The 72089-nt window shown below is 41.1% G+C and overlaps 5 protein-coding genes across 5 annotated transcripts; 2 read left to right on the forward strand and 3 right to left on the reverse strand.

The window, feature by feature from the left end:
* Positions 1-6140: 6140 nt before the first annotated feature.
* Positions 6141-14568, reverse strand: LOC149271815 (putative deoxyribonuclease tatdn3-A). The gene is made up of 10 exons (XM_089507113.1): positions 14512-14568; positions 13271-13303; positions 12444-12517; positions 11458-11539; positions 10822-10884; positions 10035-10144; positions 9507-9562; positions 8389-8501; positions 7809-7889; positions 6141-6284 (listed from the first exon to the last, which is right to left on the reverse strand). The coding sequence occupies exons 1-10, from the start codon at positions 14566-14568 to the stop codon at positions 6141-6143; spliced, it is 813 nt and encodes a 270-aa protein (XP_089363239.1).
* A 1421-nt stretch (positions 14569-15989) lies between these two features.
* LOC149271816 (putative deoxyribonuclease tatdn3-B) lies at positions 15990-22710 on the reverse strand. The gene is made up of 10 exons (XM_089507114.1): positions 22516-22710; positions 21737-21769; positions 20424-20497; positions 20008-20092; positions 19750-19812; positions 18964-19073; positions 18602-18657; positions 18343-18455; positions 16891-16971; positions 15990-16133 (listed from the first exon to the last, which is right to left on the reverse strand). The coding sequence occupies exons 1-10, from the start codon at positions 22708-22710 to the stop codon at positions 15990-15992; spliced, it is 954 nt and encodes a 317-aa protein (XP_089363240.1).
* A 410-nt stretch (positions 22711-23120) lies between these two features.
* Positions 23121-29040, forward strand: LOC149271817 (kinetochore-associated protein NSL1 homolog). Its single transcript, XM_089507115.1, has 6 exons — positions 23121-23636; positions 24210-24285; positions 24880-25010; positions 25131-25185; positions 28077-28144; positions 28765-29040. Exons 1-6 carry the CDS (start codon positions 23121-23123, stop codon positions 29038-29040), a joined length of 1122 nt encoding a protein of 373 aa, XP_089363241.1.
* A 5308-nt stretch (positions 29041-34348) lies between these two features.
* On the forward strand, positions 34349-39698 carry LOC149271818 (basic leucine zipper transcriptional factor ATF-like 3). The gene is made up of 3 exons (XM_089507116.1): positions 34349-34435; positions 37150-37254; positions 39510-39698. Exons 1-3 carry the CDS (start codon positions 34349-34351, stop codon positions 39696-39698), a joined length of 381 nt encoding a protein of 126 aa, XP_089363242.1.
* A 16523-nt stretch (positions 39699-56221) lies between these two features.
* On the reverse strand, positions 56222-58151 carry LOC149271819 (cyclic AMP-dependent transcription factor ATF-3-like). The gene is made up of 3 exons (XM_089507123.1): positions 57921-58151; positions 56740-56847; positions 56222-56419 (listed from the first exon to the last, which is right to left on the reverse strand). Exons 1-3 carry the CDS (start codon positions 58149-58151, stop codon positions 56222-56224), a joined length of 537 nt encoding a protein of 178 aa, XP_089363249.1.
* Positions 58152-72089: the final 13938 nt, after the last annotated feature.

A 72089-nucleotide genomic window follows, 5' to 3' on the forward strand; every position in this document is an offset into this window, starting at 1 on the left:
GATGATGCTGTACTGGATCCACTGGAAGGCATTGACCAGGGAGTACAGGCTGAACACCCCCAGGATGGCAAACCTCCTGCAGTAAAGCTTCGTCTCCAGTGGCCCCTTGGGGCCAGGCAGCATGGCTTGCCTCTCATCAGGCGGCAGCTCCGTCTCTGGGCTCCTGGGGGCCACACATAGCTGGATATCCCCATTGCTGGCGGCCAGCTCGTGGCCCGCGGTCTGGGCAGACATCTCCTCTTTGCCCATAATGTGGCCGTTTTGGTGCTGGGTGCTGTCGGTGGATACCATGGTCAGCCTAAGGATACCGTGTGGCGCAGATAGGCAGGTGAAGAGTCAGCGGATACTCGGTGCTGTGCTGCCCGCGGCCCCGCCTGACTACACGGTGTGGCGATCCCAGCATGAGCATGACAGGATACACACGCCGCAACGAACACTTCAGCGCCTCCAGAATGAGCCGGCATTCGACGACCAATCAGCGTCCGCGCCCCGTGTCAGCCACCAATCACAAATAGGGAGTTGCTCCCACAGATCCTGCCCCGTGTTTCTAAAGGTAGTCGCTTTGACAATGAAAGAGGAGACATTGACAGAGAGTAGAGGGGCGTGGCCGAGATAACAAAAGGGCGGAGGGAATGAGGCACGGAGCACGTGACTTCCTGACGGGTAATTGTGGCGTTGAAATGGTTTAATTGCGCCTGAGGATGTCATTAATGGCTTGTGTACAGGATACACACAGATCATCACACACAGCATACTCACTGTACACATATACACAACATACACATCACACAGAGCATTAATGCACATCGCACACGCCATACATACACAGCATACACCTCATACACTGTACACACATGGTACACAGGGTGTCTGGGAATATACAGGGAGCTGCCATTGCAACGAAAATAAGAGTACAGAGTAATCTAATTAAAAGATGATTGAAGGCGCGGTTCCACCTTCATATCTGCTAAACCAACAGACCTCAGCACAAGTGACGTTTAATGACATAAAAGCAACACAAACCGTTAAGGTTACTGTTACCTTACTGTTTTAAGCGGGGCAGCCACATTTTTTGACCCGCTAGCCTGCCGCAGTGTCCTTCACCTTTTTTCTTCTGTTGCTTGGGCTACAGGCTAGGCCAACACAAAAGCCATAAGGGTGGGGGGATGTTATGGGCTGTAGACTGGGTCAGCTTGCTAGCCTGGCTTCCTGTGACCCGCTCAACCAACCCGCCTCCCCCAAAATGTTCTATTGTTTGTGCTACAAGATGGTTCAGCATGGAAACCAATATGGAGCCACTGAGGTCTGAAAAGCCAAACAGTTATTGTTACAAAGCTGGTCGATCCAGTGACTACATTTCCAATTGTTTGCAGACTTACGAACGGACTGACAGTGTACTTATATATACCTACTACCTGACCGGCCGCACAGAGCCCTGACCCCAACCCCATTGAACAACTTTAGGATGAACCGGAACGGAGATTGTGAGCCGGGCATCTCGTCCAACCTCAGTGCCTGACCTCACAAATGGATGAATGGGCAATAATTCCCACAGAAACGCTCCAAAATCTAGTCTATTTAGAATGTGAAGTCCCTGTTGGTTTTCCTTCCTTGGACCACTTATGACCACATAATGTTATGGCTGATCGGTGTATTATGGCAGTTTTATTTTATATTTGTAGTTTTTTTTCCCAGGATTATATTGCATTTGGATTCCATCATATACACAGCTCTTACACTTTTGCAACGCCTAGCTGCATGAATCCATGGATGCTGGGACATTGTGGGCCCTGTATTACCAAGCAAGTGAAGTCATTTCTACTTAGGGTGTTAAGAAATTCCATTTGTATACTGCTTTATACTCCTTTTTTAACACACAATACTAACTCATAGTGTTTCTGGAGAAGTCAGGGAAGGGTTGGTATGTCAGAGGAACATTTTAGAGACTCAAGTTGGGTATCTATATTTTACTGAAGTCAGGTTGATGGCTTTGATAGAACAATAGTACTGACATGTACAATAGAATGTCCTGCCGGATGATGTCATAGCTCACTCAGATTCTATGGTTCCATTTATCTGGGTTATAGAAGGAACTGGTTGCTTTGGACACCACTCATGTTTCACTGTCATAGAAACAGACACCCTGGGAGCTGGCCACAAAGAGCTGCAGAGCAACACGAGACTATCTGGAGATCATCCTTCAGTCACACATCCCGAAATGTCTGAAGAAGAACTGAGGAGACTGTACGAGAGCAGAGAGACCTGGTGTGCGGTGGAACCAGATCCAAAACAGTACTGGGTCAGATGCGAAAGGAGACACTTCCCGCAGAAGGACACAAAGCTTTTTCAGAATGCGCACACCCCACCGAAATGTTCAAGGCTCCCCTGGGGCGGTCTCCCCTCGAAACACAAGGAAAAGAGGCATTTCTCACGTGCAGGTAAGCATAAGTTGATGTTTCTAGAATGGTCTTCATGATCCTTAGGTACGGCCATTGGACTTATAGTCTTAAAAACTGGAACCAGTTAAAAAAAAAAAGTTCTGGACCCCCATGTCCTTACAGGTTCTACTCCCCAGTATGCTATGCAAATAAACTTAGCAACCCATTGTTTTATCCAATAGAAACACAGGAAAAGGGGAGTCAAAATTGCTATGAAACCTCACAAGCTTGGAAGAAATTATTGACAATGCCCACAGTGTAGCAGCTGAAACAATGTAGCAGCCTTAACATTCTATAATAATAATATAATAAGTATTCAATACAGCGTACACTCTATATAATACCTGACTGCCCTGATTAAAAGGACACTCCAGCCATCATAGGCACTTTAATGCGTAATATAGCCAAGCGTTACCTTTAACTTCTGTTTCCCTATGCAAATTACTTTAATTTTTGTTGTTTTTTAACCTTTGGGCAGCTCTCATAATTTTTTTATGCCAGTGATGCATAGCAACAGCACAGAGCTCCCAAGGTTTATATTTAATTTTGTTTCCTTGTTTTGTTTTTTTTTTGAAGGGGGAAGCTACTTTTCTCCCTCCATCTCCTCCCATTCATCTGTTTCTATGTGATCAGCAAGCAGGGCTCCCTAACCCTGCACTGCAGATTGCAATATTTGCAATCAGCCAACATGGGGGGTAACGGGAGAGCCCAGCAGGCTCTCCTGTCCTCGAGTGAGCTTCCGGTGGGTGTCCCGTCGTAAAGGAATGTTGATTGTATGATCAGGCATTAATGGAACGACCAAGCACTGTTTGATCAGTAGAGTCCGGCCTGTTGCTAGATAGCCCAATCTCTCGTGGAGAAGTCCCTGGACATACCTGTACATCCTAATGGGCTTCTTGCCACAGGTTTTAAGGACATACAAGTACGTCATATGGGGACTGAAAGGGTTAAACAAGATTGCTTTCCTGCCAGTGATTTGCTGCTTAAAGCCAACACATGTTTTAAGAAGGTAACAACTTTTACTTTTCACGATAAAGTACTTTGTGCCTTGATAAGCATTCCTTATGGTTGGGTCAGTGTAGGACATTCAGCTGCCGAGCTGGAGGAGGTCTAAGTCTGTTCCAGGGAGCAGCAGCAGCAGTGTGTGTGTTGGGCATAAGCCAAAAGAGATACGAAATGACTTGTTAGTACACTGCAAAGGCCAGACCTGCTTTAAAGTCAGCCAACGGCAAGGCAATCATGTTTTATGATGCTCTCTCCTGGTTTATTATAAATCTTCAGGTCATGGTGTATAAATGTCGCCGCATGTCTTAACAAGGTTAGCGGGAGCCTGGACTGACACCGATTCGGGTTTGTAGACGTAATATCATATCAGCTCGATTCAAGGCTCTTTGCAAACTTCCGTAACAGAATGTTCTCTTTTTTTAATGGCACTCTAGCGTATGATCTTCAGGAAAGAAAACATAATGGATTTTGTTCATTTAGGTGCCACCATTACATCCTTCTTTATAGCACTTTTAACTTCAGAGTCTAAAAACATTGCAAAATAGTTTTTTTTATAAAAAGAATGCGTTAGACACACCTTACATGTTAAGATTGTAATGGTGAAAAATGTCACTCTTTCCTGAGGTTTTTTGATGTCAAGAAGGAACTTCTTGAAAATTGGGCACAGTCTAATTTTGTGAACGGAATTTGTTGTCCAACGGCCATATTAACTCTCACGCTCTCTGAATGTCTCCCTCCCTACCTTCTCTGCTGACCACTTCCGCGTCTCACATCTTCTATCTCCCTTCTCTGTCCGAATCTTTGCAGACATAGCCCACCCGGTGAACTGGCGTAGCTTCCAGATCATCCAAATCAGGGGAGAGGATGTCACCAGAAGCTCCGCCATTTTGACGGAAGTTCACCGGTAGGTTATGTCCACAGGGATGCGGACAAAGAAAGAAGACAGAAAAACAAGTAGACGAAGTACAAGAAAATGTGAGACGCAGAAGCGTGTCTGGCCTCGTTTTCGGAGATTTCTACGAATTGACAAAATCGGCAAATTCCGTTAAACTTGTAATTTGTAAGAATCTGAATGAATAAGTCTACTTTCTATACATATGCACATGTGGTCTGCCTACAGCGCTGGAACTGACTGGAGGTAAGCATGTCACGTGCATGCTGAATATATATCTCCTGCATGGCATTAGCTGCGGGGGGGGGTGCATATGGGGGGATTCTGCAGATAAAATTTAAAGGGAGCACACAGCCTATAGTCAATGGTCAATGAATTCACTGCAGGCATGAGCTGTTTCACCCCCTCCTCACCAAACCATATGGATTTCATTCATGTAACACATTCCACATTTTTGTATTTTTATACTAGAAACAGGTACTTTCAAAAAGGTATTTACCAACTATTTCCTTTCTGGAAGACCAGATGTTTCCCTATCATGTAAACATGGATGATCTACATTTATTTTCATTTAGTAAACCAAACGGATTGAAGCTAGTGGAGCGACTTCCCTTTGGAAAAAGATGAAATAACAATTGTCAATAGATCTTGTATTTTTCTTTTCAGGTACAGCGCATCTGGTGTAGCCTCAACAGGAGTCCATCCTGACACAGCCTAAGGGGCTGATGCCGGAAGACCCCGGAACAGAACGCTGGAGAAAATTTATGGATTGGAGACTGCGCTGAATGGACGAGTCAGGGATCTTAAATGAATGAATAAAAACTGGACATGACTTCCTATATTAATCCGCATTACTTTGTGTGACAGTTTCACTCCTGCTTTAAAGTTTCCTAGCATGTAGGAAATATACGTATACAACCTCCTGTACATGCCAGATATCATACATACACGATAAGCGAGATTTAAGTTAGAAATATTTCAAATATATAGATCCATTCTGTAAAATAATATGGGCTAGAGGAAGAACCGGGTGCGCCAATATATTATTTAAAGGACAGGGTTATAAAAAAACAATGAAATTGCTACAATATCACAAAAAAAATGTCAAAATAACAAGTGTTTTTGTTAATATTGTTCCAAATGTTGGTCATGATCTACCAATATATCACTAGAAGACCATGACTGGGGTGGACAGGTCATTTAGGCAATGGGGCGCTACCCAAGTGCTCACAGCTACCGGGGTCTGCACAGCATGTCATTGTAGCAGATGATCCATGCAGGCATGGAGGATCTAACAATTACCCCTTTAACCAGGGATGGAAGGTGGAAATGAGATGAGAAGACAGACAGTGAATAGGAGGGATTCATCCGTCTGCTAATCTTCATCCCGCTGCCGGAATAGGTTTTGTCAGTGGACTGAAGCGGGTTACGGTTAGGGTTTAGTTAAATAATCTCACTGGGATTTACAAAAGGAACTGAGAAACAGCGTCCAAAACATTCCTTTTCGCCATCGCATCAGAATATATCTTCTAATTGGATCTGAGCATATCATCATTTTTGGGACTGCTGGTCCAGGGAGCGGGCGTTCAGTGTTTACATTAACATCGCCTTTATGCTCGTATATCACACACGCTTCTACTGATCATTACTAGACGGCTTCAGATGACTCCATCGCTTCAAGTAAGTTCTGACATTGTACTCCCAGACTTCGAAACACAAATGTCTTTACTTATAAATATATTAGAATAATAGGTGCAGCGCTGCGAGTCCCAAACCTGCACCTGTTATCCGAATCCTAGAACCGGTTAGCTATTTAATTTGTGGGCGACCCTCGGGAAGAGCCTCAGAGCATTACTCGTGGTCGCTTCGCACACCGACTCAGGTGGAAGTCCTTTCACAGACGCGATGTAACGACAAGAAATACCGATGTTTGATGGGATATTCCGTTCCTGCTGGGATGAGATGAATCAGATTAGTGGGGGTTGGATGCTAGTTGTGAATACACAGGGGCAACAGCTATTCATAAACACAGATCTTGGGCAGGAAGATGGCCCACACTCAGTTACACATACACTGAAACAGAATTATATGGCAGATTCAGCCTATTCCATGCATGTTCAATTTCCCTCACAGTATTAGCCTCCATCACCTCTACTGGGAGGCAGTTCCACTTACCTACCACCGTTTCAGGAAAGTGATCTGAGGCCAATTGGTAAGCAGTGGACGTGGGGAATGTGAAAACCATACTTTAATATGTTTCTCGAAAGTTTTTCATTGTCTTCTGTGTGGTCTGCTCACTATATTCCATGAAAATTCCAGAAGGCTAGATAATTTTCATAGATGTTCTGACAATTAAGATCTAGGGCTGGGTTATACTTCATTTATCTGGAGGGCCACCTACCGTTCAGCAGCACACAGCTTGGTCGTATACAGTATAATAGACCATAGGCTGGCTGTATACAGTATAACAGACCATAGGTTGGGCCATATATAGTATAACAGACCATGAGTTGGGCGTACACAGTATAATAGACCATAGGTGGGGCGTACACAGTATAATAGACCATAGGTTGGGCGTATACAGTATAATAGACCATAGGTTGGGCGTACACAGTATAATAGACCATAGGCTGGCTGTATACAGTATAACAGACCATAGGTTGGGCGTATACAGTATAATAGACCATAGGTTGGGCCATATACAGTATAACAGACCATAGGTTGGGCGTATACAGTATAATAGACCATAGGTTGGGCCATATACAGTATAATAGACCATAAGTTGGGCGTATACAGTATAATAGACCATAGGTTGGGCGTATACAGTATAATAGACCATAGGTTGGGCGTATACAGTATAATAGACCATAGGTTGGGCGTATACAGTATAATAGACCATCGGTTGGGCCGTTCCTTACTCAGACCTAAACCGGTAAGAGAGGTTCTATCTGTGTTAAAAGTAATTGCAAAGTCTACCCAGCATCGGATAAATATTACCCGCCACGGAGAGCTGTGTGTTTATTTTAATCTGAAGAGGACTCTGCTAACTAGTACTCAGGTATTGAATGAACATCGTTTCCTGAACAGAATGGTTACCATCATGCAACAGACTTCTAGTCCCTAATGAGCTATTTCAAAACAGCAAAATAGAAACAGAATTTGATGGCAGATCGGCCCTATTCAGTCCGTCTAGTCGCCTGTTTTTCCTGCTGTAAAGACTCAGACCTTAATCAGTCGTTGGTATTGTCTTAGATTAAGGAGCCATATACACCTGTCCCATACATGTTTAAATTCACCCACTATATTAGTCTTTACCACTTCTGATGGGAAGCTGTCCCATTTAGCTACCACCTCTTGGAAAAGTAAACACATAGCTCTGCTTACATTTGATCCATACTAATGGATGGGGGGGTCACCCCAAGCAATATATCCACTTGCATGCAGTAAAACTCCAGTTATTCTCTGCACGGTACCTGCTTCATTGGTCCTAGAGATGGAGAGTCCGTCTCTAGGCAGAGGTTTTCCAGAGGGATCTGTTTGATTAGCTTCGCTCGCTAATATCCATGGGGAAAAAAATCATAATACAGCTGCGATCATATATTCTAAAATACGTCAACCTGTAAATAAATGTAATTTAATCTATACATCAAACTCCATTTCTTATCCTCTTCACTAAGTATCTGCTGACCCCCCGATTCAAAATACTAGAAAAATAGATTATGATGTTCTCAAAAGTTCTGTTACACACATAGAAATGTAGAATGTGACAGCAAATGTATGTTTAAATTCCCTCACTCTTTTAGCCTCTACCACTTCAGCTGGAGGGCTGTTCCACTTGTCTACCACCCTCTCGGTAAAGTGAATAGCTGTACATACTCATACAATTATCCAAACTTTGCTGATCTGGGTGCTGGTTGCTCCCCCACAAACCCCATAGAGAGGTGACATCTCAGGTGTATTTTAATACACATTTTAATGATTCAATGGTCTGAGAAAAAAAGCTAAATTAAGCACGATGTGTTTCGACAAACTGCTTGGTAAAGCCTCTCTTACTTGGTCATTCCTAACGATCGCTGGGGGGAAGGAGAAAAAGTATCCAGCCTGCACACCTTCCAGGGCCACAGAGGGCCGTCCCGCAAAGTTATGAAGCAGCACCTTCTGGGCACCTAGAAAAACATATATATATATTTCACGGATCATCACCAAAAATGCGCACTCCACATGCAGAGCCACATATAGGGGGGCGCACTCCACATGCCGAGCCACGCAATGGGGGCGCACTCCAGATGCAGAGCCACGCAAGGGGGAGCGCACTCCAGATGCAGAGCCATGCAAGGGGGGGCGCACTTCAGATGCAGAGCCACGCAAGGGGGGGGCACTCCACATGCAGAGCCATGCAAGGGGGGGCGCCCTCCAGATGCAGACCCATGCAAGGGGGGCGCACTCCAGATGCAGAGCCACGCAAGGGGGGGCCCACTCCACATGCAGAGCCATGCAAGGGGGGGTGCACTCCAGATGCAGACCCATGCAAGGGGGGCGCACTCCAGATGCAGAGCCATGCAAGGGGGGGCATACTCCAGATGCAGAGCCACGCAAGGGGGGGCCCACTCCACATGCAGAGCCATGCAAGGGGGGGCGCACTTCAGATGCAGAGCCACGCAAGGGGGGGGCACTCCACATGCAGAGCCATGCAAGGGGGGGGCGCCCTCCAGATGCAGAGCCACGCAAGGGGGGGTGCACTCCAGATGCAGAGCCACGCAAGGGGGGGGCACTCCACATGCAGAGCCATGCAAGGGGGGGCGCCCTCCAGATGCAGAGCCACGCAAGGGGGGGTGCACTCCAGATGCAGACCCATGCAAGGGGGGGCGCACTCCAGATGCAGAGCCATGCAAGGGGGGGCATACTCCAGATGCAGAGCCATGCAAGGGGGGGCCCACTCCACATGCAGAGCCACGCAAGGGGGGGGCACTCCACATGCAGAGCCACGCAAGGGGGGGGCCCACTCCACATGCAGAGCCACGCAAGGGGGGGCGCACTCCAGATTCTGGATTCTAGAAAGATCCAAGCAAAATTACATCGAGGTAGGAATAGGGGCTGCAGATTATTACGACCCACTTGATTTTATTTGATTGTAAAGCAGTAACCAGAATCTCTGTTTTTGACGATTTTACCCTGCTCCTTCAGAAAAGCGATTGTTTGCCTCCCAGCAGACCGCGAGTGCACATTTCTGAAAAATGAAAATTGCTAAAGGTAATAAAAAGCTAAAAGTTAAAGGAACAGTAACACTTTTTTATAAATATGTTATTATTATAAGTTCTCGCCCATGCATGAGCTATAACTTATACTCCGAATCATAAGTGATCCTGCTCATTGTAACCAATATTTTTTACATTTTAAAACAAACGGCATTAGAACTGTGTTCCACTTCACTGCTAGCGAACTCCTTACTATGCTTTTAAATGAATGGGGTGGATATAAAGAAAATAACATTTTTACCCAAACACACGATGCTGACTTTTTGTAATTCCGTTGGTAGTAATAGACCCGAGCCTATAAATATCTGAGACCTAACAATCACATGAAATAATAGTCTTTAATAGTCTGCCCACTAGATATTAGTATTTACACATAAAATTATATTAAAAAAGGAACTTATGGTTTTAAGGCAAAGTTAACCCTTTGAAAAGTATCATACTGACATGGGAAGGTCCAGTCGTTTCGCAATGTCCAGCTGCATCTGGAACGCTTTTAACTGCTGTTCTCGTTGTTCGGAGGAAGGAGCGAGCCAAGGGGTAAAATCTAACCCGATCTACACAGAAAAGAACAATGAGTTTGAAGAACACGTATGTAACAAGCAACATGTGCTTCCAGTGTTATCTCACAGCGACTACACAGGCTGTTCACGCCAATATTGAATTGCCCGGGGCCACGCACCACTACTGGGACAGGTTAAAAGGGGGTGACTTCATTCATACAACAAAAATCCGATTACCCCTGTCATCGAATGTATGTTTTCTTGTATTTCTTGAATCCAGACTCTCCTCGTTGCTAAGGCTTCCAATCTCTGACACCACAGCAGAGGTATTACTTTTAAGCTCGCCTTATAACTCTCATCACACCTATCACACACAACACCTCAATCACACCCACCGGCCATCACTATGGAAATGTGGCTTTTTTTTATCATGCAAGAGCATGAAACGGCAGGTGGGCGTGGCTATGGGTGACCAGACTGCTGAGCTGTAATGCACGGGGGAGGGCCTTAGATGAATGACAGCTCTCTGTTTATAGGTAAATGTAGTATTTCATTAAACTTTTAAACATAGTTTTTTAAAGAGAAAAACAAAATGACGGCATTCTTTTATTTACTTTTGCCACTAAGCTGCAGCAAGGGTAAATTACACCATTGGGCACCAGTAGTACACTCCATATAAGATATTCACTGAGATATATATTTTTATTATACATTGACATGCAATATTTTACCTCTCCTATAGCGACTAGACTGTCCTTGTACTTATCAAACTCAGGTAGAACTGCTTCCACATCCTTGCAAAAAAAGAAGAAGCCAATATCAGACACATGGAGACACATTTGTATCTGTTCTGCATCTATTACTTCTGCAAAATGAATAATCACAAGTGACCAATTGCCTCCACTTTTTCCCTAAACAGTTCATTAATCTCTCCAGCCAAATAAGATAGGGGCTTCAATGGATTTTTACTAGAAACAGGAAGTGTACTTAAGTATGCTTCCTGCGCATGCATTGCAGCACTCCCATTGAAGTCAATGAGCTGAACTCCAACAGATATCAACAGGAATAGCAGCTGCCGGTCACATGTATAACACCTTAAAGGTGCGATGGGCTGAGGCTAATCCTGTTCATTTCAAGTATTAAAAGATGCATGCAATGGCACGTTGTGTTCGCTGATCCAAGTTTAAGTTTAAAAGGCTAACTGATGGTTAGAAAACCCTTTTGCAATTGTGTTACGGCCAGAAATGTTCCTGTTTGCCTTAAAAACAGTTAAGAAACCTCAAATTTGGTGGTGTAGGCAGTGAATGGTTTTATACTTTTCCAAGGAAAGAACGTACGATACAAATCTTCACAACGTCCCAAATTACCTTGACCATAACACTGCGCTGTCCCGCTGCTGTAGTCTGAATAGGATGTATCCCAAGACATGGCATTACAAAGTCGGGGAACCTTCAAATAAATAAATAAAAAAAGTGACAATGGGAACTGCTTATAACAGGCGGTAGAGTCTTACATATCAAGCTACTCTTAAATAAGCTGCACTAAAAGTATCAACTCAACACTTAGAAACATAGAATGTGACGGCTGATCAGACCCATTCAGCCCCATCTAGGCTGCGTGTTTGTTTCCTGATGTAGAGACCCAGACCTTAATCAGTCACTGGTCTTATGTTCAGTGTAGTCAGATACTGTACCGATCCCACGCGTGTTTAAATCCACCCCCCCCCCCCACCGTAAAAACCTCTGAGCGTCTAAAGGGGGGTATTACTGGAGAAATACTGCTATGTGGGAAGTATACTTACAATGTTACAAATATTTACAATGTTAATGTACATACAACATAAGGCACATTCTTGGAAGATGTTTTACCTTTTTTTTTAAAGGGGTAAATGGACAAGAGGGGATTCTGCAGATCCCCCCCCCCATGCATTTGCAAAGGGGATACCACAAACATTTAAAAAGGCCACCCAGCTATCACACATATAATGGCTCGATTGACCCTTTAAGGATGCCCATGAGGACCAGACTCGTTCGACTTGTGAAAGTGATGTAAGAATAACCTGTTTTGCTAAAAACTGCTAAAAAAAATGGCTGTGCTGCTGAAAAACATAATTCCTAAAATAATAGTAAGTTGGGAAATGGTTGATTTTGTTTTTAAGGTGTTCGTTACACCCAAAGGTAATCCCAACGCAAAATAATTTCATTGCAGCATTACATTCAGCGATATCTAAAGCCACATGAAGGTCACCATTGTAAGTAGCGCGTGAGCAGACAGACGATGAAAGAGTTATTTTAACACTTGAGTTGTTTTTAAGTGACTTTCACATTTTTCTTTACAGGCACAGATAACAAACCTTTCTGAAAGATGGACAAGTCTTTCAAATTCTGCCGCATGTTCTGTAACGCAAACGAGAGCCTGGATCCCATCCTAGAGAAGAAAAAGAACAGGTAATATCGGTAAGTGCTTAAAAGGTCAGTAAAACCCATTTTTGGATATTTTCTAGATCAGTGAAGGAACACAATCCCTGTTTCAGCTAACTCACTTTGTAATAGTTCACCTTAACAAAGAAACATAGAATGTGACGGCAGATCGGACCCATTCGGCCCATCAAGTCTGCCCACTATTCCTGCTGTAGAGTCCTCGGTCTCTCCTTAGATTCAGGAGCCATGTGCCTATCCCCTCACTGTATTAGCCTGTACCACCCTTGCTGGGAGGCTATTCCACTTACCCAGCATTACTGGGTATGAGCATATAAGCAGGCCAGATATTCGCATACTGCCAATGCACCTTCCCCATATTGCTGGGTTCAGTGATGATCCCAGCAGCGAACCTCTGGACACCCTAAGCTTGCTATGCCATTGGGAAAGGGCAGCAGCTTCTTTCCACTACAGGGCACCGGCAGGGAAGAACTTCAATCTTTAAAAGAAAATACACCATTGGAGACATTATTCCCAATAGCGACCAATGCCCAAACCCTTCCCGCAAATAATAACTTCACCCTGTAAGATTTTGCCTTGTTTATAACTTTTGCTGGGAACACTTAATCGTCACGTGACACAGAAGCAGACACTGCTGCCACGGAACGTGAAAAAAATTCATTCTATTTTGAGATGAAACCTTCAATAGAAAAGATCAATTAATGGGACAGCACCTTTAAATAATGTGTAAGAAAACACATACTTTTCTTGATTTGATGATGACGTCATCTGTGTCCTAAAAAGAAAGGAAAAAAAACAATAAAAGCGGCATGATAAGGACATTCACCGCTGGGGACCCCGAACACGGATCACAAGTACTCAATATTTTTTCCAGCTTTATTTTTACTTCAAAGTTTGTTTTTTTGGTTACTCGTGGAATCAAAGGCCAGGAAGCATCGATGTAATAATACGGAGAAGCTGATCTCAGTAGGAATTACAGACAAAAATGATTCTTTCGCGTGTATTTTTTCCTGACAGCAGTTCTGTATAGTCTTTAACATAAAATAAAGTGCTTCCTTAGCATTAAAAGGAAGCAAACTTGAATATCAGGGTTAGAGAAGCCCCCAGACCCCCGACCGTGTGCACCTTGTATTGGGCCGATTACATGGGGTCTTTAATTATTTTTTTGAGATGAGGTCATTGACTTTGTGATATTCCATTCGTGTAGATACCGGCATGGTGTTTCTCTCTGCCTTTGTTTACATTGGGTTTTTTCCCCCCATACCCACTTTAATGCATATGATCGCTGAGGTCCCTTTAAATTCACAGGGCATCCCCCTTGAAAATGCATGGGGGGGATTCTGTATGTACTCTACACAGGAGATGTGTGCCATCAAACATGTCCCGGCACGTGATATGTTTACCAACGATCAGATCCAGCTCTTGGTTAGCGAACGGTGGGAGCTAACGAGACCCCCAGCACACGCATGGAAAGCACTCCCAGCTATTTAATTGGGAGCCATTAAAGCAGCCAATCTGCGGCGAGATCAGTCTGATCATAGAGGAGCCAAGAAGCTGCAGCTTCTCTCAAAGGTAAACCCCCCCCCTATTTTAGAGATTGCAAAGTACACAAAGTGCCATAATATGAATGTCTTTGGTGAGACTCTTAGGGACAGTAAATTGTTAATTTTTACAGCGATGTTTCTTGGAGTTGTCTGTTCCGATACATTCGTGCCGTGTGTTTTAACCATTGAAGTTCCAGGCACCTCATGAGCCATTCTTCTTCATATTACCAATGCGATTACCCCCTTACTGGAAGCTCTCCCCCCCTCTCCATAGTTCCATCCATAAGTGTGCTCTGCATTGCTGTACATAAAGAGTATACAGTCCTAGAGGTTCCAGTGTAACTGTATAAAGCAGAGGCACGGGAATGAATGGAATTTTATTTAGGCCCAAACCGAAGCCTTGTTGTAGAGTAGCCTGTCAGCAGACCGGAGCCATTACCTCCAGGAACTCCTCGGCTGTGATATGGCAGTGACAGTCCACATAACCTCCCGCCATCCACCTGACCTTCCCTACTGGCCTTCACCGCTTGTGGGGGGTCTATAGAAGACAGCGGGCGGGGCAAAACGGAAACACATACAGTGGGCGGACCTTACATGTGACAGACAGTCTGAGTTGTGCTGGAGCTCTAAACACAGAAATTTTATCTCGTACCATGTAATTAGATTAAATAGAACGCGTTACACACAGCGGAATCGCAAATGTATTAATAATTCTTGTTATGCTAGCAAACTGACTTTTCTATGGTGTTTAATGTATATCGCGTTGTGAAACGGCATTTAAATTCTGTTTTAGCTCTTGTGCCTAGAGCTCGGTAGGAGGCGGAGTTTTTACACGCAGGGTAACTCATGTGCACTTTGCCGTAACGAATCACTTCACAGAGAAAGTGGTATTTCAAAACAGGGAAACTTTGCCAGCCGTAATTACATCGCAAATGGTCGGACCGGTGAAATGAGTGTTTAATATGGCTGTGATTGCCGACATAATAAACCTGTAATTGAAAAAGTCTTCATATAGTTACACAAGTATAGTTACAATGTATTCGGTTACAGCTCTCGCTGCCCACCTGTTTGGATGACACTGATCTTCTACTGTCTTCACCTTTTGCGCTGGGTACCGCTCACACCTTCCCTACGCCGCGATGATGACAACACTCAGCCAGGGGACAGGTCGGCCCAAATCAATATACTAAATATACACAGTACACCATTCACTGAGAGACAAGGGCACGAGAAGTAATCAGCCATTGTACAAATACAGCCTGAAAGGGATTTATTCGCTTAAGGTAGAGCTGTTTCCCCTCATTATGAATGGCCCGTCCCCAATACTCTTCTGCTGTAGGAAGAGCTTGGCTGGCCCTGCATCATTAAGACAGAGAGATTTCCATAAAGTTTGACTTGGCCATTTAATAATGCATTATGCAGGGCCAGCTCAGCATTTCAGCTATAGGAACGTACCTGTCATGGCTCTTTGCTAAATGTCTGTGTTCAGTAGAGCAATGTCCACATGTACGTAAAACACACACAATAAAAACATGATAGTGGCCCATAATACTCCAAAAGAACAGCCCAGGGGATGATAGCCCTCCTGACCCTTACCAGCCGTCCCCTGTCTACTCTTTAAGGTGAGATTTAGAAAAGACAATTTAGAATTTACTGAAAAATGTAGTGCTAAACATCAGGTTGTAGATTTGTTGAAATATTTTGTTTCCCCACATTATCTAATCATTAATAAGGCCCGACCACAAGCAGCTAAAAAAGTAAAGATTGCATTGCAAGTCACTGCTTAGAGGATCAATCCCTATTCTACTATAAGGCTACACTATAGACGAATGTATGCTTCTTCTGTACAGACAGACTAATTCTCTCACAGACTCATCCGACGCCGATGTTTCACATTTTATAAAAATAAAATTCCCTTTATTTGGGAAGAGCTTGAAGAAGCTTAGGGAACAATTTCATGGCATTCTTTGTGGTGACCTCAATGACCTCTTCCACTAAAATTCCCTTCACTTTGGCTATGTACTCCGCAGATACCATGATGTTTTTAGGTACGTTTCTGACCTGTTGGGTATGAAACAAAAAATACAAAAACATAAGGAATACACTTTGGCAATCTAAGGGTTCATGAGATTTTTCTGAGGCTGGGCCACTGATTGGACCACCTAATCTTCAGCAGGGCCATGTTTACCTGGGAATGCCCAAGCTGGCACTCATAGAGTTAAGTACCGAAAGAGCTTAGAATGATTGTGTTATCCTGCGAGTTTGAATAACGATATCAATTACAAATCTGAGTCTCGGATACAAATCAGGGATTAAATCAGTAAGTCTCTTTGCGATGCAAAGTAGTCATGTGATCGCAGCGGCTAGCGGCAGCCATTGCTGCATTCTACTGAACAGCCTCAGGCTAATGAGTCGCGTGTGCTGTAGATTCTCTGCCAAGTGGAAAACAAGCTAAACAGCTTGCAAACCACGGTACGGGTTACTTGCTAAAATGAGAAGTTTCAGGAGAATTTTAGTTTAAGTTCACTACGCATTACCAAGGGCCGTGTAGGCTGAGCTGAGACCTATATAACACGGATCTATAGGTGGGGAGGCTTTCAAGAAATCTCCCCACATTAACTGCATGTATGATGGGCCAATTATCCGATCATGCAGGAGAGGCTCCCTGCGGTTGGCCCTTCATAATGTATAATGATATCAAGGAGTTGGGACTGAAGCTCTCCTGCCATCGAATATATAGAGGAACTTCTGCTGCTGGAACGCAGGGGGCTGGATGTACCTACGATGGTGAAGTCATAATGAGAACATGGATTCTCACCTGCTTTTCAGGTCCCAGGGCTGGGGAGTCTGTCTCTAAACACATGTTCTCCAGAGGCAGCTGTTTCACCAGTTTCTGCTTCTTAAAAGAATTAGGGAATAATTCATATGGTAAAATTAACAATCCCTTTCACTAAATACAGGAAAACGATTGATGATGACAGGAGTTGTACCTGACGAAGGTAGGTGCCTAGAGGCTATCCTATTTTTTTACCTGAATGATGTTGTTAGTATATTCACGGCATTCAACTCTATCTTATGTGTGCCTACACTGCTATATATTTTATATAGTCACCTACTGAGACGAGCCTGTCACGCAAAGGCAGGAGAAAGTGGCCTGTAAGACCAAATGCCATAAACTTTTGCCTCTTTCTTTATTGGGAAAGAGCCAAAGGTAACAAAGGCTGGCTGTTTAAGGGGCAGTGGTGGCACAGACAAGCTGTCTGGGGCAGGGGTGGCACAGACAGGCTGACTGGGGGCACTGACAAGCTGTCTGGGGCAAAGATGGCACAGATATGCTGTTTTGGGGAACAGATGATGCAGACAAGCATGGGGCCAAGGTGGCTCATGTTGTTTGTGAAGCTGGGATGCCCCGGGGCAATTTCACACTGAGGCCCTGTGGTTTCTGGTTAATCCCCTCATGTGGCATGTGGGCACATGAGCTCGACCACACAATAAAAAATATGGGGCCACTTTTCATTCCCAGTCTGGCCCTTCGTATTTCCATAATCTAGAAAGTTTGTGTGTTTCTCTGCAGCTGCAGGTAACATGACCCAAAAATGATACGCAACGTGAGACTGGCAGAAAAATACCTGCATAGTCTGCATTATAGAAATATATACTTTTGCAGCGGTATTGTATTTTCCTGATATGATTCCCATATTTTTGGGTGACATTATGGTTTTTTTTGCAGGGAGTAGAAGGGTTAAATGTAGAGAAACTGCCATGTTCATGATGTTATAACAGGACATGCTGGCACTGGCTGGAGACCAAATCCTGGCTCAGCGGGCTCGTCAAGGGTGGATGAGTTATCACTCCCAGTAATCTGACCCTGACTTCGATTGTTGGCATGATGCAGCCAGGTCTGCCTCGGCTTGTCTACCTCTAACAGTAGTCTTAGTGGATAAGGATGATCGCTTTATTGGCACAGGTGTTCCAGGCTGAAAATTCAATTGAAAGCGAGTCTCCTACACAATGAGGACCATGTATTATAAATGATTCTGGTGCATAACCATAGCAGATAGCTAATACATAACCCCTCGCGTAGTATGATTACTTGCTTCTAAAACATATGCTAGTGACGGAGGCTGGTTTAAAAGAACAAAATAAACTAGGATTTGGCAATGCTACTTAGCCGGTAATCTTTTGTAATAATACTTAAAACACTACGTAGAATTGCTTTCAGATAGGCAGTGATCCAATAACACGGAAACTTGGTTCTATTGTATATTACCTGTTCACTTCTAATGATGGAGGGAGGGATAGAAAAGAAATATCCAGCTTTAACACCATCCATGGCTACCGAAGGTTTCCCATCAAATGCATGCAGCAACACCTTCTCAGCGCCTTAAAATAAATCATAAAGACGGTTATCTGGAATCTGGCTGTAAAAAAAAATAAAAAAAATGATGCAAAATGAATGTGAAACAAAGATGGAGAGCAATATTGTTATAAAATGAGAAAAAAATAATGGTGATTGCTGGGCCACCTACCTTGCTCTTTTAATATATTAATAGCGGGTCTTCCAGCTGAACGTGAATGAACATTTCTGGGGAGGAAAAGATTAAAATTGGGGGGAAAAACCCTCTACAGTGCAAGTTTGAAGATAAACATTTAACTACTTGATTATTATAATAAATTAGACAAATATGTTTAAGGGAGCCAGTATAGTGTTGTGCACAGGGGATGCATCTCAAATTATATTGTTTTAAAAATATGACAATGAGTCTTTTGTGTTAAAAAAGTCAAGAGAACGTTCACCGCTGGAAGAGACTCATTCAGTTGTTATAATCTCGTGCTAGGAGAGGAGGGTTGGATTTTCATGGACGTTTATGCTCTAACCAAGGAACCTCACAGGGGCAGACTGAGCCGCTTAGCCAGTTCGATCTGTCTGATGAACACCTGTCGCTGCTCTTCTTTCTGATCATCCGTGTTTGCGATCCGTGGGGTAAAATCCAGCCCAACCTGCACAGAAGAGAGAAAATACCGCACCACCAGACATCATTGGAGAAGAATATTGTACGTCAAATCAAATGACACAGTAATAGTTTTTTAATTGCTCTTAAGAATAGCAAACCTCTAATCTAAAACATCACAGGATTTAGAAATAAACATGTTAATCCCAATAAAGTATGTGTTCTAGCTGTTACCTTTGCCCAATCTACTAGATAAACACCCAGACTCTTTAAAATAGTACCTTGAGGTAAACAATAGAAAGCTCAATTTCAATCACTCTGACTAATGAAAGCCTATGGAGGAAGGGACTTCATTAGCATTGCCATAAAGCATCAGCTCAGCGCGGTGTTTGAGCAGGGAAGGTAACCCAAAATATTACACAACGGACAAACACGGCAGCCTCCAGGTCTGCAGATAAAGGATGTTTATTGGACTTGCAAACCTACATTACTGTACACAGCACCGGGGTTTATGCTCGAGTATCGTAAATTGGGGCAGAGAAAGCCCCTGACAACACATGGATTACCGGGAGCTGTAGGATAGAGGACAAGGCTCAGACGTTCCTGTTAGTTACGCTACAGGATTTGATTTCTTTGTTGCAGCTGTCTGGTTCTGTAAAAGCACAAAACCCGTAGGAGCAGAAATCAGTAATTGCTAAAAAAACAAAACAACAAATCATCCATACCTCGCCAATGGCCACCAGCTCATCCCTATGCAGCTCAATCAGCGGCAGGGCCTCTTCTATGTCCTGTGGAAATAAAACAATGATTTGTAAGTTAAACAAAACCACAACCCAACCACGTATTTAGAATACAAAACACATCGGTAAATGTAACACGATGATGTGCCTTTAATCCTAAACCCAAATAACCACAATTAAAATGAATGTAATCTGATTTTGGCTATTTAAATTCACAGTCAATCTTTTTTTGGGGGGGTTTACCTTAAGTGTAGCACTGCGCTGCTGTCCTGCCTCATCCCCCTGGACCGGATGGACTCCTAAACATGGAAAAACCAGCCCGGAATGCCTGCGTACAACAACAGGCCAAGTAAGAGGCAGAATTGTCTGCGCATGCTTACAGAAGATCCCTGGGGAAAGATTCCTATACACCCCAAGCATGATATCTGCAGTCACTCTATGGCAACAAGACAGGGGTGCTTCTGCTTCACCCATGGCATACCCACCAAGAGCAAGTCATTATCACCCGTGAGAGCTAAATAGTACTTAGAGACTTGATGTTTAATTACCCCACTCTCAGCATGTACACTACCATTCAAAAGTTTGGGGTCACTCAGCTGCTTTCATGGGGGAAGCAAGGACATTTCTAGCCGTAGCAGAGTGATGGCTGCTGATGTTACCTCTTCGAAAGCTGTATCACTTTTTCAAATTCTGCCGAATTCTCAGAAACTGCGACAAGGGCTAAAACACCAGCCTGGGATATAAAAGAAAACCAAATGTACAAAACTCATTCTGAATGTATGCAATAAAGATGGGGTTGAGATACATTTTTCTTTAAAAAAAAGGGGTAACTAAATAACCAATATATAACTTCTGCTTTACAGAAACATATACAAATATAGGATATTTGTAACATATACAAATAATACAATAAAATGCAGTGTTCTGCACTTGGTGGAGTTTAGTGTACCCATGCTATCGATAAGCATTGCAGCTATAAAAGGCTAGTATTGTAAAAAAAAATGACATCAGGGTCAACAGCTCGATCACAGTCTGAGGCTAGCAGCGTTTAGTAAGCAAGGTAAAAGTCACAAATTTAAGGTAAACCGTCACATCCGAGATAAAGACAAAAGCTGAATCCAGACCTAAAACGCACTTGTCGCTCATCACTTGTGTTAGAACTAATTTTATCAAATGCCCCGATTTTAAATCATTCGGATTTTTCCTTCTTTTCTCTGAAATTGTCCAAAAGCACGGCCACGCTATTTTACCTAAACTTAATTCCTTAAAAAATGAACGTTTCCCCCTCTTACAAAAATCTTCAAAAATTATATATTTCAATTGAAAATACATAAAAAAAACACAAAAAAAAACATTAAAAAAATTATATGAAGCTCATTAAAGTCACTGTGACATCACTGGCATCTGTAAGATATAAGAGCGACCCCCCAAAGGGATCTCTATCCATATAGCACCGAGAAATAATAAATATACCCTTTAGCTCTACCACTAAAAGTAAAATTAAAAGAAGGGAGAGCTATTACACAATTCAATTCACATTCAATGTTTTTATGAAAGAAAACTTGGAAAGCGATTGCTCCTCTAATGCTAGTGCATGGGAAATAAGGGGAATAAAAGACATGGTTCCGCTACAAAATAACATCCGAGTCCGGCACACAAGAAAGGATAAGTTATAAAGGAACTGTAAAGATCCCCACAATTTACAACAGAAAATATAATAATACATTTATGTTCGTCTACATAGTTTGCTAGAAAAACCAATGTATAGCCTATTAACTTACTGTCCCTCCTTTAAGCATTGCTCGTGGAGACTAAAATAGTGTCATCCAAAGTACTGTTTTTATATATGTGTGTATATATATATATATATATATATATATATATATCTCTTTCTTACAGGTGACAGGTTATAGATGAAACCCAGTAGCCCCATTCACCAAGAAACATTTACAGCAAGACCAAAAGAACTTACCGCCTTTGCTTCTTCTAAAACGTTGTCAATGTCCTGCGAACATAGGAACACCAGATAAAAACATGTTAAAACGATTTGAGCTTTGTGCCCACAGGGGCATCGGTAGAGGCGGTGGGCCTGCCGGGGGTATGTCTGCCCACGCTGCTCCGCCACTTGGTCAGACGTAGCATTGGCCAGCCTTAGCTTGCAGGTAGGTCGGGGACATGGGCAGAGGCTGCGGGCACACGTTAACTAGCCCAACAAGGAAGGGGTTAATGTGGGCCCGCAGCCTCTGCCGTTCACAGAGCTAAGTTTAGCGTCTGTCCACACATTTGATTTCACAGATCTTTCTTTCTCTTTGTTCTGACGTCTACTGGCGCACCAGCCATGTTACCACTAATGGCGAAACCCTCCAGACATCATTGACCCTTCAAACATTTTAAAAGCACCCAGGATTAATATTTGTGGGGGACTGCGAAGGTAACCCGTGTGGCCGATACTAATGAGAAGCTACAATATTGCCACAACATGCACTTTATGTTACACTTCATGTATGATCATGTCACGAACGGAAACAACATGTTTATTGACATGGTTCTGGCTGAAAAAATATTCAATAGACAGTTTTCTCAAAATATTAATAATATATTAAATATTAAATTAACGCTGGGTCATCAAATGCTCAATTTTACTGAAGCATCTTATTACATTTACAATTTTCTAAATATCATTATTATTAATCTTGAGGATTACTCATTATTATCAGGTGCAATATCTGTGGCCTATGTGTGTCCTCTTACATGGTTGAAGTCGGTGGCAGATAGGTGACAGTGACAATCCACCAGACCTCTAGAGCTCTCCATGCGGAGCCCTTCTTGTTTCAGGAAGACTTCCTCCGGGGGATCACTAACGACTGAACACGCACAGTGACCCAGGACCCCGGTCGCCGGTAGGAAGTAAGAATAGAAGTGCGCATGCGCCGCACCCAGCACCATTTCACTACTGCTAATACGTCAGATACGTGAGCGGAAACGAATGTCAGCGCCATCTTAGTACACCCAACTGCTGCGCCGTCTCGGTACATCCAACGCTCTGGAACTCATTAAAAAATAAAGCAAACGGATAAAATGTTGCACCGATACACGAAATTGGTGAATACATTTCAAATGTTTTTAGACGTAAACGAGGTAGTTCTATATCTACCTATCGGTTATATATGTGGTACATACTCGCATAAAGGCTGAAAAACGGTCAGGCTAATTACAGCATAATGAATAGAGTTTTGGGGGGAATAAGTCCAACCATAACGCGTACGAGCGAACGGGAAACAATGATGACTTGCGTGTTTCTGCCCGAGCTCCGTTCTCAGCTGGGACTTCCGGGGCTGATTTTTCTAATTTCAAAAATGGCGGCAAATGTTAGACGGAGCTCCCGGTTGAAGAGTGGACGGGAATCGTCAGGGGACGGCTCGGATAGTGTAACACCGGCGCTAGAGCGTAGCGGGGACAGACCCTGTGCGGGTGGGCTGGGTGTGTCTGTCCTGCCTGATACTAACATAGAGGCCCGGGTGGAACTGTCTGATAAGCCTAATGTTGCAGGGACCTCTCTGCAGACCGGGACTAGTGGCCCGGGGGAGGCAGAATTCGCTTCTAAGACTGGAGCCCAAGGGCGGACGGGTGCTGGGCCCGAGGGTCACACCGGAGCCGATGGTCCTGTAGAGCCTGTGTCCTCTGCCATGGCTGGAGCCAAGGAACCGGAGGAAGCCGATGGATCTGCCCGGGACCACAGGGTTCGTTGCTGCTCCAAGCAGCTGGTGCAGGAGGTGCTGGAAATGTGTACCGAGTTCAGCAAAGAGATCCTGGAGAGCCAGCAGCAGTTGAGCCAGGAGAGGCGAGAACAGGAGCTAAAGAAATGTGTCTGGGTGAGGGCCGCCATGTCTGTTACCATCAGCGGCGTCTATTCACTAAACAGAGAGTCGTGGTTTCAGCCCCCTCACTTCTCTATTCATTATGTAAGGCCAAAAACCGGCAGCTTGTCTATGCAGCACTGAGCTCATTCTTGACTCTCGGGTTAATCATGTTACCCACTGGCTCCAAAACTAGTCTATAGAAAATATGTACAAATGGACGTCATCAATAGTGAATGCTTTTCGAAGAATGTTCTCTGTGTAGGCAATAGCTCCCAAGTTGTAGAAGTGTGTTAATTGTCCGTCAATGGTAAAGCAGTTTGGGACAATAGACGTTTTAAGGGCCTGTTTATTTTTGGTGTAAATTATAGTGTAAAGCGGTAAAACTTGAGTAATCTCTATAGACACATTGCCAGGGCTCCTGTGGTAGCTGCCGTGTTCCGGGGATACCTGCTTTGGGATCAATTATTAATTATTTAATGTTATAACCTTTTTTTTTTTATTATAAAAATGTACAACATTCCGAGAGAAAAAACCTGATAACATTCTCGCTGTTTTTTCCTTCGTTGTTTTTTCTTTATTTTTTAGGATTTCCAAACAGCATTTCAGGAGAACGTCAGTATTAATGGACTGTCGTGGGATGAGGCATCAGAAACACAGAATGGCAAGTAGCGAGCTTGTGCTCATCAGACTATAATCATGGGCAGGGTTTTTTTTTTAATTATTATTATTATTAGCGGTTTCCTAAAAATACCTCCTGCTAGTCACAAAAAGTACAAGTAACGCTTACAGGGACTTGATTTCCATTTTTGTCTGGACTAAATTTTAATTTTGTTGCATAAATCATTTTTATGGTTCTGTTTGTGCTGGTTCTCAAACCTGTAACGTTGTGCTCACAACGGACTGAGTCGTTACAGACTGCATATGCAATAATGCTGATTAAGGCAGGGCCACCTAATGCTGTCTCACTCCTTATGTGGGTGATGTGCCAAGTGAGCCAACCGATCCTCTGCTTCCCTGCAGGACATAGAAAGACAAAGGCCTGTTCTGTATGTGGCCAGTTGCTGGAATCAATAACCAGCTCTGTATAGAACCAGTTTTGTGTCCAGATGAAGCCACGGGAACTATGATGCAATTTCCAGTTGCCGTGGCATCAGGGATTTGTCGAGCCCTGAATATAGAGTCTGCACACGCAACTGTAACCTTACTTAAATAAAGAGCTGGGTTGCATTTACCATATGATTTTCTTTCTACTTAGAACCAGATATTAAAATTTTGGAAGATAAGCTGGATGAAGGAATAGTGGATACCACAATGAAGCGAAAAAGGAACCCCAGAAGGATTCTTACGCATGTCGTCAAAATGCTGAAAACAGAGAGGGAAATGCTGGTAAGTGTAAATATTTTAGTTGGCGTTCAGTTCTGCGCTTGGTTATAAATACGTTGTGCAACAGAACAGAGCCTCGAAAAGAGACCTTTTAAACGTAACCTTTATTTTTGTTTCTTTTAGGAGCAATACAAGCCTGTTGTAACCCCAGAAGAATTTAAGCTTGATGCAGGTCTTGGTAAGCTGGTATTTTGATAACACGCACGTCGTCAGACTAAATGACATACAGATTGGGAAACTATCTGTGCTGTAATGAAAGGGCTGAAAATAAAATGGCTGTTACTGCACACAATTCAGTTCACATCCGAAAAATGATTTCAGGAATTTAAGTGAAAATTACATGTTATACTGCATGGCGTATGTAGAAATTCAATGACTTTTTTACGCCAAATGTGTTAAGACAGGGCTTGACAAATCCCAGGAGCCAGAGAATTTTGTCCTGGCCGCCTAGGTTTTGTCAGCCTGTTACATCCAGAAAAAATTGTGGATGTAAGAGGCTGAGTCACCACACGGGGGCGCTGCTGCTGCTGTCTGCCCAGGAGTCTGGGCAGACAGCACAGCCACTCAGAGCCCGCCCCCGAGCTGTGATCCCTCCCACGGAGTGATCCTGAAGGCTGAAAACGCGGTTGCTGCAAAACCAGCAATCGTGTTTTCAGCTGCCACAGGCAGCTTCAGCAAAGGGGGTTGTGTGTTGATTGGGTCCCCACACAAGTGTGGACACCAGACCCAACACCCCCCTGCTGCCTGATCGCTCCATGAGAGCGACAGTGCAGCGTTAACCCCTTCAATGCCACAATTGTGTATAACACATTCGTGGCATTGCAGGGGTTAACATTTGTCCCCACAAGCTTGTGGGGAGTAAATATCAGTCAATGCTGTGCTCCAATGGAACATCAGCATCGAAAGAGTTTTAAAAAAATAAAATAAAAAAAAAATTAATAAAAAACAAAACAAAAAAAACAGCACTGACCTGAAAGTCCAGGGTGCTTCCAGGTCAAACGCTGTGAGTTTAGTAAGTGGGCTGATAATGATCAGATCCCTCCTGACCAACTGTTAGTTTAAAAAAAATCCTGGCTGCTAACTTTTTTTACCTGGCGCCGAGATTCACAAAAAATTTGTCAAGCCCTCAGCCTTAATCCTCAGCCTCCCTCTTCCATTGTCACTGACAGAACAGTGTCACCAATTCTAGATGCTGCCTTGGGTTTTATGTTATGTTTTATGCTGCCTTGGGTTTTATGTTATGTTTTATGCTGCCTTGGGTTTTATGTTATGTTTTATGCTGCCTTGGGTTTTATGTTCCAAGTGCATTATTTTACATCCTAAAGATTGTAAGCTTGCGAGCCGGGCTCTCTCCACCTAATGTATCGGTTTGTCTTAGTCTGTCAATTCTTGTCTTGTCAGACCCCCTTATATGTAGTAAGCGATGTGTAAATTTGTGCTATATAAATAAAAGATAAAATTTATAATAATTTATCAGCATTAAACTGCAGCGGTCACACTCCATCTCTAACCTCACCAGCCAGCGCTTGTTCAGGAAGGAGTAGGATCCTATCCATATTATCAAAGTCCCTCAGCATTGCCAGTTGCTCTGTTCGATCCAATGCCTTGGGTTTTAAATATGCAACTTACTCGCACTTCTCACAACAATTACTCCTCACACCACAAAACTATTTAGATAAAATTTCAAGTGTACAATTTATACTTTCTCTCCTTCCTGGCAATTAACTCCTTACTTACCAGTTTGCACAAGTCAGGTTCCCAAAGGCTCAGGATTCACCTTGCGGCTCTGTTTAAATAGAAAAATTATAATTATATCATAAGTGCGGAAAGGTTTTTTTTCACCTTTTGTTTGGGACCTCCAAGTCTCCAAAATTCAGAACTAATTTATCAAAGCTATCCATAGTTTATATTTTTGTTTTCAATGTAATTGTTTTTTATAGTTGACCTCCAGCAAGGCAAGGTCTGTAGTAAATGTTGCATTATCAAATTGGTAAAAGTAAGAATTTACAAAACCCATGGCCTCTTTGCAACACCAACGCTAGGAGTTTGGCACCAATGCTTTAGGAGATACTCCAGGGTCTACAAAACTCACTTGAAATGTTATCAAGCTCAGTTTATTGAACCATCCAGGAATGGGGGGGGGGTATCGTAGATTGAGCCCACCGAAGAAGTTCCCTTTACATTTTTTTTTTTACTGTGTGTGTGTATGTGTATATATGTGTGTGTGTATATATGTGTGTGTGTGTGTGTATATATATATATATGTATGTATATGTATATATATATATATATATATATATATATATATATATATATATATATATATATATATATATTATATACACACACTATACAATGTGTTCTTACCATTGTAGTGACTATAGATGAAATGTAAACTGATCCACACAAAGAAATATTAATGTAAACATTTTACAAGCTTTGGTTCATAAAGCTGTTTTAAACAAGATATATGTAGATGTAATCTCAAAATGCTTGATGTGGTTTTTACCCTTCTGAGAAAAGCTGCTCTGGCTGCCCATATCGCTGTATCTGGTGTAAACAAGTAGTGGAGAGCCTCTAGTTTAAATTGAAAACCTTAGTGATAAATGCGTGTTTTTCTGTCATTGAGGTGATCATTATGTCGGAAAAATAGCATAACTTGATCAATATTGTGCAGAAGTCATTATAAATATGAAATATAGTGTACTGTGTCCTTTTTTTAAATGTAGATTCCTACAGTACCTGTTTTTTGGATATGAACTGTACTGCATGCAATAACAACCAATTTATTTTCCAATTTCCACTCTTTCATTACAGTGCAAATTATTTTTTCAATACATTGCATTCTTGCATATCCTAAAAAAAACAACTTTCTAATAAGGCTGCCTTTTTGGTTAGTCTATTTTCTTCTTACTTGGTTTCATTCAGCTTTAAATGGTACATGAATACAAGACAATAAAACAAAGCTTACACCCAGCAGTGAGTTTTGATGTTAACTAACATTGTTCCTCATGTGTTAAGGTGGATATTTTCTTATTTTAGAAATCTGTTTTTTTTCATGTTTTCCAGCATCTCGAATGGCTGACCTGACTTCCACAACCTCAAGTATATCAAAACAGATCAGTGAAACAATGAAGGTAAAATACTGTAATGACCACTCTTTGCCTGTTATCCTTCATGCATCTTCTCTTCTTCCCAGCTGGCTTCAGATCTATTTCATTATTATTATTTTATCTTATTATTGAAATTTTTTGAAATGCGTCGTCCCTTTTTAAACGAAAACCCGTTCTTCCGTGCATAAAGTCTTGAATGCTTATACCAAACAATCATATGCAATCTACTAGCTGAAACGCTAATAAAATATTTCTATACATTTATGCTGTCCAGAAGATTCACTCTGATCACAACACAGGCTGCATAACCTATGGATTTTAGGTTGTAGTATTATCTCAAACTACCTAGAATATCAAACTAGAAGGTTGAGCCATCTAGATGCAGAGTGATTTGAGTCGTCTTGTATGGCTACAAAATGTAATTTTTGGGAAGGATTTTTTGATGTAAATGAAGTTCTATAAACGTGAAGTGTGCAGGTAAACATCTGTGGACATTCAGCTTGGATATTTGTGGCACCAGAAAGATGCACTAAATATGTTCTTTACTAGGCTACCCAGATCTAGGAATACAGTGAATTACATATATCGGTGCCCCCTCCCTAAGAAGGAATTTTAATGTTTTTCTTTTTAAAATGTTCTTTTAGGCACTACCAGCTCATATTGAGAAGGCTGACGGCTTTTCCCAAGTGCTGAGCCTCCAGCCCATTCTGGAGAGCTCCCGGACACGCAAAGAAATCTTTAGCTGCCAAGTGACTGTGGAAGATCTGGCAAAGAAAAGGCCAAAGCCCACAGAAACTACCCCCACTGAAAATCCATCCAAGGCCGCAACCGTACTAAAAAGGAAAAGACCAGAATCCCTTTCGCCACAGCACAGACTGTATCCCCTGCGCTCCAAAAGGAAAATTAGTCTCAACCCTTGACTGCCATATTTTTGGGTCAGGACCGTTATACATAGTTTGCTTACCTCCAAGCCCCCCCCTGTATATTGTATCCCGCTTGTATATTTTACTTACAGTAGGCAGTTCAGAGACCATGTTAGCCAGAACTATATCTTGTAAAACTTCAAGTTGATCTATTTGTGCAATAATTCACTACAGAGAATGTCCATTGAGCGCTGAACAAATATGGCAACACTTAAGGAGGTTGAATATTTTTACAGCCTAGTGAACTCGAAGACCAACCAAGTCATTTGGCCTTTTGTTGGAAAGGGTACATCTGTAGATTTTAATGTTACATTGTCGTCAAAGTGGGCTCTAGTGACTGGCAGCTTGGATTTGTCCGGCCACAATGTAAAATCTGTAAAACCATTGTTTTTAGCTGATCTTTGTAAATGGCTTTTCTTGTGTTGTAAATAACCTAATTCTCGAATTTGTGTTTATGTTCCGAATCTGTAATTTGCATTATTTATTAGCGTCTCTTGTATGTAAATATTTGAAATACACAGTATATAAAAATTTCCGCCGTCTTGTAGGAAGACCTGTATCATGGCTGTTTGTTAAAACCATTGGGGAATCAGATTGTCCAGCATTTAAAACAAGTTTAAACTTTCAAAAACTGTTTCATTATTACAGCATATTCAAGCTTTCTACATCCCGTATAAAACAAACATATTAAAAAAATAAAGCATGCAACTTAAGTGCATGAGGGGGGAAAATGAGTCAAGCTGAGATTTGCCTTAAATGTCTGGTATTTTATACCCAAATATTTGCACTCATGCCTACAGGGCATTTCTCCATGTAATCGATTTTTCAACCAGCTTAAAGGCTTCAGAATAGTCAGGAGGGAGGTTGATCGTTATTTTTACATGCTGTCTATGTACGGTTTGCACAAAAGCTGCATATAGAGTTGATGTAAAACTTTGCATGTACCTCTACACCTGATTTTTTTTTTTTTTCTCTCTCCACACAATCTTATGTGCTTAAAGAATTGCAAACAATACCATATAAGAGAGGATCTGTATACTTTTCCATCTTTGTTTACAGAGTTAACATAGCTGTAACCACAAGCTCGTGTATAATGTTACATTTTAATATTTTATTTTATTATTGTCCGATTTAATTTCTGCTATGTACTTTTAAAAAGCCAGGGGTCACTGGATTACAACCAAGCACCCACCCTTTATTTTTTTTATATATATATAATATATAATTTAAGACCGCCCTATACATTGTTGGAATCAAAACTAACAGACTACATGGCAGGGTATTAAACCACACCACAACGGGTTGAATAACATGTCGCCTAAATAAAACATTAACATGAAATTGTTCTATTAACACATGAGGTGCCAGTTTTTAGATATGGATAATAAAATAATTCACTATAGAGAATGCCCAGGTAACCTGTTTTACCGATTCCCACGTTATCTATGTAACAAAACGTGACATGAGCAGCCATAAAAATGTATACACGCTTCAGATTTGTCATGCTCGCAAAATTGCTTATATAGCATGTTGGGTACATTATCTCCTCACCAAAAGCGAGCGTGCCGTTGTTTTTATAACATCTTAAACATCCCAAAATTCACATTCTTCAATCTAGTCTCTTTCATAATGTTAACTCTACATGTATGTGGGTTTTATGCCGTAATGACTGTCACATAATTTGTTACCAGCTTGGATTTTAAATTTTTTACATTTTATTATAGTTGTCTTTCTCTTATGTTTTACTTGCGACATGTTAAACTTCTTCCCTTAGCAAACCAGGTGGATTTAAGTTCATTGCTATTTTGTATCTTTACAACGGGCAACTTTATTTCATAGTAAAATTGTTTAAAATTGCTCATGTGGGAGATCCTGAAAATATGCAGAACTATAAATCATTGGAATAAAACTGCACAACCCATATTCTGTAAATTGTATGTTTTTATGTTTATTTTATATTAAAAGTAATAATTGTTCATTTGTGTCTTGTGTCTCTTTTATCCATACACATACATGAACAGTCTAGGATCACCTTCCGTAGTTCTACCTGTTTTTCTCAGGGTTGGATCTTAAGAGCCAGCATCCTTTTGGATCCCGGTCCCTTTGTCATGTGTTTCTTTGTGTATTATTTTGTCCCAATAAATTTCCTTCCCTGCTGCCGGATCGCTCCATGAGGGCGAGTGTCCATTGTTTACCCCTTTAATGCTGTGATTGCTGCATTTTAGGGGTTACATCTAAGCTTGTGAGAATTAAATCACAGTCAATGTCTTGCTCCTATGGAGCCCCCGGTGCCTTACGCTATCTGCAAACCGCTAACCTAGGAATAAGCTGTTAGGCTAATTATTTGAGTGCTAGTTGGTTCTGAGACACTTAAAACATTTGAAAAGTTAGCCTTAAACCCAGGATAGGAAGAGAGACCAAAAACAAGTAATAAACTGCCCCCAAACCCCGGTCCTGCCTGCTCGGGAGAGGTGGGAGATTGTTTACTTGTGCTTTATTTCTTATTATCCCAAGATGTGCCTGACATTATGATTTGGGAGTCTTCTGTGACCCTGTAATGTGCCATCCAGTCTACATGCTCAGGAGAAGTGGGAGATGATAGTTTTATGGGGTTAAGTTGAAATATGGGACCTTTACCATCTCTCGCATGACATGAGACATGGTCCCAGTAAAGCAGTAAAGTTTGAAAACACAGACGCACATGTTCCAGTTTTGACCCCACAATGTCTGAGAAACATGGCTGAGCCATGTGGGGGTTTGCTGTATTCGGGGGATGTTGCTGAATACAAATCACAAGTTGTTTCAATAATTTTGCATAGCCAGGGAAAGAAATGTACTGAAATAGTGTGTTTGTTTATATAATATGTTTATTTAAAATGAAAAAATAAATGGTACTGGAATGCTTAGGACAGAATGGTGTTAGCAATAAAACAGGAATCAGAGAAATAAATGGTTGGAAAAAAACCAAAATAAATGCACTTTCAGATTATTGAGTAAATGTTTACTCAAGCTTGAAAGAGGTTAAGCACGATTGTAACATATTTGGAAGAGAAGTCATCAACGGTAATGATGTCTCTCCGGGTTTCACCACCAGAAAACCCCGGGTCGCTGTAGAGGTGTTCTGACACGTCCTACACTCCATTTCCCCCTTAAACAGCGGGGTCTCCCACGATGTCAGTGGGAACACTTCTGACATCAGCGGGAACGCCACTGACATCAGCGGGACTTCCTGCCCGCATCCCGCAAGTGGAGGCTCTGGGTAGCCGGAGCCATAAAGATCCCAGGTATACTAATGAAGAAACTTAGGGAGGTCATCCATTCTATGAGCAGAGCAGCGAGAAGCCTGATGGACCCTGCCGCTTTGAATAAATGTAACTTTATTGGCACATATGGAGTAGACAATAAATAAGGAATGCATAGGTTCTGCACCAATATAATATTAAGCACCAGAGCTGGACTGGTGGCAACAGGGAGTCCCTTTAAGGCCAGTCAGTCTGATAATATTATTGCGGCCGTTGGCTTGATATTCGTGGCCGCATGCAACGTTTTTATGCTTACAACAGCGCAGTGAGCAGCATTATGAGTTATGAGTGTTTGTCACTGCCGGCCAGGTGCCCAACGGGGATTTGCCCCATGTGCCAGGTGGCCTGTCCGGGCATGTTAAGCACAGGCTCACTTTTTTGAATGCCCTTACTTCTTGGAACCTGTGATGGTGTGGAGCGGGCTTCTCCTCCAACCAACTGTGGCCAATACAGCCAGGTTAACATGTAAATTATATTCGTAATCTGTGTACCCACAACATGTATTGTTTTTTATAAATGGAACCTCTTTATGATATGATTTTATAATAGAAATATTCATAAAGGGAAAAAAAAACACATTTTCACAATTTCTTTTGTAATATTCGGTACCCAACTTAACTCGGTAAAGAAAATTCCCCCAAACTATATTAATTTACTCGTTCTGATTTGGAAAACACCTAGTTTGAAGTTGTTTCACCTATTCCGAGCTGCCAATTGAGTGCGGTATTTACCTAATTCTAAGCACACTGGACCACTTGCCAGTTATGCTACAAACCTAACGTTAAGACCCCCAGATTAAAAAACATAAAATCACTGGCCCGCTCCATGCTAACAAAAATGGTATAGTGGCACTTAGAGCAAACATCTTTTCAATACCGGTGTCCTTCTGGTTCCATTGTGTATGGTCTGTTTGGGGTCTCCGATGACCCTCCTATGAAGATGATCACACATGATCACAGCATAATCTGGAAATAAGTTTTCCATAGCTTTGCTTCCAAGTCAAATAATTTATAATGGAATACAAAGGTCATTTTAAACTCATCACAGTAGAAATCTCAAAATAAAAAAAACATAATTGCCATTGGCAAAATATGCAAAAAATATATATACATTTGTCTTTTACTAGGGATATGTTGCTGAATATAAATTAGCAATTTTCTTAAGAAATCCTAAGCAAAATAAGGAAAAATATTTTTTCAAATATTAAACATTTTAACCAATATTGTGCTATGTGTATCACTGATTCAAATGAAATCCATATTTGTCTATATATATATATATATATATATACCGGTATATATACTGTATGTAAATATATATATATAGTTTGTACACAACAATACAACAATATGGTAAAAGTGACAAAAAAGCTCATGAATTTGGTCATGGAACAGTTAAACAATGTGATTCATAAAAATGACCCATCTCATGCTAACGGGTAAAACGAATATCCCTCCCCAGTGCTAATTATCGGCAATGTACCGAACTCTCAGTTCCCTCGTCACCAGAAATTTCGAGCTGTGGTTTTCTTTTTTTTTTTTCTTGCAAGTTTCCTCCTAAGTTAGACTCAGCGCTTCCACGTGACTTACTTGAAATGAAATGCATGGACCATTCCAAGAAGAAGAAGAAGCAACCGCAGAGATAAAGCAAGGTCTTCAGGAGAACCTCTGATACTTTGTATCACCTGAACCCTGTCTGCAACCTGGTGGTTCAGACCTGAGGACAAGCATCTCTCCTACAATCTACTACAGCTTCAAACTAGGGTAACACACTAACTGATCCCACCAAACCGGGGACCGGGTTTAGTACTGTTCTGCTCATTGTCTGCCGTTTGGACCAGGTGACTTGACTTTTAAAACCTGGACTAGAATGAACACTGTGATGTGTGCCGAGTAGAACGGTTTCTTCTGACCCTCCCTGAAGACGCCTTTAACATCCGTGCCACCGCTGACTCCTTCCAAGCCATGTATTTGTTCTCCTGCTGAGGTCCACAAGCAGACGGGATGTCAGGGAGGTCGCCTTCCACCAGCAGCGCCTTACACCGGAGTGCGCACAACACCTCTGGATCAGAGGCGGATGCCCTGTCTCAGGTACGGTGACCCTATATTACACTGCAAAGGGATGGTATCTGGGGATTGGACTTTTGATGCGTGTAAGTATTTGCCACACAAAGCTGACAATCTAATTGATCGAATCACTAGGAGCGGCTCAACGCTTTGCCTAATTAATAAATAAATCCTTTTATTTGGGGTTTTTGGAACTCAGAACTGGTAGATGGACCACTCAGGATTTCGGTGATTTAAACAGATGGGGTTGGTAACACCTGAAATGTTTTTTAGGCCGGTTCTGTTTGTGTAACTTTATTATTGTAATCCGGGTAGAGGTTTATGAAAGGCATTTTTTCACTTACTCTGCTGAATTTAACACTTTATAACTAAATCCGGCCTCCCTAGTAATGTTGAATCATGTAAAAATCTGCATCTTCTTTTTTCATTTGGCTGTTCCTTTGGGCCGACTTTGTCCCACTCTCCCTAAAGGGAGACTCGAGCACTTTTTATGCACTTTAATGCATATGATAGCTGTATGGTCCCTTTAAATTTTCATGGTGCCCCCTAACAAGTGCATGGGGGGATTGCAGCTGTGAAGAAAGCACTCCCATTGATCAGTGAAAAGAATCATTTGACGGAGGAGGAAGGAGCTGCAGCTTCCATCTCAGGCAGATCCTTTTTTCTGTTGAAGTAATACATATTAAAGTATTCACAGAGCGTTAGGGTCACTTTAACAGGCGTTCTTCTTTAGTGGGGACGTTAAACCGATGGTTAGGCTATTAGGGTGCTTGCTTTAGAGACCACCCCATGAGCCGGCTTGTATTTAAGAGGAGACGATGGTTGCAGTCACATCTTTTCTCCTAGATCCGGCCGTGAGACAGAAGACGCTACCGCCTGAAATGAGTAAGAAAACGATAAAAGAAATAGAAACCAAAAATAAGCATTCTAACATTCTAATAATGATTTCTGTAGCTTCTCCACTCTCTGCCAGTGAGCACCAGAAACAATTAACTGTTCGATTAAATAACGGTTCCGGCATTCATTAGTACCAGGAATGTTTCTCATGCTGCATTTGGTTATAAAAGTGTTAAATTCAGCAAAGTAACTGCACTCTAAATTTGCCCCGTTGGGACATTGTGACTGTGGGAAGCAGGCCAAATGGCTAGTTGCCATCCACGCCCTACACTCACCTTATCTGCCACTCCAGCTGGATATGTCCAGCCGCATATTACATTGTAGCGGGCAGCAGATCCATCCGTCGGCGGCCTCCATGTCATCAGACGGCCACTGGCCGTAAAGTGACAGCGTGATCACCAGTTTGGTGGGAAGTGATACCAATGTGCTCCATACGCTCAAAAAATAACAGTGGTGCTATTCCGTATACATTGTACTGGACTAGGTGCTTGGAAATGCTAGATCAACAGTTATTACGTACGATAAAACACTGATTGGGTGCTTCAAGCACCCAATCAGTGTTGAGAATCGGCATCCAACGGAGGAGGTAAATGCGTAATTATGTTTTATTTTTTATCCTTAAAGAACGCATATAAGTACTCATAAAGTACTTTCATATAATTATTTTTTGGTAAGGCTGTCAGAGACAATAAACTGTCCTTTTCACCGCAGGTCTGCAGCTGAAATAAGTGTCGTTGTACGATGTTGTATGTTCAGCTTTTACCTTTCTACTTTTGTATCCACACAAACCACACAGAAAAATGTCATATCCTTTGACACGTCGGTTTTGCGGAACCTTTTTAAATGAGCACAATTGTGAGTTTCCCGAGAAATACTCTTGTTAACTCTTAAGGGGACACTCGATGTCCCATGCAGCCTCACCGACAAAGAATGCACATAAAAAGACTTTATTTACAATAAAAAATCTATGTCCGTTAAATCCCCACGCATGTGTCTAGCCGGCTTATATGTTAATACTAGTCCATAAAAAATCCACACAAGGAGGCTAATAACTTATTTTTTTAACACAGTTTTTTATTTTTGGGGGAGGGGGGATTTAAGGAGACTTGCGCTGGATGGACCGATAAGAAATGTTTCAGAGAATGTGTATCTGGAAAACAACCATGAAAAACAACACACCCCTAATTAATGAACCTTTTATCAGACACATGTTTATTGCCCCTTCATATCTGTCGTAAGGGCAAAGTTGGGATTGATAAGATCGGTCTGAAAGCTGGCCGGGGCAGCCCCATGAGAAAGGAAAAGAAAGGAACAGACATGATCAACGCTTTGGGTTTGTAAAAATAATTGCGTTGTGAGCCCCTTCTTTGTTTATGTGGATCTGCGCATGCTTGTAAAAAGTGTAGGTGTGAACCAGAACAAGCCATCATTGAAAATACCTTTTCCTCGGGGGTTCCAAGAGCACCTTTCCTAGGGGGGAAATGCTCTGTTGAAAGGTGTTGATGTAAACCAGAACAACCCATCACTAAAAATTCCAAGAGTAGTAAGAGCCAGCGTTGGCTTGAGTGAGTCTGAAACCCAATATCTGCTGCCGCTCATAAAAGAGGAAAGACTGGACCGGAACCAAGCCAAAAACTCAAACTCCTGGCACTCATAGCGTTGCAATGACACCAGTTGCATATGAAATATATTTAAATTGTTGGTTGCACTTGAGATATTTTTTCTCAAAAAAAGTCCAGAAAACAGAAAGCATTCTTTTTTTCTATCCAGCAAGTCCAAATGGGGTCTTGCATTTTCTAAGCTCACTTATTGTTTGTAAGTACATATGTTCTCTTTTTCAGGGTTCAGATATAAGTGACAGGAAGGTACGACGGAGAGAAAAGAATAGGGTAGCAGCCCAGAGAAGTCGCAGGAAACAAACTCAGAAAGCAGACAAATTGCACGAGGTAAAGCTCAACGTTCCAAACCTGAAGGTCGAACCAAGACTAGGTTCACCTTATTTAACCAAGCTGGGCTCTGGCTCTTCACCGTTACTCTGATGTGATTAATGCTCACTTTTCCCTGCTCGGGTATCACTTGAGCTTCAGTTGAGAGACAGAAAGGTATCTGCCCTCTTGTAAGATGTGATTAGCATTTCCAAATTATGATCCACGCACTCCTCAGGGCATTCCCACCAGTATATGGTGCCTTACAGGAGCTCTTGTCTTGACTTCTGGATGTGCCAGATATTGGTCCAGTCTGGGTGGCTGTCCTGGTCATATTTCCATACTTCCATATTTGTGTCTGTAAAGTAGGGATTCATAATATTGTCCAACTTCTATGTCTGGAATTCCACCTAAATGAAGCCCTGCTACTGCCAAGGTTGACATTCCTGAAACATGTGATGGTCAACTCTATCGTTCTGCTGGGATACATTGTGCCAATTTTCTGGCCAGCAGCAAGGCATGAAAATCAGCCAAAATAAGTTGGAGGAGAACAAAGTCCTTCTCCTTCTTTTTGGTTTAAAGGTTAAACGGGTGAGAAATCTAAAGCTTGGTTTGGAAACCCAACCATCTCGTCTTGGTTTAGTGACAATGTATTGCGGTTTGGACTCATTTCTCATGAGGTGCATTGACAAGGCTGTGGACTTATGTGCTTTGGCCAAAACGTATTACTAAAGCCTCGTGTTTATTGAAGGTATCGGGTCGTGTTGGTTGAAAGGTTTGGACACAACATTCCTCTCCCGAATTATTCACCACACTGTAATTGCAAAATTGCATAATCACGTGCAGATTTGGATGTTCAGCCACACACTGCAGTGCCTGACCTGCTGCTAGAGCGGCAGATCAGGTAACTATGGGCATACCTGGGAACGCTCTGGGTTTAACCCGGAGATTGCCGGGTGAGCGCTACTCCTCCGGTTCTCCGGGTCAAGACCCGAATTCTCCGGGTTGCGGGAGCGGGGTCTTGACACGTGGGGGAGTTTCCTGCTGCCATCAGAGGGAACTCCCCCGATGTCAACGGGGCTGCCAAACGATGTCAGTGTGTAGTCCTGGCCGCGTCCCGCAAGGGAAGGCTCCGGGTAGCCGGAGCCGAGAAGTTCCCAGGTATGAGTATGGGGCACTGTTGGCCATCGGCCCACCAGGCATTCACCCAGTGTGCCAGATGCCCAATCGAGGCCTGATTCTCCTGTATCATTCAACAGTCCTTTACTCTGTTAAATATTTAATATAGAAACCTATACAATTATCTATTGTGCCTATTAATATGTTTAAAGGAAGAACTTTCATTTATTTATAAAGCACAAATAGCGCTGTTACAGTAGGGTGACTGTAAAAATTACCGGTACCTATAACTTAATCTATAAAATGAACAATAATCCGGACAGGTTAAGGCATACTGGTACGGAGGAAGAAAAGACGAGTGTTCTTGTGAGATCGCTGTCATTATTGTAGCGCTAATGAACAAGGCATATACAGTATACGGTAAACAACTCAACAGACGGCCGCTTCATCGCCTGTCCTACGGTGCGTCCTCGCTCAGGAGCGTCTCAAGTCTTATCTCATGTTTTATTGTATGTCTTTCAATATGTGTAATTATTTGTGCTAAGACCATTGCAGGCATTGCACCTTTTTTTATGATCCAGATTTATTGAACCAATTTCACGACGCAATATTCGCTTTGCTTCTGTAAACTAAAACCTTAGTCTAAGACGCTTCTGCAATTATTTTCTCCCATTCCTTTTTTCATTTAACCTGAAAACACACATTTACTTTAACGAGACGTGAGAAGGTTCTTGTTTTGTAGGAGCCGTGTGTGTAGGAACGTCAGATATCTCTTCCACAAATCAAACCACAATGACTACAACGACAGCTTGTCCTGTGTCCCTGCGTGAGAAATTCTGGTGAAAGCGAAACTAAAAGACTTCGTAGAAACAATGAATCACTATAAACAAGAGACTCCAACCCGAGCTGGCAAATTCAGCTTCTTACTATTCCATTTTTACCATCAGCTAGGGTTTAGCCAAACAGAGTTTTAGTCCAAAAAAAAAAAAAAAAAGACTAAAGTTTGCCAGGTTTGGGCAAATGGTTCCTGGCTACTTATTTTCCAACAGAATTTTACTTACTATGAGTAACAATTGTCTGATGCTCAAAAGATTAAGGAATCGTGTAAATGATTAAATACTGTTAGAAACATTCTAAATTGTGTTTTTTTTTGGCAGGAATATGAATGTCTTGAACAGGAGAATGTATCACTGAAAAAGGAGATTGGGAAGCTCACTGATGAATTAAAACATTTGAGTCAAATCCTGAAAGATCATGAACAAATTTGTCCTTTCCTTCACTGTCCCGTGAACTATGTGACCGTGCCCAGAATATCAGAAGCTGTTGCAACGTGCCTGCCACGATGATATTTGGTTCCATGTCAGGCCAACGATGCCACATGACGCGTCGCCACAGTCCATGGAGGAATATCCAGGAATGAAATGTTCCATGAGGTTCACTTTATAGAATTTGTCAGAAATATCTGCTTTATGGCAGATAAGAGAAAAGTTCCATTCACTCTAAGCTTCTCTTAAGGACTCAGTGATTAGATTTGCCTGAAAAACAGATGTTACCAACTTCTCGATGATCACTCACAAGGTCTTGAGTGTTTATTCCATCTTCTTCTTCATGGAGTATAACGTACATTACAGTGAATACACATATAAAGTTGAGCTTCCATGCCAATGTGCCAGCTCAAATTGTTATTTTTTTATACGTTTTTGTCTAACTTTGCATTGGCCGTTGATAGCCCTCGTTAAATACCCAAGAACCTGCACTTGGTGTGCTCCACAAAGGAGCATGACCTATTAGCAACAGGTGTTTTAATGGCACACCACGGCACTAACAGACAATCTTTGGGAAGCCATAGCACCGATCACATGTTCATTTTTTCGCATTTGCTACTTATAGTTTCCAGATTCCTATTCCCACCATTTGTGACAGATGCTCTAAGACACTGTTGAGTAATGGCCCAAAATCGGTTGACCTGGTACCATTACTTTAGGAAAACCTCTACTAATTGTACACGGTATAGAAACCTACATAAATATCTGTATTTACCAAAGTGGTGTGTTCCTCATCAAAATGATAAAAGATTTAATCGTATTTATCATGTCTACTTAAAGAAATAGTCATGTTTCCACAACTGATGGACCATGCCTGAGTGATTTTCAACATGGCCGCACTAAGTTGATGACCTTTGCTCGTTCTGGTCACATCATGGTCATCATAACAGATGAAGGACATTATTTAAAGTCGTAATGTGCCCCCGATACACAATACCTGAAAACATAACATGATTCTTGGAGGCTCTTCAACATTCATCCGACCAAAGCGTGTAAAATATGTCATATGCACCTTTTTACTTGACAGACAAGACTGGTATATAATTATGGGCTTGTTGTTTTCTGGTTTTGTTAAATAATAATGATAATAATAATGATAATAATAATAATAATATCCTTCCTGAAAACATATCAGCATCATTACAAGCATTTAGCAAACACAGTTTTACAGTCATGAATAATATGTGCGATATTAACCGTTTAATATTAATTACTCTTTGAAGAAAATGAGCCTGGTCGGAAAAAAGGAGTTAATAAGAAGCAGATTACCTAGAATTCACAGAGCAAATAACCGTAACACGGAAATCAGTTTCATTTCCTTGTTGCTTTCACGCTGACCACAATTTTTGACAAATGACTGGTGCTGTTACAGGGTGATCAGGCCCCCTGTCACCCTAGGCCTGGGACAGGTCACCCTAGGCCTAAATACGCCACTATCCAATAGGGTTCAGTGTGTCATTGTGTACATGTGTAGTTCTGCAATTAAAATGATATAACTTATTAAACTTGACTACCGTCATTTATAAAAAGGGAAATTAATAAAAGTGCTTTGTATAGAACGTGTTGGTGTGACGGATTCATAATTCATGTTTGTTTACAGGGCCGGCCCGACAATGGAGCCGAGTGGGGCAACCGCTTTTTTTTTTTTTTAAAGCGAAAGAGAGAGAAAGGGGCGCCGAGTGGTTTTCGTTTACCAAGCTGTCAGTACCCGCTCGGCGCCCCTCTCTCTCTCATCTGCGGCGGGTCTCCCTGTTCGGTCTCGGTGCCGTCTTGTAATGCTGAGTGCCGGAAGATTTCCGGCGTTCAGATTACAAGCCGGCACCGAGACCGAACAGGGAGACTCGCCGCAGGACTGCTGAAAGGTAAGTACAAGAAGGGGGGCGGCAAGGACGGAGGGAGAGGAAGGGTAGATAAGGGGGGGCGGCAGGGACGGAGGGAGAGGAAGGGTAGATAAGGGGGGGCGGCATTTTAAAATTCGCCCCAGGCGGCATTTTGTCTTGGGCCGGCCCTGTTTATTTACTAAGCTGCAGATTGGGAAAGCACCAAATAAACCTCAGTTTATTTATCATCTTCTGGTCTGTGTTTTGGGTAACTGGAAATCCAAGGCTGTGGAAAATGTTCTCCTATCGCTTCCATGAGCACAAACAACAGGATCCTTATTTATTATATTAAGGAAAAGAAGAAACATGAGTCTCTAATTGGTTCCCATCATATCCTTTTGGATATGAGCAAATGACCTGTGTTGCAAAGCCTATTGTCTGCTCTATACGTTCATTAACACCAAATCATATTTACGTATTATGTTTAATAGGATGTATGATAAATCCAGATTTCTAGAGGGTGAAAAGGGTCAAAGGTACAATATGTATCGGATTGTGTTTTGTAGAGGCCATGTGTAACCTCTTGTGTGGTCTGCAGGTACATCATTTTATTTTTCTTTAAAGGAAAAGGGTGATTTACATCTGAAGTTACCAGCATAGACCTCAGTTTGCACACCTTCTGATGTCGGGCTCAAGGATATGACATCATACCCTGGCCAACATCAGGCAGTGAAAGAACGCAGAGGAGGAATCAATAGCGGGGAGGTCTCCAATGACGGCTTAATAGACCTGTCTGTTGTTTATAGGGCCCAAGTTATAGCAGTTATGAGCCCCATATGTAAGTATGGTGGACCCTGGTCAGCAGTCCCTTTTGCCCTACATTAAAGAGGACCCTGACTATAAAAAGCTAAAACATCTGGAGGCTTTAGGTAATTGTGATAAAATCAGCACTTTTCTGTTTTCAGATTAGATGTTGCCTTCAAATCTCATAGTGAAAATAGGAAAGTAGAAAGTAATCATGAAAACATCTTCCATTTGTAAAAATGCAACACATTACACTGATCAACGTGTCACTAATTCTTGTCCTCCCAATGTTCTCCTTTATCTTGGAACACCAGGCTTCAGACATGGATTCAATCATAACCCAAGTAAATGAGCAGATAACCAGAATAAACAGATAATGTGGCTAAAAACATACATCAAAAACATAAAGGGACTTTTGACATATGTACAATATTTTAAGGAGTTATAATACATTTGGACTTAGTTTATTCTCTTTTGGACTTACTAAAAAAGACAGAATCTACATCAATAACAAGGTAGATTGTACAGTTTTTAGACTGATGCCCACAAAAAATTGAATTGTGCAGTAGTGATCATTTATATTGCAATTATTAATGTTTTAGGAACATATTGTTTGACAAAATAATGGGTGAAACGGGTAGGTTGGGGGAAATTTTAACACACATGGGTTAGACATACGGCTCCCAACTACAGCGATGACCCTGTTGGACTGTTTTAACCCATGAAGTACTAGATTTGTCATTGGTCCGCTACATACATCTTTTCATGACATACATGGTATGTCATTGGTCACAAAGGGGTTAATACAATTTTAACACTTTATCATTTCATAAAATCTTTTGTTATTACTTTACCCAGCAGACTGTAATATATATATTTTTTTGCTTGCCATTTAGAAGGCAGTTATATTTGAAAATAAGAAAGACATTTTCCATGAGCACGTTTCTCAGAAACTATAATGATCGCCTATACATCCTAAATTGACGAAAACCTTGACGGTTAGCCCCAAAGAGTATCACTAAATCAATAATAGTTTCATATTTAGTAACTGATTACTGTGAACTCACAGCTACTCAGATTCTTTGTAATTTTACATCAGGTACAAATCAAATCAATTAATCAAATTTGAACAAAGCAGTAGAAAAATGAGAAATAACAAAGAAAAATGGATACTTTAAAAAGTTTAAAGAGCAGAGTTCAACATTTTTCAATTTTAATACCACCCTTTAGATATATTTGATAGACATAAAATGTGATTATAGTTTTGAAGTGATTTCAAACTTGAAATAAAAAAAACTCCAAAAAAATACCAATTTATATCTGTTAAAGGTTGTATTAAGATCCAGAAATGTTATTCTTTTTTGTATATTTATAGATAACATTATGTTACTTAACCCCTCTGAACAGAGATCTTTGAGTCGCGCTAAAGTAAAAATTATTCATTTTTCATTAAGGCACAGCACTGTGTACATCATGGTGCCATATAAATATACAATATACAAATATACAATATAAGTATACAATAATAATGCATACTGCAACAAAAATAATCAAATCTTACTTGTACCCAGGCTGATACAGCCACTAACTGTTATTCATTGGTTTTATTTTTTATTCTATTTATTATATCTTTTTTTGAATATTCTCTGTAATCAAAACATTTTTTTCTGCATTTTTTAATTGGATTATCTAGCATACAGAGCGAATCACAATGACGTGATGGCACGGAAGGTCCTACTTCTCCTGCCTTTCTGGTATTTTGAGCTGTTATCAGATATTACATCAGTTTCAAATTCTCCGTCAGATGATTCACTTTCAGAAATTCATTTTCAGATCTCTCGCAATTCAGTATTTTTTTTATGTTTTTTACACAGTTTTTGTAAAATTAATAGGAATTTGGCTCTAACCGCGCAAAGCCAGTGCAATACCACGACATTATCGTAAAAGAAAAAAAATATAGATTTTAAATTCTATAAACTGCATTATTAAAATGTTAGGGAAATTGGATTATAAATATATAAAAATATTTAATTAAAAAAAGATCAAACTTTTGTCTCAAACCGTCTTTTAAATTAAACAATATATACAGTATATAAAATAATCATTCTATATGCAAGTTGAGTGGAGGTAAATAATAAGTTACTGCCCAAGAGAGGTTTGTCTAGTAAGAACGAAGGGGTTCTGAAACATTTGTCAAAGAAAAATAAAAAATAAAATAATATGTTTATTCACAGTATTGCTAATAATAGATTGATTTTTAAAACAGCCTTAAAAACCTTTAGATTTCAATCATCAAAGATTAAAAATCTTTTTAAGAAAATGGGTTTATTTTTCAAAACTGTTCAGCAATTTTTAAAAGCTTTTTGACTACAATCTATTGCATGCCTCTAGTACTTTATTTACCATTGCCAGCATGCACGTGCCATCACGTTGGCTACACATTTTTGTGACTTTATAAAAGTTAGTTTTTTTGGTACAAATGCTATTGTGGGGTTATGTGACCTGTAAGTAACTATTATTATTATTTTTTAAAGGGAAGGTTAGATTTTATGGAGTTTGGTAAGATAAATTAGAGTGAAATGTTGTTGTTGTTTTGTGTAGATATATGAAAAACACGAACTCCTCTGGCAGGTTGGTTAATAGATATTTTTATTATTGTAGGGCATTCGCTCATAGAATTTCATAGAAGAGATGATTTTTGGACATTCCCTGATTGATTTTTGTTTGTCGCCTTTATAATGGGGACATTCCATCTCACGTTCTTAGTACTGAAACTGGCTATTGATACATTCTACACAGACCTTTATATTACTAGCAGGTGTTTGAGTTAAAAAAACTATAGCCAGAGACTATAGATAGCTCTTGCATGGGCAACGGCTACAAGGAGAGTGAGGGTATTGAAGGGGAGGACGCTGCCCACCCATCCATTAATAATGTGTTCCCCTTCAAAAACACAGGGCAGGTAATCTTTAAATCCTTGATGAGTAGCATACGCATAGTGGCCGTCGGCAGGGTACGATAAGGGACAACTCCAGCGAGCGGGTCCAGGGCGGCAGGAACCCAGGGGGCGATCAAGACTTTTTTTTTACTTTTGTAATTCAAAGTTTTTATAAAGTTAGGCACAGACATTGTTCAGACATGGCAGACATTTTCACAATTGCTGGACTCAGTTAAGGACACTATAATTGTTAAAAAAGTAGTCCCCCTGGGTTAAAAATTGTGCTAGAGTGAATCATTATTTCCCCTGTAGGCAGTCAAAGTAATGGATAGACTGTCAAAATACACACACACATATCCACTGCCTTACAAATGCCTGCCCATACAAAGCACACGCCTGCTCATCCACACACATGTACACACACACATTCACGCTTGACCTTACACACAAACACCCTGGCTTACACTTACAATTGCAGTCATATGCTTATTTACCCTTAAACACACTACCTTCACGTTCTAATAATCTCTCTCTCCATGACTCCCCTTTGCCACTCATTACCTCGCTCTTACCTCTCCCCTTCCTCATTACCTCTCCTCTTTCTCCCTATCTCACCTCTTTCTCTTTAGTTATCCACTTTCCCATTCCCCTTCACTTTCTTTTTCTCTCCCGTCTTCCTCTTTATCGTTCCACTTTCTCACTTTATCTCATCTCTCATCTTTATTGTTCCCCTTTCTCTCCTCTTTCTCATTGTCTTTCCTCTTTCTCTCTCTCATTTCTCTTTATCTATCTCCCCCTTTTTCTTTGTATATGTTTCTCTTTATCTCTCCTCCTCCTCCTCATTATCTTCCTCTTTTCTCACTATCATTTTTCCCCTTTCTCCCCATCGCTAACCTTTCTCCCTATCGCTTACCTTTATCCTTATAGAATGTGAGGTCTGTAGAGTAATTTAATAGCATACTTCGGCGGCGATGTGACATGGGATAAAGGGGAAACTTGGTCACCCTGTAAATGTCTTTTTATAATTTCATTTGGACAAAGAAGGACATTTTCTTTTAGCGTTGGGGTTTGAGGTTTGTCTAGGAGGCAAGCCTAATAATACTGCTCTGAAGAAGCATACTCTGTAAGGCTTTCAGTGATTATTGGATTGTATCTATCTATAATCTTTTACTTTCCCAGAATACAAAAAATATATAATAACGGCAGCTAGGAAGTTCTCAATGAGCGCAGAAAAATTACCGCAAAATTTTACAAAGAAGATATAAGCTGCGATACAGGCAGTGATTGGCGGGCATTCACTTCACAGAAACTAACGCTGGTCTTAACACCCACAGACTACGTAATTACTGAACAAAATACGTGTTCCGGTAAACTTCAAGCCACAAAGCTTCCTGTCATTACAAGCCCTGTCTTATGTATCTAGTACCGCGATGCATGCTGCCAAATTTTACTTTTCTTGACAATAAACAAACGACTTTCCTTTGAACTGAAAGAAACATCCAACAGCCAATAGAGTTAGGCCGAGGACCTTCGCCTCAAACGGAAAGGGGAAGTCCCGTGAAAACAATGCTTTTCTCCTTGAGCATAAACCCAGCGCTGTATACATTGTGCTGCCCCGGGCCGAGGATGAAAAGCTGCCCACATACTTTTTTTTTAATATAAAAGGAAAGTAAATATATCAGCCATTCAAATAAATGAAATCAAATAGTATTTTTTTTTATCTCGCCTCATCTTTTTCTGTATCTCTCTCTTTTCTGCCTCTCTCCCTCGTCTCATTATCTCCCCCTTTCTCTCCGTCTCTCTCTATTCTTCTCATCTCTCATTATCTTTCTCCCTTCTCTTTATCTCATTTCTCCCTTTTCTTTTTATCTCTCATCTTTCTCTATCTCTCCTCCTCTTTATCTCCCTCTCTCTTCTTTATCTTTATCTCTCCCCTTTGTCCCAATCTCTCCTCTTTCTCCCTATCTCTCATCCTCTTTATTTCTATCTCTCCTCTTTCTCCTCATCTCTCCCCTTTCTCTCTCATCCGCATTGTCTTGCCCCTATATCTTTCTCTTTATCTCTCCATTTCCTTACTATCTTTCCTCTTTTACACTATACATCTCTCCCCTTCCCCCCGGCTCTGGCTTAATACAGTAATGTAGGCCGCACTGACAAAAACCTGGTTTTTATCCCCTTTTGTTTCAATAAACTTCCTTTATCTACAGACCTGGAGGCGGCCATTGTTGTCAGTCGTGTGATATTTTGGTTGATTTTCCCGGCTCAATCACCACACTGAGCTGATTTTTTTTTATGGTAATGATAATGAAGTCCCTTCCTACATAGACTTTCATTAGTCAAAGTGTCTGGCTGGGTGATTAAGACTCAGCAATTCTATTGTTTTACCATAGTGCTGTATACAGTGCAGGGGGGGGTTATTACTGTATACAGCGCTGGGGGGGTTATTGCAGTATGCAGCGCTGGGGTTATGCTCAAGGAGGGAATATTTGTTTCATGGGACTTTCCCTTGAAACTGCAAATAGTGAATTACTAAAAGTTGTTTTGGGGAAATATAGAGTGAGAATTTTTAATGTTTCCCTTAATTTATACAAGAGGAAGCATTACCATCATAGTTTGTACGTTTAGTTTTTCAGTAAGAGAAAATGAGATGTGCCGCGCATGTTGACGCATCTAACATAATCTATTAAATTGCTGTAATAAGGTACTTTCTCTACTCGCCTGAACCAATATAATCAGAAACATAACCATAGGGAGAACACAAACCCAGATCAATTGAAATTCACTTGTGATCTCAGCACTGAAGGAATATATACTCTCCCCCCCACTCACTATATACCCTCTCCCCCACCACCCACTATATACCCTCTCCCTCCACCCACTATATACCCTCTCCCCCCCTACCCACTATATACCCTCTCCCCCCTACCCACTATATATCCTCTCCCCCCTACCCACTATATATCCTCCCCCCCTACCCACTATATATCCTCCCCCCCTACCCACTATATACCCTCTCCCCACCCTGCCCACTATATACCTTCTCCCCCCCTACCCATTATATATCCTCTCCCCCCCTACCCACTATATATATATCCTCCCCCCCGTAGTTCTCTCACCTTGAAGTCCAGCGAGGGGAGCACAATGCTGCTGTCTTCCTGCACCGCTCGCTGGTGCCTGCTGCTTCACTGCTGAGCGCCGTAATATGACGTCATATTTCGGGCCCAGCAGTGAAGCAGCGGGCACCAGCGAGCGGCTTTTAAACGCTGTCTTCTTTTTTTTGATGCGAAGGAGAACGAGGGGCGGTGAGCGATTGCTAGGCGCCCCTCTCTCTCCTCCGCATCAAAAAAAAAAAAAAGACGGCGTTTGAAAGCCGCTCACAAATGGCGCCTATGGCACGAGCCATAGGTGCCATACCCTAGATACGCCTCTGCTCCCACATGTTCTGCTCTCAGGTGCCTTGGTACCCCGGGTGCCCAGCGGCGTCAAATAACATACAATGATGGCGTGTATGTTAGTGTATGCTGTTAGCATGTGTCCAATGGCATTTTATACTGTTAGTATGTGTGAGTGGATGCTGTTAGTATGTGTGTGCATGTTACTTTGTTGAGCGACAGCATACTAGAGCAACTAAGGACACCAATACGGAGGGGTACGTGCATATTTCTCTCAAGCCACAAGCATGCAAGTAAAATGAAAAGCAGGTACATAAAGGTAAATAGGGCAAACTATTATTACCACATTTATTAAATGATATTTACTATTGCATGCATAAATAAAGCGATAGGAATTGTAGAGATTGCAGTAAAAATGATGTTGGGGGGCCCCGCAGAAGTGCCTGGGCCCTGCACCCCATTAGAGACATGATCGTCCAACAAATACATATGTATTTTTACAAACAAATAGCTAACATAAAAAGAGCAGATACAACAAGATAAAACAATTAAAGAAAACAAATATTGTCCTGGAACTCAAAGCAAAATTAGGTAAGTTCTACATGGGAAAGGGCTCTGGGGACGACACAGAACTTCCCACCCGATAAAAGTCTATTGGGGGCAAGTTCCCTAACCTGCCTCTTTAACGTGGGAAAAGGGATGTTCCCAGGTATGTTCTCCATTTTTTAGGTACAGGTCGAATACATGGCTAAATTAGAGAAAGAAAGCAGAGAGTTTCTCGCTTTAGTTGAAACCCCAAAGCGAGGTCCTTTAAAGGGAAACTTTTGCATTTCAGATTATTACCAATACAAATTTTTAAGTATAAATATAGAATATTATTTGATTAAAAAGATGAGTCCAGGAAATGTGTTTCAACTTCCTGTTTGGGCTGACCTCAGGGTTTTGATGCAATCCGCGCTGATGGAATATGGCAGAATGATGACAATTAGCATTTAATACCGAGGATATGACTCTGGAGGAGCCAGATGTACTAACGTGCCAACTAGAAAAAAAACTACAAATATCATGATCTGAACAAATTAAAAACTACACTTTAAATAAAAAAAATACCATGTGTGAAGTTTTATCTCGGACGTGGCGGTTCCGCTTTTATCCTAATTGTCGCCGTGTTTTTGCTGATGACGGATAATGTTTCGTGAATTTAAATGAAACTTCCAAGAGTATCTTTTATTGACAACGTAGAAATGTATGACTGTGGGACTGAAATTCTGCACTGGCCGTTTCAGCCTCTCAAAGGCCATCACTGTCCCTGGAGCCCAAGTTTGAACTTCGGCCAGGTACATAACTTAGCCGTACCTGGAAAAGCTTCAAACGGCTGATGTTGCGTAAACCTTAATCCTGGCAGAACTTACACTCCAGGAAGACGTCAAAACTGCTAACAAGCTCTATTTAGTAAATGTCAAAGTTGGTAAGCCATGGATCGTCAACTAGTATCAAATACTAGTTTGAAACCTGCTAGGAAACTTGCTAGACAGGCAGTTAATCATTTTGACCCGGTCACCGACTAAAAGTGTGCCATGTTTTTTATATATATATATATACAGTGGCGTCGCTACAGGGGGGCAAGGGGGGGGCAATTGCCCCCCCTAGGTTATTCCTTGCCCCCCCTGTTGCCCCCCCCGCCGAATTTGCATGGTGCCGTCGCTAGCAGTCCCAGTCAGGTGCTAACGACGGCACCATGCCGTCACTAGCACTATCTTACCTTGATTGAGGTCTGTGGACCTCCATCACCACCTACCCCGGCGATCTGCCCCTCACACTGAAGGGCATCACCGGGGCCACCCGATCTGCCCGGTGACGTCTCGTGCAATGACGCGATGACGTCACCGCGCAACTTTAACAACTGACAATTGTCAGTTAAAGAGGTATGGGGGCATGCTGCTTAGATGCCTGTATCTCAGGCATCTAAGCAGCTACAGACCCCCAACATATACCATTGGAAAGGTAATCGCCACAAAAATAATAAAAATATTAAGTTAAAAAAAATAAAAATTTAAAAAAAAATGATTAAATTATTTAAACATAAAGTAGTTTAACTTTAAAAAAAAAAAAAAAAAGTTTAAGTATTCTAGCTAAATGATCACTGTGGTAGCCAATGTTACCACAGCGATCATATAGCTATAAAAAGTCACATTCCCTTTTTAAAAATGGCCGATACTAACTTTTAATCCTATGATCCCTTTGATCATGGGGTTAAATTTAGCCAATGGTAGAGGGAGGCAATTTTTTAAATCCTGATGAACTGCAAATATTATTAAAATCAGCCATTTAGCCTGTGCAGTACGTGAGTAACCTTGCATTTTTACTGCAAAACTTATTTTTGCTGTAAAAGTGATTTTTTCTTCTCCCTTTACCATCATTTCTTTGGGATTGTAAGGGGAAAGAATGGTGTGTGCTACTGTGAGTAAATGTATGGAAAGAATGGCGTGTGCTTCTGTGAGTGAATGGAGATATGAAAGGCGTGTGAATGATCAGTAATTAGGGTTGAAGCCTTGACGTGGCATTACTGCTCACGTAGGAAGTTAAATTATGGCACAAAAAGTACACATTTGCAAAAACGACATCCCTTGGCGCATCAAATGAGGGGCTGCATGTGTTTCTAGTACAAACCTGGAGTGCGCAAGACACAAATGAACATGTCGTTATGGTTAGAAAAAACATATTTTCAAGCCAAAGCGACATATTCCATCATTATTTGTGCACTCAACTTTTGTCCTAGTCCCTCATTTGAAGCTCCAAGGGGTGTAGTTTCTTAAAATGGATGAATTGTCTGAATGAGGGAGAGCATGAGTTAATGTGTTTGTGTGTATCATAGATGTATAATTGTGGAAGGGCAAAGATGGCACTAGCAGGATGTTTGAGCCTTGGGGACCAAGATGGCACAGGCCGGGTGTATATGGGACAAAGATGGCAAATCTTATGTGTGTTATCTAGGTGCTGGCCAGGTTCTATGTGGGCAGCGTGGTTGGGGTGTGCAACCTGTGATCTATCCCTGTAATTTAGGGGTTTTTAAATATACCTTTAATGCCGTGTTTTTATGTGAATTCCAATTGATCTGTACCTGCAAAGCTTGGTTTGTGTGTTCTTCTGTAGATCCATATCTGCTATGCTATGTTTCCATACATTATTTATGTATACCTGCAAATACAGGGTTTGTATGTCTTGTTCAGTTGATTAATACCTGCAATGCTGTTTCCATGTATTGATTTGATCTATACCTGCAATGCTACATTTCATATATTATTATTGTATACCTGCAAATACAGGATTTGTATGTCTGATTCTGTTTATTTGATATATACCTTCAGTGCTGAGATCACAAGTGAATTTCAATTGATCTATACATGCAAAGCTGGGTTTGTGTGTTAATGTGTTGATCTATACCTGCTATCGGCAGCAGGGTCTAATATTTATATATATATTTATATATATATCGGCAGCAAGGACTAATATTAGGCCCTGAAATCATTTCGTGGAAAAGTTAAGGTATTGTGTTGTTTAAAGGATTTCAAGGATTAGTCGTACTAAATTGTGGCTTCAGGCTTCCCATGTTGAATGATCAAGTATTGTATTGTCCAATAACAAAAGTATCATTCCATAGCACATTACTTTTGGCTATATATATATATATATATATATATATATATATATATATATATGTGTATATATATATATATATATATATATATATATATATATATATGTATGTGTGTGTGTGTGTTTTCAGTGGTATGATTTAATGGTGGAAATTATTAATGCCCCCCCAGTTTGACTGTGGTATCTTGTGTGCCCCCCCTATATATTGTTTCTAGAGTCGCCACTGTATATATATATATATATATATATTATATATAAAAATAATGACACCTTACAGTTTCTATGAGGTATTAGTATTATATGGTTACCAAAATGTATAAAGTATTTAAGCGATAGTAAGATAGTAAGAAGTTAGTAAAAATTATATTTTCTCTCCAGTTTACATGGTGGAGTAATAGATATTTAGAGCAAAAATCAGCTGAATGGTTGTTAGCGCAGCCATTCACTGCTTTGTTAAGTCTGCCACCTGGTGGTAAATGTAAGTATTGAGCCTAACACCACATGTATTCATCAACATACATTAACACACACACTCACTGACTAACTGTATACATATATAGATATATATATACATAAATATACACACACACCAACACTAGACACTGACTCTGGGGTACAGTACACATACATACATACACAGGCACACACACTATCACCCTTTTCTTCTTACTTCACGGAGTCCTGTCTTGCCGAGCCACTGTCTCTACTATAGCAGGATTATGTAGTAATAATAATAATAATAAATATGTTACATGACCCATGACACTCAGTTTTCCAGGTGCCTGGGTGCCTGCTTCAGGCTCTGTCCTGCTATTTTCTTCTGATAAGCCATAAAATAATTTAACTCCAAAGAAGGAGATAATTATTCTTTCCGATGTAAAATTTGTGCACCAGTCATACAATCACAAAGCACCAAAGGTTTGTAGACTAATCATGTTACACAGCTCAACTATACTTTATATGATCGTTCCAATAATTCTGAACAGTTAACTGTGGGGAGATACATACAAAAATACATCTCATTTTCTACCCGTTATTATTCTAATCCCCTGTTATCTTGTCTATACCCTCTTATTTAGTTACCACTACGGACCCCAACCCACCCCCTTTGGGATTTGTTAGTTATGTGCAACTGTTTTCTTTCCATTCTTAATTTCTATGGAAGCAGTAAGGGTGTACTTAGTTTTTCACACAAGGCTTCTCCATTTTGGCTTTATTTTTGTTGAATAAATCATGACACGGTGTAATATGTCAGTATTTACAAAACTTTTTAGACCTACTAAGAAACAGATGGTTGTTGTTATGTCCTGATATGTACTTTCTTTTTCACATGACTGTATATATTTCACTCTCCTTCCTATTTTTACCTTTGGTGCTTTCCCATTTGGATTTTTTTTTTAGAGTAAACAATGGTATGTATGTTAGGTTTTGTGGCAAATTGAAGCCGTTTACTCATGTAATTCTAACATTAAAACATTATTGGGCACAGTGCCAACAAATTAGGATTCGAATGGATTATTATTATTAATTGTTTTATATAGAGCAATCATATTCCGTAGAGCTGGTTTATCTCTACAAACCATAGGATGAAATGTTCTTAATTTAAGTGATGGATCCACCTTTTAGTTAGTTGTGTAGATATGGAAACAATGGGCTGTATACGTGCTGTAGTGGCTTTTGTTGTCCCCTGTGTTGGAAAGAAACCTGCCATATGGAAGATAATAATGTCCATCATATAACGCCATTTAATTAAACACAAGGAAACACATGTAGCTTTTATCCATATATTTATTAAAGTATCAAAAACACAAAAACTTCAACATATAGAAAAACAAAAGGCTTTAAAGTACCTTATTCTTATAATTATGATGTCTGTGATGAACATACACTAAACATGCAAATCCTCTCACATCTGTAATATCGTGAGCGGTTTTTAAAAAATTGTACCACAACGATAATTAAACCTGCAGATGTTACACTTAGTGAAAAAATATATATATATACGTCTAACACGGTTAACATACATGCCAAAAAACACTTGAGTATAACAAAAAGCCAAACATTACACGACGCCTGCGTCACATGTAATATATTTGGATATATATTATATAGGCAGAACCATACAACACATTTGGAGCAGAGAAGTCTGTTCATTTGGAACAATATATAGAAGTCAATTCTAGTCCTCCCCCCGCTCATTACATATAATAAATTCATAACACTATCGTCAGAAAAATGTATACAGCGTAGGCACATGAGAATTATGTTGGATAAGGTCCAACGCGCCCCCCCCAAAAAAAAAAGAGGTACGGGGGCATCTTTAGTAAACTACGCCATATAGGATTGATATGCACATAATTTGTAGGTAAAGAAGCCAATATTTTTTCATAGCAAGAGCATAACACTAGCTCACTTTTTGTAAATAGAGAGAAGTTGTATTCTATGCAATTTTTTTGGTGTTTTTATAAAATTTTGGTTTCCCCGTTTATAAACGAAACATTTTATATTTTAGGACCTAACAGCTGCGAATATATTGATATTTTCTGTTGCAGTGTCTAGAAATCCAAAAGCATTTAGTATACTACACGTGCGTGGTAATGTCGAGGTAAGGAGGCTCAGTCTGTATTATATATATATATATATATATATATATATATATATATATATATATATATATATATATATATATATAATATAAATGAATGTTTTGCTCACTTTTATTAATGAACACTATTATGAAAGTGCAATGGTTTTGGCTTTTCCACATAATTTCGGCTAATATGGGCAGCATGAGTCAGGTTTTTTTTCTCCATTATACCGAGTTTTAGTAAAGATTAATTAAGGTTTCCTAATACTGCGAATATAGTGTTGATTTTAAGGGGGATAAGAACATTATCAGCCACGTTACTCTTAGCAGTTGGATGCACAGCAAGAGCACAGAAAGTAATGTTAGAAAAAGTGAAATCGATCTGAATTATCTTTTAAACCGATTCTTGTCCGTCTGGCATCTTCAATGTTAAATGGCTAACAACAAACCATTAAAAGAGAAATTCTGAATGCTACAAAAAGCTTCCTTAAATGTTATTATTGGACAACAGTTTGCGGGACTTTGTGCAAAGAAAAAAAAATAAAAAAACTTTTTGGCATTACAAGTTCAGCCATTCCCTCAGAAGTCCTACAAAATGCCCTGTTACCCAGAAAATGCTACTTTATATCACTTGGGTAAGTCCCGGGGGCTCTTGATGCCCTAAACAAACAGCATTTGCCGCGCTCTTGTTACAATAATCAAATTGAACATCCGAAAATCCAGCAGCTCCCGGCCGTAACCCAGTGAGTAGCATCACAATAATAAAAGACGTTCGCCAACGTGGATGAAATGTAATTCCGGGCAGGTACGCCGAGCCAAAAAGCCACGGGGCTGATGTACGGACCTTGTCCAGCCTTAACACTTCTGAGGGGATCAGGAGAAACCTTTTCTTTTTCTTTTGACTTGCAAGGCAGCGGCTCGGAGCTTAACACTTCTGCACAACCAACTGCCTGAAAACACTCAATACTTTCAACTTGTGCTTTTTCCTTTTTAGCAAAAAAAAAAAAAAAAGCAAAAATGATCACATAGATCAGCTATTGGAGGCAAAACTAGTCCATTACTCTTGTTTACAAAAAAAAAAGACAGCATATAACTGTTTTTAATGGCTTCCAAGAACACCAGTAGAGGAAAAAAGTTGAGAGTATTGGGCATACAACTCAGGTGAGATACTTTCCACCGATGTGACTTGTTCACTTCGTTCTTCATAGAGCTTCCTTTTTCCCCGGACGGAAATTCTGCAGCAACCTGGCCCCCCTCCAGAATACATCATATCCACGAGGGCTCAGGATGGCTTAGGAGTTCTACTTGCAATACAATAGCGGGATTCGATTGTCTATCTCAGTCATTTAGCTCTGAAGGGTTCCGTCTTTGATCTGTTGGATAAAAAGGTTCCGTTCATCTTCTGGTGTCCTTCCGTTCTGCGCCCGGACTATGCAGGTAGGTCGGTGGAGGTTAAGCATGTATATTAAGTGTTGCTTCTCGTTCTTTAATTCCTCGATCTGGGCTTTCAGATCTGCGTTGATTGATTCCAACTTCTCAGATTCCTTAAGAAGAAGAAAAAAAAGAGTTTAGCAATGAAAAGTTCAGGAACTCAAGAGCGCAGTTCTACAGTTTTGCCAGGAGATGGCGCTGTAGGTACATAATTTGATTCAGAGTTTTAGAAGTTTCATCATCACAATAATCGGGTTGCTATAGCAATAGCATCACTTTTTATACATAAGCCCCAATTTTCTAATTAGGAGCACAAGAGAAAAATTGAACAGTAAATAATAACATTAATCCGGTGGACGTAGGGAAAGCCGTATGCGGGTGATGAGGTTTTATTCCCGCTACGGTTGGGGGTCTCTGGGTTTCACATTCTTACCTTCTGCAGACTTTCAGTTTTTTCCTTCTTTTTGTTTCGACATTTAGCAGCTGCTACCTTATTCCTTTCTCTTCTCCTCTTTTTCCTCTCGTCCTCTTCTGGCACAAACTGCAAGACACAGACAAGGAGTGATTTCAGGTGGGCTGCGCAAACAGACGGAATAAGCGCAGTTACAGGGGGCAAGGTTCTCGATATTTCGAGTAGAAAACCCACTTTTTCCGAGAAGCGTTCAACCTTTCTTCCCAACACTCTCAGCCAGCATCCTAATCAAGCCATCTAAATGATCAACAACCTCTACAGATCATCCGGACTCGACCAACTCCTCAACCACCGACTAGATTGTAAGCTCCCAAGAGCAGGGCCTTTCTACCAGTTAGTCATCATTTGTGATTTTAAGTTATTTTACTGACTCTGTTGTAACAGCGCTACGGAATCTGCCGGCGCTATAGACATAAATACTGTCTGGGAGAAGTGACAGCTGTTAATATAGATCTGGAAGAACATACTGTATGAAATAATGTAGAATTCTGACCCGTTTCCTAATGTCATAAATTAAAACGAATACGCAGACACACATTCGTTCAGTACATGGATGTCTGTATTCCATAGAATTCTATTTAGAATACTGGCCTTCGGTGAAATAGACCAGTTCCGGACAGGTAAGTACGATGCGTTCTGCTGCAATGTGCTGCGATGGCAGTGTGCCGGTATGCAAATTTACCCCCTCTCACTATGACATCATTTACAGCGTGTCATAAGTCACTGACACCCTGAACTCTGACTCGGCAGTCTTTGCAGGTAAGAGTGCACGGTTTATGTAAAGAGACTCAGCGAGCAGCCCATAGTCTCACACCGTTCACGCTAACCATAGAGAAAACCCCAAACCATCAAAAGACCAACAAGTAATCGATCAAACAGACAGTCATGTTATTACATGTGCGATAAACACCGTAACATAGAATGTGAGGGCAAATCGGCCCCATTCGGCCCATGTAGTCTGCCCATTCTCGCCGCTGTAATGACTCAATCCTCAATCAGCCGTTGCTCTCGTCCTAGATTCAGTAGAAATATGCCTATCCCATGCAGCGGGAAATTCCATCACTGTATTAGCCTCTACCACTTTTGCTGGGAGGCTGTTCCACTTTTCTACCACCCTCTAAGTTTGTATGTATGAAACCCACCTCAGTTTTAGGGATGGACACTTGCACGGGTCCTTCAGAGACTACTACGGTATCCAGCGTGCAGGGCGCTCTGCGCTTATTCTGAATGGCGAACCTCAGTTCCTCCTTCACCAGCGGCGTAAAGTTGGCGAAGTCTTCGAAGCCGAATGACATCGTTGGCGAGAGGCAGGGAACGATCGCCGAGGCGCTGACCTCCGCCGCCGATCCTTGTCCAGAGTACTGAAGCATCATTTTCTGAAATAATAATAATAATAAAAAAAACTACAATTTCAGACTATTTATGTAATTGGATCTCTAAGGGGAACCGTAGCACTCCATACCTAACCAAACACGGAAGGTTGGACAGGTTACGAAATTGTGTACCGCGCTGTGGAATATGAAGGCGCTATATAAAGCAATAAAATAATAATTATTATAAAAAAAAATAATAATAATTACACAAGTAGGTGTTTAGCATTAAAATCTAAAGGGCCACATTGGGCTCCTCTATATACTTGGTCACCGATGTGGGTGATTTATATGATTTATTTAATTATTTACCAAAACAAGCTTATTTTTACCCATCTAGAATAATAACAGGACATCGTCTTGGAATTAGCTCTGTCCGGTATGTTTCCAGGATAAATATAAAAAATGTAGTTCACTGCATTTTATAGAATTTAAATTTTTTTTTAAAAAAAAATTCCATAAATTCCTGTTTTCAGCTCATTATTACTTATCATTATTTATTGTTTTGTATAGCGCCATCATATCCTGCAGCATTGTACAACGTGACCACAGCTTAGAAGCTGCAGGCTCATTCTAGAGATACCCATATAATACAGCGGTTTAAAATTCAAAGAATTCACGAAGGCAATAAATACCGAGTACAAAAGTTAACAGGCGGCATAAATAGCGCGGTTTATGATTAGACGCCGACGGCAAATCACCAAGAAACCTTTCGGATTTGCTATGGATTGGCGGTGAATGCAGCCTACTAGGGTTCTCGTTAAAAAAATAAATACAATCGTTTTTGGAGTAACCATAAAAATGCCAAATTTAGTAACATTGGGCTGTTCATTGGGCTTCGATGTTTTTGTAAAAAGAGGACTTTTAAATCTTTTACTAAGTATTTCTTGTATGTAAAATTCTGTGTTGCGGCAGACATTATTTCTAGAACGTGCTTAACATGTAAAATGGAATGCAAGGAAGTTTTACTTTATTGAGAAGATGGTAGGTAAGTGGAACAGCCTCCCAGCAGAAGTGGTAGAGGCTAATACAGATATGGAATTTAAACATGTATGGGACAGGTGTATACGGCTCCTGAATCTAAGACGAGACCAGCGACTGATTAAGGTCTGAGTCTTTACAGTAGGAGTAGAGGGCAGAGCAGATGGCCGAATGTCTGAGTGGAACTGCAGCTTTAAAGCCAGCATTCTCTGCTCCCTCGCCGCAGAGCCGCCAGTCATTCATGCACCAGGAAAAATAACTTCGTTTTAATCTCGGGACTTCCCCCTAAGAGTCCAACGGTCACAAGGGAGTCGGCAAAGCTCTCTGAACTCAAAAAAAAAAAAAAGCTCTGAAAAACACGTAATTAGCAACTAAAACAAACTGTTTTTCGACAAGGTGCAAAGTCTTCTCCTATTCCAAACCACAGCCCGAGATCTTCTAACCCGGTGACAGTCACACTCAGAAACATAGAACGAGACGGCAGATCGGCCCCATTCGGCCCATCCGGTCTGCCTGTGTTTCCTGCTGTAAAGACTCAGACATTAATCAGTCGTTGGTCTCGTCTTAGATTAAGGAGCCGTATCCTTATCCCATGCATGTTCATATTCAGTCACTATATTAGCTTCTACCACTTCTGCTGGAAGGCTGTTCCATTAATCTACCACCCTCTCGGTAAACAAAGCTTTCCTTCCATTGCATATAGCAGTCCGGTTATATAGTTATAACTATGTATGTCAAAGGGTACGTAGCTGGAGGCTGGCACTCCAGCCTGCATGGAAAGGGAATTATTCTACTTCACTGCGCATGCTACCAACTTATATAAGGGTACACTGGACCCTGCCCATAAATATCAATAAATCATTGCATGAGCCTCTACCACTTCCATTGGGTGGCTGTTCCACCTATTTACTAATCTCCCTGTTACGCATCTACAGTGAGGAAAGCATTCTCTTTTGACATTGTGTCCCTTTAAACAGTCAGTTCTCGTCCTCAGTACCCGGCTGCTGCCCGATCTGACCTTTTACCGGCACCGGCCCCTTATTGCTTCATTCTTTTTCTGGCTAATCTGCTTTTTCTGCTCTTTCCGGCTGATGCAATCAGGAAGTCATTCTCCATTACCCAAGAAATATGCCCAAAAAACTTTTCTATGTCATCACACAGCTTTGGTTGTGTAACATTATACAACAACGCCTCGTGTCAATCTTGGGCCAAAAAATGGTTAATTTAATTAAAAAAAAAAAAAAAAAAAAAAATGCAGATTCAACACAAAAACCCAAAATACCCCAAATCATAAATAAACAAATATACTATTATTTAGTATTATGGAAAACAAGCATTAAAATAAAGAAGTGGATCTCAGTTCAAATAAATGATTATAATAGTTATTTATTGTTATATATATATATATATATATATAGCACCATCATATTCCGCAGCGCTGTACAATGGGATATATGGTTAGACTATCTCTATACAGCTGTCATGGTAGAGGGATGATGCTGTGTTTACATGGACCATACCGCCTAACAGTCCTCATGTTTGTAGGACAGTCCTGATTTGGGGCCCACTGCCCTTCGTTGCTGCCACACTGCTTTGGTTCTTGCAGGTTTGGGGTGGGGGTCGTGGACTCATTGTGAAGACCTCCTAATCTCCCTTAAGTGGTCCAGGGAGCTGTAAAGTCAATCTGCATCTTTTTGCTGACCCTAAAGGGGGCTGTGCTGTTCCCTGTCTGTGTGCCATACTGGCGAGCATTCCTGAGACACACGGCTAGCAGTACTGAGAGTGGTTTAACAATATTGTGGAAACTCATCCCCAGCAAAGGAGATCAATGGAGAACGAGACAGATCTGGCCCCACGGACCCCAAAATTCACACTTTATATCCTAATAAGATGGTATAAAGCGCCTGTGAAGCGTTCCACCTGATCTGGGGTTGAATTGTGTACATTAACTTCGGGACGCCTTAAATAAGTAGTTTGTTGATCCCAGGATAAACACCGATGTGCAGCTCAATAGGGAAGATGAAGAGTGAGAAGTGACTCATACTCTGAATCCTCACTCCCGAGAGCATGAATCACTTGCACGTTACAGCAGAGGTGTTTTCACCCAAGTTTACCTTTCACCACAACTTTTTTTACCTTGCCCTGCCATCTCATGCATGTTTAAATTAGCTCTACCACATCTGCTGGGAAGCTGTGCCACTTATCTACCACCCTCACAGTAAAAAAAAAAAGAGAGAGAGAGAGAACATCCTTTACAGCTGTCAATGCAATTAACTTTTCAGAAGCTACAAGACTTAATCAAAGTCTATGAAATGCATAAAGCTCCGGCGGGTGGGACAGCCCACATTTACAGGAGCGGTGCAACCAATCATGCATTTGAGAAGCCGAAGCCTTGTTATGTTTTAGAATTTGTTTCTATATCTCTATTATTTCCCCCAAAAAGTAGAGGGGTCAGTAGAGGAAACTGTCCAGACTTGACTCAAGTCTCACGTCCTCGCATGCTACAACTCGCAAAGCATCCTGAACATTCGCTGGTGTGAGAGGTGTTAGCGTGTGTGCGTGTGTGCGTGACCCCGCGTGAGCTGCAGGTCTGAAATATAGATTTAAAAAGTCCCCCCCCCCCATATGATGGGAGGAAAAACAATAGAGGACATCAGGGGATATCGAGCCCACTTCTACCACCCATCCTGTCCCCTGTTTACATACAATGAACATGCCTATGGGCCATCCAGTGCCCGGCCACACGCATGCCCTGTCCTGCGAGATGGTTATTAATAACCCTTTAAATATCCAAGGTAGGGGTCTGAGGTCCATCCAATGAACCCTTTGGGTGTCAGGAAGGCAGACAGTGAAAAACACCCAAGGGCACCAATGTAAGAATTAACCAGTTAACACCCGGCTTTAACTGATGCCCTTCCATCTCTGTCTTTACCCCATGGAGATGGGCATCCATAACGAAAAGCAGTTTAATGTTAATTCACGCCGAGGGCGAATGGGGGCTGCCGGTAGTGAATGCAAACATTTACATTCACTTACATTTTACTGAACAGACCTCAGAGTGTTGCAACGTTTCATTCCCTCGTTATCTCCCCCGTAACGTGGCCGCTCATGGCCAATGATGTCACATTATGGCGTCTTTCCTTCCCTGTACATGCAGAAAGCAAGCCATGTGATGATAGATTTTTGTTCCCTTTATTTTGACCCTTCTTAAACTGTTAAAGGCATCCACCATGTTGCCATAACAACAACTAGCATAACAATAATATTTTTGGGATTTGATCTTTTTTTTAACTTTTACACTAAAACAGCGTAACCTTATGTTTTTCCATTGAGCGTTACTGAGTACGGTGTCTATGATACTAGCTCTCCGCAGGTCAGAGCAGACAACCCCTGGCTCAAACACCTGTCTATTGACTACAATACCTATCATCCTCTCCCAGCTGATAACCTCTGCAGGGAACTCATCAACTGTCAAAGAGCTGAAAGCTCCCTGTCCCTTACACATATACATGCTAAGCCCTTCCCGTGTAGAGGACAGCGTGTACAACGTGAACATTTATAAGATTCGAAGCTCGCCAGCAGGACCCTCTCGCTCCGTCTTAGTCTGTCGGTTCTAGTTTTGTCAGAACCTTTGAACGTAAGGACTGTAAGAAGCGCTGCGGGAAAAGATCGTAATAATAATAGTAATAATAGTAATAATAGTAATAATAGTACCCTGGGGGCACCGTGTACTTAGTCTGAATGATTTCGTTAGTATTGTTTTTTCCGCTGAAAGCTATCGCCACCTGTTGGCCACACACATGCATTACACGCCACGAGAACTGAAAGTATTACCCAGCAGTTTCATCATAATGCGAGATCACACAGAAACGATGTTCCCCGACGGGGACCGTACACACCGGCGGCCGCTCACACACCGGCGGCCGCTCACACACCGACGGGGACCGTACACACAGGCGGCCACTCACACACCGACGGCCACTCACACACCGGCGGCCACTCACACACCGGCGGGGACCGTACACACAGGTGGCCACTCACACACCGACGGGGACCGTACACACAGGCGGCTGCTCACACACCGACGGGGACCGTACACACAGGCAGCCGCTCACACACCGACGGGGACCGTACACACAGGCGGCCGCTCACGCACCGACGGGGACCGTACACACCGGCGGCCACTCACACACCCGGGACACACTTTATCTCGCATTAACTCTATTGTAGGGTAGAAAGCAGAGATTAACGTACCCCAGGTAAACACAGACATTGATGGCGGATGTAAAGACTCAGACCTTAATCAGTCGTCGGTCTCGTTTTACATCAGTATGCCATACATGCTTAAATTCCCTCACTGTATTAACCTCTACCACCTCTGCCAGGAAGCTTTTCCCACTTACCTACCACCCTCTCCATAAAGTTTCTAAAAACGAAGTTTTAGATTCTGACATCTTGTTCTAACATTTCTCCTCCTGTACTTTGTTAAATGACTTTAAATGTGTCTCTCCTTTACACATTGTGATAACAAAGTAACAGAATCCTGCTCTGCCGTGAAACTTGTTACAAACTTTTAGTTTATATACAAAGTTTCACTGAGAAAAGTCCTGAAAAAGCCACGAATAAAAGTGAATAATCACCGTAATATTCCGGGAGCTCGCAGGTTAATGGAGCGTCAGGTACATGTGTCTAATCCCCCATCCGCAGCTCGTCACTCACACAACCCCTTCAAGGACCAGAATGCACCCCAAATAACCCCCTCTATAGCCATGGAAGGTGGGGTATAAGTGGGGGTACTGCAGAGGGGTACCCACACTTCTGTATCAGGACTGCCCCCCAATATCCAAAAAAGAACAATACTTTCTAAAAGTGACACAAGAGCAGCAGTGAAAGGGGGCAGTTGTTTGGGGTAAAAAGTCCTGGGATGAGTCATAAAACGTGACTGTGCAGAGCTGCTGATCACACACAGAAACAAAGAAAGTGAGCTCCGAGCCCCCCCAGAGCTGGAGAGTTGGGACAGGAGCCCCTCTTACCTCGCTGGAGCTGTCGGTGTCCTCCGAGCAGGGGCAGACAGACAGGCAGAGGTGCCCCGTGTGAGTGTCAGTGACCGTGTGAGCCTCCCTGCCTCCGCCACTCACTCACTCTCTCCTGCCCGGGGTTGCATCACCTCTTTATATAGCAGAGGGCCGTTCTGGAATGCTGGCCCCGGTCTGACGTCATTCTATTAATAGCAGGCAAGTTAGTGTTGGCGGTGATGCAAGCGGAGGGAGCAGCTAGAGGGGAGGGGGGGAGGGAAGGAGGTGGGCGCTGGGGGAAGCCTCTCTCCATAACGGCGCTGTGTTCCCGCAAGAGCATTAACCCTTGCCTGGCATGCCTCAGTGGCCGCAGGCAGCAGGCGTGTGAGTGCTGGGACGAGTGGGGCTGGAAAAAGTGCACCGATACCCGCCCCTGTGCGCTGCCAAACGGACAAAGGGGGCGCTTTTCGACATGTTTTGGTGTTTGGATGTCGCTGTTGCCCAGCAATGCCGAGCCCGGTAGTCGGCGATAACATAACAGATGAGGGGGGCATTGCACGGCGGGCGCAAACGCTGGGTTTGCGCTACTGATCGGCGCTATTCTCACCTCTGCCTGCGTTAACTGGCAGAAAACAAATGGCTAATAATTTTTTTTACTTTTAGTTCACTTTACCGTACCTGGCTTTTAAATGTATTATTATTAGTAGTATCATTATGATTATTATGATTATTATTATGATGGTGATGATGATGATGATGATATTATTATTATTAGTAGTAGTATTATGATTATTATTATTATAATGGTGATGATGATATTATTAGTAGTAGTAGTATTATGATTATTATTATGATGGTGATGATGATGATATTATTAGTAGTATTATTATTATTATTCTGATGGTGATGATGATGATATTATTATTATTAGTAGTAGTATTATTATGATTATTATTATGAGGGTGATGATGATGATATTTTTATTATTATTATTAGTAGTATTATGATTATTATTATGATGGTGATGATGATGATATTATTATGATTATTATTATTATTATTATGATGGTGATGATATTATTATTATTAGTAGTAGTAGTATTATGATGATTATTATTATTATTAGTAGTATTATCATTATGATTATTATTATGATGATGATTATTAGTAGTATTAATACATTGGAACTTGCAGTCAGTGTAAAATAATGACATTTTATTGAGCATTAGAAAGAATCATTTTCTATAATTATCTGATTATTATTATAATCCCAGGAAATCCTTACTCCAGCTCTACTGCTGTATGTTCTTATAACTATCATTTATAATCACATTAGATTGTAAGCTCCTTTGAGCCGGCCCCTCCTCACCTTTTGGAAATCCAAATTGTTATGTGATGAACAACTTCCTATGTTCTGTTTGCCCGTTGTACAGCGCTGCAGAATATGGCGGCGATATATAAATCAATAATTAATTACAATAATATTAAAAATGAAAAAATAATAAATAAAAATAATATAAAATGAACATGGATGCACACACACTGGAGAATCAGTGTTAAAGATCTAGTGATGAATTATCTATGCATTTAATGCATATGATGAATGGATTTTTTATGTAAAAGTCTCCGTGCCAGTTGTCGTGAGCTGATCAGTGACGGGTCGCTGGGTACAGAAAGCCGCAGGACAGCCAAATTATGCTGAATATTATATAAGCATTGCCATTTAGTACTAGAATTAAGCATTTTTCTCTAAATAAGTAACTTTTGTGCACTCAGGTTTATAGAAGGAGGTTGTGAATGCATGGCACGGATGTCCAGCAGAGCTGGTGGAAAAGGATACGCTCAGTCTGTTATCTATTGGTTCATATCTGATGTTCTAAATGAACATGTATATTCTGCTCAACCACACTGGCGTTAAAATCCATACCGTTAGTAGTATCTACATGGCGCTTAACACTGGAGAAGAGACATCTAAATAAACCAATGCTAGATTAATAGAGGATCTGAAATAACTTTTAATTTGGATTTATTTTATTGTAAATAAAATATTCTAGAATGAAACTGTAACCCCTGCTGTGTTCTCTTTCCTCCGTAAAGTAGTGTCTTTTAATACCCTGTGCTGTATTATTTGCCAGATGACTCTATACTATGCTATATTACCCTATATATATATATATGTATAGAGTATAGATTGATGCAAAAAAAGCAGAGCCGGAAGAAATACCATATCTGATATTGCAGTAAAGCGATATGCTTTGAAGCCGTATTATGTCACAAAATAGTCTATAAAGCCCAAGCCATAATTAGAGCCGGTTAGAGAAGTCCGTGCTGAGTATAATCTTACACAGAAAAAGCCGCCTTAACTTCGTGTTCTTAGGATCTGCACCCGTTATTCCTCCCTATTAAGTTATCTCTATAAGAATAAGTTGCTGATTGCTGCTGATTGGTTCGGAGATCCTTGGTAAGTGTGGGGTGGGTAGAAAACATACATTCTGGACGGGAAATTGCTCAGATTTGCTAGTCTCGCACCGGATTTCAACTTCGTTGGAGTAAAAGAGACTTTTGTTAGAAACAAAATGCCTTGGAAACAGTTTTGATAAGCGAGATGAATTAATCTTAGAGCCGTGAAGTTAATAGTTCCCAATTCATCACGGTGGCAGACTATTAGTGTTTATATAATGGTACGCCGATTACAGCATCGATATAACCAGTAATGAAGTAGACTCACTTCTGCTTCGTGGGTTATGATCCTGCCTGAGTTTAGTAATTTTAACTTTGCTGTTTTGCTTCCCGGAGTCAGCTTTTTTATTTTGTATCCCAAGCACTGGAAGTGGACGATAAACCCAATTTATCACATGGAATTAATTGTGTTATAATACAGTATGTATAGATCAAATGTTGCCACGTGCAATAATAAAGCAATAATACAGGCAATGCATTGCGGGATGGTGCAATTCTAAAGTCGAATTTTCAGCAAAATACACTCAAAGTATATGAAAACATCTTTAAATGTAAACATTGTCTGAAACAATGTATGGGTCAAATTGTTGGTCTATGAAAATGCGCTACTAATAGAGGTAATGGGAATCTCCGAGGTTAATATATAAAAAAAAATCTGGTGTAGAGTTTGAAAAGCTGTCTTATCACCATGGAAACCAATCGGCTGTTCTTATTGATTGGACCAGTCCACTGGTTGCTAAGGCAACAAACTTTTTAGAATTACTCTTTATATATTATTATTGTTTTATATGACGCCATCATATTCCGCAGCGCTGAATATTACACTTTTTACATATTCTACTGACCACCCATACCTTCAAATACCCCCCAAAACGGCTCAGTATTATTTCAGCTGTTACCCTATGGATAATGTTGTGCCATTCACACTACCGCACCGGCTGCCTTTCCCCCACATTGTAGTTATTCGACACACAGAGATGGCACTGATTAGCTGAAAAGCTTTGGTGCCATAGCAGCGGTAAAAACCCGTGATCCGTTTATGAGGGGTGTCCTGGCTTACATCTAATCTGCATCAGCTTTTTTATAGATGAGACAGGATTTTATTGGGGAGACAGCTGTCCAGTTCTAATGGCAATACTTACGACGTTGACTTTACACATGTGTGAGGACATCGTACACTGTATTATATATACCGGTATGTGTTATGTTATATATATATATATATATATATATATATATATAATATATATAATATATATATATATGTGTTATAGAATAGAGAATATATGTACTATATATATATATATTTATTTTTTTTATTTAATTAAATATGAATTATTCAGAAAAATCTTCCGGACCGTATGGTGCAAATGGGAGGCGAAAATGATCCAGGGAAACTAGGGGTAAATTGAAAGAGGATCTGGTACTTACCCAAGTCCATCTATCTTAACTTCCTTTTCCCAGAATCTGCACGCTTGTTCCTTGTCGTTAATTTGTTGTTAAGTTGCTGATTGGTTCAGGTAGCCTTTGGCAGGCAGGAGAACGGAAGGGAACTTCACCATAATTGATCAGAAAATGCTAATCGTGCCACATTCTGCCACAGACCTCACCTTCCCTTTGGTGAAAGTTTACACTAAATATCTCCAAAACACTGATTGACAAGCAGAAAAAAACATTATCAATAAGTAGTATTAATAAGGGAACATAGTAATAATTTTTTAAAAATAATCCCAGGTACCGCTAGAAGGGACACTCGCCATGATTTAGATATAATAAAAAAAGTTATTTAAGACAAAACTAACCATGCGGCACACTGCAAGTGAAAAAAAAAGATGGGCCACTGGTATTATCAATAGCCATTTAGCGTTAAATAGACTAATTCAATTATTAATATATTTTATTTATATGATGCCAACAATCTACTCAGCGCTTCTTACAATACAAATATTCAAAGGCTCTAAGAGAACTAGAACTGACAGACTAAGACAAACACATACATTAGGTAAAGAGGGCTCACAAGAGCTTACAATCTAGAGGTATCATATCTGAGATAAACACAGCACTATAAACAACTATTACCTATGTTATTATTATTATTAATATTTTTATTACTGTACAGTTTGCCAGCTATTCTGTTTAATATTTTACAACATTTCTCTTAGGTTTTCCTTTAACCATCTGGAACAATAAAATCGATCTTTAGAAAGAGCACGCGGCTCTGTAATACTTTAAGTACCGGGGGCATCTACAAGCCATTGATCAGATAGAGAGTTAAAGGTTTTAATTTTTCACATTCCAAAATACACCCTGAGGTTTCACCTGCCTTAATCCTGCATCTGATTAACCTCGATGTTCTGAGAGTGAAAAATAAACTTAATTAAATGACTCAATCGCCAGTCCACATGACATTGTCGCCTTGGACCTGCTGAGCTACAGATGACCTCCTTCTACTCTTGGTCTTGGTCTATCACATCATAACCCAACACTTCATTTTACTTCCCATGGACCTTAGTACAACCGGGATAGTTCCAAGGTAGGTCTGTGATCTCCTCAACCTTCCCATCGAGAGCCGTGGCACACTATCGAGACAAATTGTCCCCCGTCAGATGCTGAGTGTGGGGAAAAGAGAGCAAATGCATAGAAGGGCTTCTTTTCCCTCAATGTTAATGTAAAGGTGACATTTAGTGCATACAATGGCTGGAGTCACCCTTTACCTTGTTGCACGAGTCTTAGAAATCGGATAAAAGGTTACATAGAAAGTAAAAGACTCGGAATCTCATGTTATCTTCCTGTGTGCAAGGTTCTGTCTTTATATGTGGAACAGAGGATCAGTTGTATCAATTGAACGTAGAAAAATAATGAGATGGTCTAAGAATACAGAAATTAAAAGAAAAGAAGAAACCCCAGGTGATGCAACGCCCCTTGTTTGTATTTGAATCTATAACCCTTTGCCTTACTATCTCATGTTTGAATATAAAAGTAACCTTCAATTCACGTTGTTGAAATACAAAGCATTTAGAACACATGTAGACTAGAAATAACAGAACACACAAATGATCCATTCTGATCCTCTTGTCTAAACATATGGTGATGTTAAGAATAACAAATAGAGGTGTTCTCCAGACCAAAGCCTGGCTCTGCCCAGCTCGTCGGAAGCAAAGAACGAAAGCCAGAGCGGAGCCAGCAAAACCGGCTCCTCTCTTTCTCTGATCAGGTTCTAGATCAGTAGGCAACTGCACAAGGATCCTCCATGTCTCACAAGTGGGTCTGGATCATCTCATATATGGCTTGTCGAAAAGGGCTTGGAGATCCATCTCAGCCCAAACTCAGTAGGCGCTGCCTTACCTCTCACGAAGATGTTAGCAATCCTAAGAAAAGAAAAACATGTTTAGGGGAGATGATCGGGCTTCTTAATTTTACGCGGCTCTGTGTATCACACAGGAGTGAAGGCGCATCACATAAGGTGAAGGGGCGCCCAGTCCATAAGTAGGCAATGAACCCAAAATCTTAAACCACTGTTTAAGATCACGCCAACTGGGTAGCGGTAGCCATACAGTTTCCAGGTATGCTGATTATTCCCAGGCCGTTGTTCTCTCTTTGTTAGCAGGCTACAGGGACGTTCTGGTCCAAACCAAGGATCTTGGAGGGGATGTGAATGAAAGAGGATTCTTTAGACCACCCACGTGGAAAACAATGGTGAATTGTCTAGACAAAGAATAACCAATAAGATTATGGCATACTCTCTGGGTAGGAATAAGGTTGGCTCATGGGAGAATTTCCTTCCCTCTCCAATGGGGAGACCAATAGGAAACTTGCCTATTTCCCCAATGTTTTTCTATGGGGAAGGGTGACCAATTGGACCAATTGGAGAAGTGCCTGCTTTGTGTACGCTATCCAACGGGGATCAACACAGGATGCATGGTTCAACCTTTGCTGGATATGGCCACCCTGAGACACCAATTCCCCCGCAGGCCACCAGCAATACCATCACATCTTCCCTATCCGGTACAGTAGACCTGGAAGCTGCCATTACTGGTGGTCATGTGATATTTGGACCCCACATACTTCACATAAACCTCATTGTGCTTGTTGCAAACTGTCCCAAAGTGAAACTAAGATATTGAAGAATACATTTTTTTTTCCATTAAACTAAACTAACTAAAATTAATTTGAATCAGAACTCTCTCATGGACGTTTATAAATTAATTATTCAAAGGCAGTGACTGAGTTAGTATAGGCAGAAGACAGGTATTTTATTGGGATTGAAAAGGAACGCAATATTAGGGTATCAGCTGATGGTCCAGGATCCAGTTATATGAAAGATGGTAACTGTACCCACATGTCAAAACTGAAGTCGGTGTCTTGGATTAATGGAGTAAAAACCAGACACCCTCTTGGTCTTAGTACGGATTAGGTGCTCTCTTGCCTCTTCCAAGGACAGTCCTTAGATACAGATAGATAACTAGAACAACAGAATACTGGCTGTTATATGGATGTATTTTATTAGAACAAAAATAGAATTCATATATTCTTGTTAATTTAATACTAGATCAGGTAAAAGCATTACATGAAAATATTCTGGATAGCAATCGCTTTATAGAGGGACTCCCTGCCAGGTACACAGACATAAAGCATGGGGGTACATACCTGGGAACTTTCTAAACGAGCGGACCCTGAGACTGTCCTTTAATAGCCTAATGACTCTAACACGGGTCATCATGTAAACCTTGACCTGTTATTATCTAAAAAATTAAATTAATTCACCTGCATTCAAGCAGGAATATCAACCATAACATACTGGTGACAAAATCACCTGCTGGGAGTCTTATACAGTATATGACCAGAGCAGTATAGAACGGGAAGGAGTCAGCTCCAGACTGTGTGACCCTGAGAATCTGCCCCTTCATCCTGAGACACTGAGATTGGGGCAAAAACCCTGAGACTCCGAGGCAAACACCAAGAGTTCCAGGGTCTGATGGCACAGTACAACACCAAAATACAATCACTACTCAATCCCTGCAGTGGAAATCACCTGTGCGTATCATTATTATTATTATTATTATTATTATTGATATGATGTTTACGTTTTTTAGAGTTATCTTTCCAGACATACCTTCAAAGGCATACCAAGAGGATTTCATGCAAATTCACCCTCAGGAGCATTGGTTTCCATGGTGATAACTCCAGATATGGGATGAGGATGGTCCTTTATAAGTGAAAACCATTGTGTGGGATTGCAGGGATTTTTAACTTCTTTCTAGTGGTGGCTGTCGTGGTTCCAAATCTATGTTAATAACACCCAGCCAGCCGGGAATCTTGGAATTCCTACAACATTCCTTCCTCAGGAAGAGAGGCATCTTACGTTACATTCCTCCGAGTCTTAGCTCGTACTTGATATTCACACTGAGGGAAGCACAATGATCCATTGTATATCAAATGCCTGTACCCCAGAATTTGGGCATGTGAGTGACGGGGTTATTACCCC

The sequence above is a fragment of the Sceloporus occidentalis genome, unplaced genomic scaffold (genome assembly GCF_023333645.1).
Source record: "Sceloporus occidentalis isolate IW3139 unplaced genomic scaffold, rSceOcc1.0.p SCAF_459, whole genome shotgun sequence".
NCBI classification, from domain to species: Eukaryota; Metazoa; Chordata; class Lepidosauria; order Squamata; family Phrynosomatidae; genus Sceloporus; species Sceloporus occidentalis.

Bases quoted from the DNA above. Each gene is read 5' to 3' on its own strand.
- LOC149271816 (XM_089507114.1), bottom strand. From the start codon at position 22,710: ATGGTGCTGGGTGCGGCGCATGCGCACTTCTATTCTTACTTCCTACCG. The intron at 20,498-21,736 runs GTAAGTTCTTTT...TTTATATCCCAG, and splicing joins TTTTAGAAGAAGCAAAGGCG to GCTGGTGTTTTAGCCCTTGT. The intron at 19,813-20,007 runs GTAAACCCCCCC...TTATTTCCACAG, and splicing joins AGCGCAGTGCTACACTTAAG to GACATAGAAGAGGCCCTGCC.
- LOC149271818 (XM_089507116.1), top strand. From the start codon at position 34,349: ATGTCAGGGAGGTCGCCTTCCACCAGCAGCGCCTTACACCGGAGTGCG. The intron at 34,436-37,149 runs GTACGGTGACCC...TCTCTTTTTCAG, and splicing joins AGGCGGATGCCCTGTCTCAG to GGTTCAGATATAAGTGACAG. The intron at 37,255-39,509 runs GTAAAGCTCAAC...TTTTTTTGGCAG, and splicing joins AAGCAGACAAATTGCACGAG to GAATATGAATGTCTTGAACA.
- LOC149271819 (XM_089507123.1), bottom strand. From the start codon at position 58,151: ATGATGCTTCAGTACTCTGGACAAGGATCGGCGGCGGAGGTCAGCGCC. The intron at 56,848-57,920 runs GTGGGTTTCATA...TGTGTCTTGCAG, and splicing joins TGTCCATCCCTAAAACTGAG to TTTGTGCCAGAAGAGGACGA. The intron at 56,420-56,739 runs GTAAGAATGTGA...CTTCTTCTTAAG, and splicing joins AAACTGAAAGTCTGCAGAAG to GAATCTGAGAAGTTGGAATC.
- LOC149271817 (XM_089507115.1), top strand. From the start codon at position 23,121: ATGGCGGCAAATGTTAGACGGAGCTCCCGGTTGAAGAGTGGACGGGAA. The intron at 23,637-24,209 runs GTGAGGGCCGCC...TTTATTTTTTAG, and splicing joins AGCTAAAGAAATGTGTCTGG to GATTTCCAAACAGCATTTCA. The intron at 24,286-24,879 runs GCAAGTAGCGAG...CTTTCTACTTAG, and splicing joins GGCATCAGAAACACAGAATG to AACCAGATATTAAAATTTTG.
- LOC149271815 (XM_089507113.1), bottom strand. From the start codon at position 14,568: ATGGCGGGAGGTTATGTGGACTGTCACTGCCATATCACAGCCGAGGAG. The intron at 12,518-13,270 runs GTATGTGTTTTC...TTTCTTCTCTAG, and splicing joins TCATCATCAAATCAAGAAAA to GATGGGATCCAGGCTCTCGT. The intron at 11,540-12,443 runs GTTTGTTATCTG...ATTTATTTGAAG, and splicing joins CTTGTCCATCTTTCAGAAAG to GTTCCCCGACTTTGTAATGC.